Genomic DNA, 72,089 nt, shown 5'->3' on the forward strand with positions numbered 1-72,089 from the left:
TGCCTACTGTACGGTAAATGGTCGCCCTTTTATCAGGCAGAGCTCTGGTCTGGGCTACGGCAGTTTGGCAGGGCCTCCTTGCTGACTACCCTACAGTTGGCTCATTTAACGATGCTCTGAGAAGCACTTTTGACCCCCCATATTGGGATAGGGGCTTTGACCTCCTGCCTGCATTGCATTTGCCAGGGTGCACACACGTTTGCCAGCTACACCATTGACTTCCAAACTATGGTGGTTGTTTTAGGCTGGAATGACCAGGCCCTCTAGGAGGCCTTTGTGCAGGGCCTATCTGAGGAGTTGAAGGATGAGCTAAAAGCTCACAATCCCCCTCAAGACCCAGAGACCTTGTTACAGCTCACCATATGCATTGATACTCAACTTTGGGCAAGTCGAACCGAGCGACAGGCAAGTAGGAGGCCCCAGTGTGCGCATGCACTAACACGCATTCCGATTACTCTGAGCCCCAAGAGGCTCCCTCAGAACCCATGCACCCAGAGTTGCCTCGGAGGGGCACTTCCCTCTGCGCCCCCCAAACCCCCCCTCCTGTGGTTCCTGGGGAAACGGCTCATAATGTAATTTTCATTATTTCTAATAAACTTCAAAACACTTACTAAAAGATCATTAATAATTACTTTTGCTATACACTTTCTAAAATTAATTATAAAATAATAATATCATCATACTTATATTCAAGATCAATAAACATTTAAAATGACTAAAAAAAAATGTCATAAGATGGCAAGCTAGCTGTAGGTTATTTATGTAATATTAAGGGGTATGCCGGAAACTAGAGACTCTGTTCTTCATGATGCAGGTGTTTCCTCATGAAGCCTGTGAGCATCAACTGGAGCAGCAAGGACCAAATATCATAGACATTGAGCAGGCAGAATTATTAGCACTCTTACGTTATTGTCATGATGCGATTCATATACTTCAATGCTGGAATTATGAAAAAAAAAGCATAGACATGAACCTGGACTAATATTATCAGCACCCCAGAAAATATTGCCAACTTTACTTTGTGGACATCAAGAAATGTGGAACTGTACATTAAGAGGAAACACAGAATTAAATAATAGCTATAGGGCCATGGTTAGACAGGAACTGGGTCAGAAACAGGCTCAGATTCAGGGGAACTTACTCTATTTATATCATATCTTACACTAAGCAAATATTTGTGTGGTTAAATTCTGTGTATGTTATAATTACACTAGCTAAGCAACCAGCCTTAAAGGTTCTTTGTCAGCTAAACAGATGAATCATTAAATACTGCAGAATCATCTAGACAGAAACAGAACACTTTTTGTTGTCAACTTATATTTAAAGAAGGTAGTTAGGCACAGGCCTGGGAAATAACAGAGGCTCACATGTATGCAAAGTAGCTACATATACACAACCTTGGGCTAACATAAACTAGAAGATTAAAAGGGTCATCTAGAATATATCCTTTTGGTTCTATTCTTCCTTTCTGTCCAGAAACATACTGACTACTCAACATTGCCCCAGTTATGAAAGTGTGTGACTGTGTGTGAATGGTGCCCAGTGTAGGTACTATGCATTAATAGATGACAGCCACAATTTTGTTAAAGTATTTTTACTGTTATGTTTTGGCATTCACAAGCAAATTTGTCTGCATGCTGATTGGTCTCAATTAAATTATTGTGTATATACAGCATAACTCTTTTAAAAGTAAGGGATGCCCCTTGTGGCCAGCCATGGTGATTCAATTCAATTCAAATTCAAGTTCAATCAGTAAGCTCTGGAAGAGCTGGTAGCTGAGAGGAATAAGTGCTGAGTAGGAATTTCAAGTTGCTAAGGCATTTTCTTTGGCTTTTAATGGTTGAAGGAAAGAAATAGCAAACTTTAACACATCATGTCTAGCAAAATCTCCATGCATGAGTATAACTTCCAAATCCTTAACTAAAAAAACCCCACATTCATTCCATTCCTAGGGTTAGGGTTTTTACCATAATTATCTTCCTGTTGTTGCACCGAACCACACGGCCATGTATCTTAGGTGTATATTCATGTTCATAAGCTCAGCCTTCAAAAAACAAATCACTGATCGTTATTAGTCTCAGTTAATACTGTGATTTCATGAATAATTTCTAATTAAAGTTTTAAACTAAAAATAGGATAAGTTATAATAACTTCTTACTATAACTTACTATTGATGTTGGTGCAAACCTTTGAATTATACATATAAAACCAATCAATTATTAATACATAATTACTAATAAATAATTTAAAGCTATTTTATAATCCATTGATAATTAAATAATAAATTGAGAAAAATGAAGTACAGTGAAAATGAAGACATATTTGGTATACTACAGGTACAGATGTTAGTTTTTGCACTATTGTTCTGAAGTATTAAGCACAGTGATGGCTACTTCGACTACTGGGGAAAAGGAACTCGAGTGACTGTGACCTCAGGTAAGTGCTCTGGTTTTGTTGATTCATTGTGAATGGGAACTTTTTTTAATTAAAAAACAGATACCGAACTTCAAAAATATTAGGAACACATCTAGTAGTCCAATACTAAAAGTAGTCCAAAAAAGTTAGAGTAGAAATAGTGAACAGCCCATTGAGGAGATTTTGTACAGAGAATTGGCCAATTTATTCACTGTGACAACTACTTTGACTACTGGGGAAAAGGAACTTCGGTGACCGTGACTTCAGGTAGGATTACATTTATTACCCATATTTAATATGACCTTAAAATTACAAAGATTTAGAGAATTATATTATGGTGCTCGAACCGTTCTGGTACATATATGTATGAGTAGTGCGTTAAGCCGTAACACCGTGACGAAGCTTTTGATTACTGGGGAAAAGGAACAATGGTCACCGTGACATCAGGTAAGAAATCAAAACCAAGCCTCTGTAAAATTTCCAGCTTTTATTCTAACAATTTAATAGCGGTTTATTTATAGTAATGCAACGTTAAGAAAATGTTTACCGAAGACGGGGTTCAAAATTGCGCACTTCATTTAAAATAGAAAAAAATAAATATTTTAATAGTTTTAATCGTTTCATTTTAAAACTACTTGTTCAAGTATAAACTAAAAAAAAGTTTTAAAGACTTAGTAAAACCAGGATAGAATGGACGGACAGGTCTTTTTGAATGGGGACAGAATAAATTTGAGTCACTGTGACTACGCTTTTGACTACTGGGGAAAAGGAACGATGGTCACCGTTACATCTGGTAAGAAACACATCTTATTCGTGTCGTTAAACGAACCTGGATTTTTTTTTTAATATTTTGAAAATCGAAAAAAAATGTTGACTTTACACTCAGAATTTAAACATTTGTCGTGATCACAATTCTTTTAGAAACGCTTAGAGGAATAGAACGCTTTGTGTTCCCTTGTAAATTTGGGGAAAAATTTAAGGTAAAAAATTTCAGTTTTTAAAGTCGATATTTCTACAAATAATAATTCTGTAAAATTCCATCGCGTTGTTTTTTCCCCTATAAAATAATCACATCATTTTTTAAAATAAAGTTGTCGGTGTATTTTAGAAGTTTAGAATTTTAAGAAGTTCTCTAATTACATGCATTTTTCATATGAATGATGTGCGATTAAACCGTCAATAAGTTCTATAATATTATTAATGTAGTTATATGTAGTATAGTTTAGTGTATAGAGTCGTGCTAGAAACTGGATCACTGTGTAACTGGGCTTTTGATTACTGGGGGAAAGGGACACTTGTCACCGTAACAAGCGGTAAGTAATTCAAACGCTTTTACTGTCAACTTTATTTCTATTCCCATAAAGTTATATTTAATATTTTAAAACGTGCATCTAAAAATACAGACGTTAAAAAGTATTTACGTAATAATATTGGATTTAGAGACCGTTTTATTAAGTAAGTAAAGTATAAATAAGTAAGGTATTATCCTTAAAAAAATCCTGAAAAGTAATTTGACATGTTTCAATAATTTACAAATTATTATAATTAATTTAAAATAGTCGGTTCTGGTACCTTAAAACAGATTTTAAAATGCACAGTAAGATTTAATATATAATGAGTGATAAGTTGGTATGTTACAAACGTTTGTCCTTTGTCATTATTATTATTATTATTATTATTATTATTATTATTATTATTATTATTATTATTATTATTAGTATTAGTATTACAGATTTAGTTTACACAATAAATTGTATTTATTATAATATCGGGGTTTTACAACTGTTTTTTGTTTGTTTGTTAGTTTGTTTGTTTGTTTGTTTTATTCGTTTACATTTTTCAGTTAGTTTAAACTACATTCGTTTAAAATGTATCTTAAGAGACGAATTAAATCGTAAGAAATTGTCTGGTTTGGTGATCGTTCCCATTTCAAGAATGAATTTTGTTTAAGTAAAATAGCAATTGTTTTGCGGATATATTCATCTATCTCGATTATTTTGTGAACCAAAAACACCATTAAATTCAAATGAGTTTAAATGAGTTCGTATTCTACTTATAATATTAATAGTAGGCTATAATAATAATAATAATAATAATAATAATAATAATAATAATAATAATAATAATAATAATAATAATAATAATAATAATAATTATTATTATTATTATTATTATTATTATTATTATTATTATTTACTTTGCGACAATAAATTGCATTTATTGGACTATCTGAGTTTTTGTAGATTAATTCGTGTCATTCGTAGATAAAGAGAACGAATTAAATGGTTAAAATGGGCGGGTTCAGTGATAATAATAATAATAATAATAATAATAATAATAATAATAATAATAATAATAATAATAATAATAATAATAAATGAGTTAATTGACCAATTTCAATGTAAAACAAATCATTTTATGTTTAAAAAATATTCGATCTACCCCTCAGTAATGTGTGTTCTTACATGTTAAAAAATGAAAAAGTTTTATCAGTTTAGTTGATTCCGTTAGTTTTAATTGTCTTATGTTTTCAAATTTAGAACAATTCGTATCTTAACGAGAACGAAATAAATCGTAAGAAAGGGGCGGGTTTAGTGATCGTACACATTTTAATTCTCAAAACGTCAATCGTCTGAAATGCAACAGTTGAAAGACTCAGTACGATGTTTGAGCGAGAGGTGAGACCGAGTTTATGATGACTGTTTTTTGCATCATATGTATGTATGTATGTATGTATGTATGTATGTATGTATGTATGTATGTATGTATGTATGTATGTATGTATGTATGTATGTATGTATGTATGTATGTATGTATGTATGTATGCATGTATGTACGTATGTAGGTATGTATGTATGTATGTATGTATGTATGTGTGTATGTATGTATGCACATATTTGTTTGGATGATTATTACTTATTAATGAACATAATTATCAAGAATTGGTATTAATGAAGTCTTAACGATTATGTAATTGATAGGCCAATCAAACGGTGAGTAAATTAGAGTACAGTAATATATATATATATATATATGTGTGTGTGTGTGTGTGTGTGTGTGTGTGTGTGTGTGTGTGTGTGTGTGTGTGTGTGTGTGTGTGTGTGTGTGTGTGTGTCTTAAGAGTTTATAAAGGAAAATAAATTCCACTTGCCACAATTCTGATTATGAAATATAAAAAATAATTATGTCTACATGTCTATCAAAAATCTACAGACGCAGAGATCCAGACTTTGTTTGTTCTCTGGTTATCGATTTATCTTATCTTATCTTATCTTATCTTATCTTATCTATCTATCTATCTATCTATCTATCTATCTATCTATCTATCTATCTATCTATCTATCTATCTATCTATCTATCTATCTATCTATCTATCTATCTATCTACAGCAGTGCAAGGTCCCCCGAAGTCCCTGTTTCCACTGTGGCAGTGCGGCTCCGAGCGCGGTTACGTCACTCTCGGCTGTGTTACACGTGATTTGGCCTCTGCCGACGGACTGACCTTTACATGGAAGGATAACACTGGAAAGTCGTTGACTGACTTCGTGCAATACCCTGCGGTACAGGCAAATGGTGGTTTCACCTCAGTAAGCCACTTGCGCGTCCAGGTTTCCGAATGGGACCAGAGAAAGAAGTACGAGTGCGAAGTCAAAAACAGTGCAGGATCCAAAAAGGCAGACTTGTTGAAGCCAGGTAGGAGAAAAACATCCAAAATAACGACATATTATTCACACCCATTTATGTCATTTCCAAGTCAACAATAAACAAAGCTACTTTAATTTGTAACTTACACCTGTCCCATACATACTGTACACTGTAAAAAACAACAGGACCTCAATGTCCAATAATATATATGTAAACTTGTTCTCTAAAAGGCGAAATGTACATAATAAAATATATAAAAGTATTTACATTAGTGACACACATTATATATTATTCCCAGCAAGCAAGCAAACAGTAATAACCATATATAACATTGTATTTCTGACCATTTTATTCTCTGTACTATATCTAAAAGTGTTTGTTCAACAGGGATTTATCAAACACTAAACTAGCAAAGAAGTTGCTGTGAAACTACATCATTTAAATAGAAGAGCTGAAACCATTAGCAATTATATAACCATGATAGAGTTAAGTTTCTTTTTTCAGTTGGCACCTCAGAGATTATGGATAATCGCTTGAGGAAAACAAAAATTCAGATCCAACATTTTTTTTTCCCTCCCAATAGCCTCAAAGGTCACGTAGATGGTTGCTCAGATGGTAGATCATATCTCCCGTAGCATCTTGTATAATCTAAATACCGTCTCAGTGTGAGCATTATTCTTTAAGAAAATGATGCAAAGGACATGGAATTAGACTCAACAACAAAAGAAATATCAACAATAGTAATTTCAATTCCTCCAAAGCAATGTTAAAGAGGATATTGTATGTCTAATCACACTGAGACAGTCTGCTTTCGCTATTTAAAGTGTCTGACTAAAAGTTTATTACTCCTATCCATTATTTTGCTGAATTACAATCAGCACTGGAATATTTCATTCCCAGCGTCAAACACTTTAAATGCCAAAGCTGTTTGCGCTTTCTCTGCCAATGCTCAACAAAGTCTGTTCCCTATTGTTCACTTGTGGCTTATGACTTCTTGCATGCTTGTTGCCACAGTATATCATCAAAAATATACGCCAAAGTTTGCTGTGGCATCAACAGGTTTACATAAAGTATTTTTTACAGACTATTTACTTTACAGACTGTAACTAGAATTTAAGGTTGTTGGTCATTTCTGGCCTTCATACTGTGGCAACACAATCTATTCCACAACTGCAATACCAGCTGTGCCCATTGCCGCTGCATACGTATCTGTGTATGTTTGTTTTGCAGAAGTGGTCGAGCTCCCAGCAAATCTGCTTCTAACAGCTCCAACCCAAACAGAAATAGACAATGGAACAGCTACCTTCATCTGCATAGCTACAGAGTTTTCACCTAAAACACACCAATTTATTTGGACTCGTGATGCCAAGGACCTCAAAGACAAGGTCAAATCCACCATATTAAGCAAGGAGAAAAATTCTTACACAGCTGTAAGTGTTTTGGAAATGAACAGCAATGACTGGACCGGCTCATCTTCTCCAGTTAAGTGTGAATTTAAGCAGAACAAATGGACTCAGTCTAAAGAGGCGGCCAGTTGTGGTACGTATTATATTTACTGTCTTTTTTTTACCTAAATGAATTGTTGAATTTCTAACTACCTCACAGAAGCAGTCAATTTCATTTCATGTCATTAAAACCCCCTCTATCTGCTCAATCTTTTTGTTGAACTGTTGTTGTTTTTTTCTGTATGGTTATTTGGATGTAGTTTGCATTAAAACTATAGACAAGGTATAGAAAATATAGTTGTTTTTTGTTACTATATGTTTTTATTATTCAATCATTTGAATTCAATCACATAAATTTATTTCTGCACCTTCTTTACAGTGGCTGTTGATGTAGAAGAGCCAGAAGTGAGCATTATTCCACCTTCCAACTGGGACATGCTGGTCCTCAGAAGTGGTGAACTCGTGTGCACAGGGCATGGAAGTCCTGGCTTCACGGACATTAAATGGTTAAAGGATGATACTGAGATCGCTGCAGCAAAGGACCAAGGACCAAGTCAATCCACAGTCAAAGCCACCGCCAAAATCAATTACACTGAGTGGACCACTGGCTCCACATACACCTGCCAAGTGTACCATAAAAATCTCCCCCTATTGTTCAAAGAAGTTCAGTACAAAAGAGAAAATGGTAGGAAATGATTTTACTACTTACACCTGTTCTTGTGCTTTATTTGTGATAAAGCTATGAAATGATACCTAACTATAATGAAATAATGTGCATCTTATTTTGTATGAAAATATTTTTTTAGTTTATGTGTGAACAGTGTTTGCCTACATATGGAAACAACATAAGTATAGGAAACTGAGCATGTTTTGAACTTAACTGTGATTTCACATTTATAGGCAAGAAGGAAACCCCCAAAGTTTACTTGCTCCCTCCACCAGAGGGTTCAAAGGACCTGGTGACCCTGACTTGCTATGTAAAAGACTTCTACCCTAAGGAGGTGGCTGTGTCTTGGCTTGTTAACGATGAACTAAAGAAATCAGATCCAAGCTTCGTGCAGAACACCACTAATGTTATTGAGAATGACAACCTCTTTTCGGTTTACAGCCAGCTTATTTTCGATGCTACACACTGGGATAGTGGCTCTGTTTTCACCTGTGGGGTTTACCATGAGTCCATTGAGGATCCTGTGCGCCTCATATCCAGATCCATCACTAACAATGCAAACCCACCCAACATAGTGCATCTTAATATGAATGTTCCCTCAAACTGCTGCAAAAAGTAACAGATATTGTCTTGTCTGCTATTAATGCTTGTTTTATTTTAACATTTTGCCCCGTCTTCTATGTCTTTTTCTTTTTTTTTAATTAATGCAATGTCATTGTCTTGAAGTCTGTCTGATGCTTGTGTGTCCTTGTTTTTTGGAATTTGTCTCATGCAATATTACACTGAAACAATGACAATAAAAAAAAATCCTTCAGCATGTACCCTGTGCAGTACAGAAATATTATATTATTTTACACTAAGTTTATACTTCACTATACTATATTGCGATATCCTTAGCTGTACCTTTTAGTTACAGCCACTTTAATGTTCCTTAAGGAACATATTTCATTATATTATCCCTAAAACTGCAATACTCAAGTATACAGATTAAAAAATTTGCAAAAAAACCTTCTCTAAAAAGTAGCTTTTCCTTAAATTTAAGAAAGACAAATCGCTTAAATGTAATAGATAATGGGCCAAAGCTTTCCCCCACAATATGTGTTTGTGTGTTTGCATTCTTGTACTATTTTTGTCAAGCTTTTTTGTTGCTCTGTGTTAGTGACCGTTAAAATAATACATACATCCTCAATTAGGCCGTAAATAAAATTCTAGCAGCAAGCCTTGAAATCTGCAGCAAGCCAAGATATTCAGCCCCTCTTTTAACGTGAAGAACTTTTTAAACACTTTTACTTATCATGTTGGGGATCACCGGTTTCATGTTTAACTTGCATACTACATGCAGAACATTTTATAATACAAATGCCATATGACATATTGGCATATTATAATGATACCTTTTGATAAGGAACCTCTTAGTGTTTTTATCCAAACAGGAGACGTTACTAAGACTATACAGTATGTCCAATTATTGGCATATTATAATGATACCTTTTGATAAGGAACCTCTTAGTGTTTTTATCCAAACAGGAGACAAGACTATACAGTATGTCCAATTATTGGCATATTATAATGATACCTTTTGATAAGGAACCTCTTAGTTTTTTTATCCAAACAGGAGACACGTTACTAAGACTATACAGTATGTCCAATTATTGGCATATTATAATGATACCTTTTGATAAGGAACCTCTTAGTGTTTTTATCCAAACAGGAGACACGTTACTAAGACTATACAGTATGTCCAATGTTTTTCAAAAAAAAAAAAAAAAAAAAAAAACATAAGCTATTATACACTTCAGAATTTTATGATCAGATATAGATAGAATAAAGATATAATCAATGTCATGATGATGTGATGCAGCCAGAAGTGAAGCAGAGTTTTAAAAAATAACAAGTAATTGTGATTAGCAAGAAACTGCAAAGAAAAAAAAAATCTCAAATTACTCCTTTACCTCTGACTGAAAGAAAGCTAACACTAGTGCTAAAGACTCCATTAAATAATTGTCTCTTTACAGAAAACATTAACCTATCAACATGTATAAACATTTTTGTTAGTTCTTTTACTGCGAAAAACCACAGTTTAAATTAATTCCTATCCGAATGAGCTTCTTATAGCCAGAATTACTGTCAAATCGCCTTGTAGAGTAGAGTATTGTTTGAAATCACTAATAAATAAAAAATACTCATTGTTAAAATATCCATTTAATGAAAGCCAAAGCTTATGTAATGTGAAATATGATGCAGGAAACTGGCAATGGAAATGCATATGGTTCATATTTAGCATGTAGGGTGAATATTTAATTCTTTATATTATATCTATATATAGTGGGGAAAGTTGTAGTATACATGGTTTATTTTTATTGTGTAAGCAACTTGTTTTTGCTTTACTTTTTTTTTTTCAAATACAAACGTGCTTATATAGATGTGTGTGTGTTATGATAGATTGCCTGATGGTGATCGATTACGTCCACCATGGGAAGGAAGGGGACGAAGGTAACATGGCAAACACTGCCATAACGTTTGTATTTCTCTTCCTCTTCACCCTCTTCTACAGCATCGGAGTGACTGTTATCAAGGTGAGATCTGATCAATAAACATAAACAGGGTGAATTCAAATACACTGGGATCAAATAAATAAGTAGTATGCGGATATTTTTATTAGTTTACTTTGATTATCTGATTGTAGATATTGATGTCTTGGTTTGTGTTTTAAAACCCTGTGTACAATGTTAAATTACATAAAATGCTCTTTGTGAAATATTTCTGAAATCCGGTTGGTTAAAAGGTTTCGATTCGTTTTCTATTTTCTAACAGCAGATCTGACCTTCGTTCTAGCTGTACTTTAATATGAGATATTTTAACTCTTATTTTAACTAAATATTTCCAACTCGATGCTTTAATGTACCTTTAACCCTTGTATGATGTTCGTATTTTTGTTACTCAGCCGGTGTTGGTGGGTCTGTTTGACCCGCTGCATTGTTGAGTTTTTAATTCAACACAATCAGAAATTTTATGTTAAAATACTATACAGATGTTTACTTCATCAAAATTACAAGCAATATAAACAGCATATATGCATGGGCGTAAATTTCATTTAACAGTGGGGGGGGGGATAAATATAAAATTTCTCACGAGCAATTTTTGAAGGGGGACACAATTAATACAGTCAAATTGTACTTATAAAGACATGTCCCCACAGTGAAAAACTTTGCTTTTATCATTATTATTGTAGCATGGAGATGCGTCATTATGGTTATTTTCAAAGTTTTTTCCGGTTCAAATTTTCCTTTTCTCCGTCATTTTATCTAGTCTATGACACTGCAAGGCAAGTTTATTTATACTGTAGCACATTTCATACACAATGGTAATTCAAAGTGCTTTACATAAAGAAAGAAAACTATCATAAAAAATAATCACAACAATAAAAACAAGGAATTAAAAAAGGTTTAAAATTTTATTTAAAATTAATTAAGACACTTAAGAACAGAATAGAAATTGATTATACAAAAAAAAAACACAGTGAGGTCAGTTCGGACGTAGCACAGTGCTCATTTAATAAATGCACAGCTAAACAATATGCAAATTGTGGCCGTTAATGTTAAGTTAACATTATGCCAAGTCGTCCCAAATAAAACAATGCATGGGAAACGGCTTTGGCGTGTTAGTTACAGTGCACTATGGAACAAGCTCTTGTAAACAAGCTAACGTTAACTAGAGAAGTAATATTTTATTCGCTAATATAGCAGATTCATGGAAAATTACATCAACATTTTTGCCGCAACTAAATTATGAATGAATCTGCATCAACTACATTAAAGAGAATCGCTTTATTTAAAGTGAATAAAATCCCCTACTTAATGGAGTTGAACATTAACTGAGCCTGACTCGTGTGTGCAGAGTAGGTGAGATGAGCTGGGAAAGTAGGTAAAAGCGTTTTTTCTTTTCTTCTTACACAATTATTTAGGTATACATACATATATTTTTCACAATAGAGAGTGCGATATTTTTTAAAAAAAAAATTTGGGTATATATGGTTAATATTTGCCCTAAACCTTTATTACATCACATTTTTTCGTTTTTTGTTGTTTTTTAATAAAATGTAATAAAAAAAAGAAAGAAAATCAAATTTAATCAAGTTATGAATGGAAAAAAAATCAACAAATGTACTAGGAAGCAAAGTTTTTCAAACTATTGATGTTTATGAATATGGGTACCACAGAACCGAACATTATACAAGGGTTAAACGATTAAATAGGAGGACAAGCTGATAAAGAAATTAAAATATTGAATCGTTTACAAATTGCTGTGCTATAAGATGAATAAACGTCTTCAGGAAGTAGTTTTAAACTTTTAGTTATGATTTTCAAATGTGATTTGACTTCATCTCTTCATATACATTTTTTATAGAAAAGAGTGGTTAGGAAATTGGAAAAATAATGAAACTTTTTTAAAGGCTTTATACTTTATAGTCAAAAAAAGCTTCCTAGTCAAATTTAATTGACAAATTTAATTTATTGATGACTCGAATAAATTGTTGTTTTGATATTTAATTTTAAATGTCTGATATTTCAAATGTCTGAAGCTTCTTTAAAATATGATCGACAAGTTTCCTGCTCCTTGAAAATGTGGGTTTTATTTAATTAATGGCAGGAAAACTTGATTTGGAAATTCAATAAACGGCCCCCAATATATTTGTATTCACCCAAAAAAAGAATATATTGTTATATTACATGATGAATGCCTAGGTTTTGTGATCTAATCGGTTTAAAATTTTTATTTCAGGTGAAATGAGTACAGAAACTACAAATGGAAATGAGTTTGGTCATCTATTTTTTTCTTTATTATACCATTTCTTTATTATACTTTCTGCTTTTTTAAGCAACTTTCCACATATTTTATATCTGTAAATACTTTCAGACATTTAGATGTTGGTCTTTTTTCATGCGTTTACTCAAAACTCAAATAAATGTCTTACAAAAATATGCAATTAATAGTCTCTACATCTTTATTTGGATGGATTACTGATGGATTTGAAATATAGTGTTGATTTTAATGGGTTTAAATTTTTTCAATATTTTCAATGATAATGGTGTTTCTCTAATTTTGTGGTGTTGAAATGTACTGAATCTATTTTATCCTTTTTTTATTATCTATTATTTTTGTTTTTATTGTATTATTACAAAGGCTTTCTCATTTTACTCTGCAAACAAAGAATATTAAAAAAAAGAAGAAAAAAAACGTTTTACATAACAAGCAAAAACTCTACATGTTAATGTTCTAATAATGGTTGCAAATGAAGTGCTTCTTCCTCTGCAGGTGTGTTTCACTCCATCTCAGAGACACAGATGATTTTCACTTCTCCTTTCAGAAGGTTTAACCGTTTAAACTTTGGTCTGCTTCTTGCCGCTGATTGCTGTTGCTCGCTGAAGCTTGTCCTGCACTCTTTCCTCTAGCCATGACACGAAATGCTACCACAAACTGTTAAAAAAATACAATACACCACCCTGACACACACACACACACACACACACACACACACACACACACACACACACACACACACACACACACACACACACACACACACACACACACACACACACACACAAACCCACACAAACAAACATAAGATTGGGTTGTGCTTTGTTTCAGCTCTAAAATTCTTTTTAAAAATTATTCATGCAAAAAATTAACAATATCAAACAAATGGGATAAACACCATCCATCATATTAGTTGTTACATGTTCCTTACCAAAGTGTTGTGCTAATATCTCAATACACACAAAGAGGATCAGAAAGAAGCTGAAACTTTAAGGATGTTCTACTGAGCAGTAAATATGTACATGCAATTCAGTTGTTGTTATCTCACTGTTTATAGAGGAAATTCAGATTGAGCCCATCATCACCATCAGCAGCAGGACAACAGATGACAGTGTTGAACTGTTTTGTTGGTTGGAAGGTTTTTCACCTAAACCTATCAAAGTTGAGTGGAAAGAAGGTAATACACTGTTACAAGATAAATCAACCCTGAAGATATTCGAGAGTTCCAGAGAAGGGAAAAAAGTCTTTTATGCACTGAGCATGATCAGCATTAATGCAAATAAATCGAACGAAGGCACAGAATTCACATGTACGGCTATGCAGAAAACCAAGAAATACAGTGAATCCTGGAACAAGTGCAAAGGTAAGTTCATCAGCTAAACAGTGAAAAATAAAAAATTATCCATGACATGTAGCTGTACTGTAAGAAAACAATGTCTTATTTATTGTAGCTAAGTCAACATCGACACCACAGATCCGTCTGGAGAAACCTCACCTCGTATCAATATTGACAGGACAACCTGTTACAGCCTCCTGTTCTGTTGAAACTGAGTTGATCCCCAAAGTGTTATGGTTTGTAAATGATAAGGAAATAACAGAGACAATCAGTACTGATAAACAGCGAGAAAGGACAATTAGCAACCTGACTATCAGTACAGAAGAGTGGAAAACCGCAAAGACAATAACGTGCAGAGCGTCACATTCATGTTTTATTCATACAGAAAAACAGATCAGTTTTTCAGGTAAGTTGTATATCAACAATCGTAATGAAATCTATGACGATACCACGGGGCTCCCAATTGACCCAGTTATTATGGATTTTAAATTTGGCTGTAGTGGAATATGACACATATGATTATTCATAGTATGGGCTTCATACATACAAACAGATAAAAGCACAATAAATCAACCATCCAATGACAGGAAAGAAAGGACTAGAATCAGAACAAAGTCACATGACAGGAATTAATAAATAAAAAATAAATGTCACAAAAAGGATTGTGTATGAGATTGAATGCTGAGATTGAATTTGCAACATTTCCAATTCTACTTGAAAGTTAATTCTGAACCATTTGCTCACAACTAGAATTTTTCTGAAAAGATCAACACTACAAAATTGTAACTTTTGAGACCTTATGTTTCTTAGACCCTAAGAAAACTCCTACAGTGGTCATCAGGAGGAATCTTGAAGACATACAGAAGGGACACACTGAAGTGTTGGAGTGTACCGCAACAGATCTGCCGTCTGGTGAGCTCCTGGTCACCTTCCAGGCCAACGGCACCAAGTTCTCTGAAGATCAATATGTGAATCTGCCTGAAGGCCTGGACTCTCTGACTAGACGTGTCACTGTTCCCATAACAAACCAAAAAAAAGAAAACAGATTCACATGTCAGATTCAAAGCCAATCCAGTTTGTGGAAATCCAATTCTATAGGAAACATTTTTGGTGAGGAATATTTCAATCCCAATCAATTATTTGGCAATATTTACAGGTCACAGGGACACCGGTAAAAAAAAAAAAACTCCCAGCACAGTCAATATGGTGTTTTAATTCTGGCTCTCAAGTTTCGTCAACCTTAGATTATTACTCTCCTAATTGGCTTCAATTTCACACATAGATGGATTTTTTTTATTATTATTATTTATTTGTTAATTTATTTTTAACTCTATTTGGGCAGTTATTATTTTTGCTTGTATCTTTCAAGATGCATTTTAAAGCAACATTCCATTGGTTATATTTTGTAAGTAAAACCAGTTGTATAATTCTTTAAAATGCATTTTGCTCAGATTAATAAATGCATCCTTTTTTGTCTCACAGGCTTCATATTGTTTCATAAGTAACATGAAAGTAAAAAACTTCTGTATTCCTTTTTACTAGATAGTAATCATGATTGCACCATTTTGCCACTGTGACATAAACTGCAATGTAAAATCATACATTTTTAGAAGTATGAAACATGAGAACATTTTAAAACACTATTTCAAGATGAAAATGTCAAGATAAGCAGATCAACACAAAATCAGGTGATTTTAATCCGTGTTGCCTGAAACACAATCTTTACATTTTAGTCCTAAATCTTTGAGCTTCTCTCCAGGTGACCCTTCAGTGGACCTTTCAGTGGTTACCAGTGTGGATACAAAAGGATCCCAGACACAAAATCTTCTTTGCTCTGGAACCGGATTTAACCCAACTATCACTTGGAATAAAACTCTGAATATTGCTCATAGTAAGACAACAATGGAAGCAGATGGACGTGTTAAAGTGATCAGCGAAGTAATGGTTCCACAGCAAGACTGGTATAAAGGGGAAACTTTTACATGCCAATTCAGTGATCAGCATAAGGTCAAAGGGAAGAGCATCAGTATTTGTTCAGGTATTCTAATTACAGCCTACATTTCATAAAGGTTTATGATCTTTATACAAAATTTTGTACATAACTACACTAATGACTTTTATCTCCAGTGAATCCAGAATTCGTTCAGATGCCACAGGTTTACCTTCTGGCTCCCTCCATCAAAGATATGAGAGAGAGTAAGGTTTCTGTCACCTGTCTGCTATTGGGCCACAAGCTTGATACCTTCACCATAAGTTGGAAATTAGGAGATATCAGTACCTCTAAGGATGTGACAAAAACACCCATTACAGTCTACGGAAATGGAACTGAGAGTCTCTCCAGTGTTCTAAAGGTTGCGATTACACAATGGAACAGCTACGCAAAGGTTGTCTGTGAGGTCAAACACCTCTGCCCCAAAGAGCCAAGGAAACAAAGTATCTCCAAAACCAGAGGCAAGTCCTGACCAAAACCACAACCTTTAAGAATAGTTATTTATTTATTTGTTTGTTTGTTGCAAAAGAAGAGAAAAGCTCTTTATGTGATAAGCTCAGTTATTGATCAATAAAAAATAAATGTCACATAAAGGACTGTGTATCACATGCTGAGATTGAATTTACAACATTTCCAATACCACTTGAAAGCTAATTCTGAACCATGTCCTCACAACTAGAATTTTTCTGAAAAGATCAACACTACAAAATTGTAACTTTTGAGACCTTATGCTTCTTAGACCCTAAGAAAACTCCTACAGTGGTAATCAGGAGGAATCTTGAAGACATACAGAAGGGACACACTGAAGTGTTGGAGTGTACCGCAACAGATCTGCCGTCTGGTGAGCTCCTGGTCACCTTCCAGGCCAACGGCACCAAGTTCTCTGAAGATCAATATGTGAATCTGCCTGAAGACCTGGACTCTCTGACTAGACATGTCACTGTTCCCATAACAAACCAAAAAAAAGAAAACAGATTCACATGTCAGATTCAAAGCCAATCCAGTTTGTGGAAATCCAATTCTATAGGAAACATTTTTGGTGAGGAATATTTCAATCCCAATCAATTATTTGGCAATATTTACAGGTCACAGGGACACCGGTAAAAAAAAAAAAAAAACTCCCAGCACAATCAATATGGTGTTTTAATTCTGGCTCTCAAGTTTCGTCAACCTTAGATTATTACTCTCCTAATTGGCCTCAATTTCACACATAGATGGATTTTTTTTTTTTATTATTATTTATTTGTTAATTTATTTTTAACTCTATTTGGGCAGTTATTATTTTTGCTTGTATCTTTCAAGATGCATTTTAAAGCAACATTCCATTGGTTATATTTTGTAAGTAAAACCAGTTGTATAATTCTTTAAAATGCATTTTGCTCAGATTAATAAATGCATCCTTTTTTGTCTCACAGGCTTCATATTGTTTCATAAGTAACATGAAAGTAAAAAACTTCTGTATTCCTTTTTACTAGATAGTAATCATGATTGCACCATTTTGCCACTGTGACGTAAACTGCAATGTAAAATCATAAATTTTTAGAAGTATGAAACATGAGAACATTTTAAAACACTATTTCAAGATGAAAATGTCAAGATAAGCAGTTCAACACAAAGTCAGGTGATTTTAATCCGTGTTGCCTCAAACACAATCTTTACATTTTAGTCCTAAACCTTTGAGCTTCTCTCCAGGTGACCCTTCAGTGGACCTTTCAGTGGTTACCAGTGTGGATACAAAAAAATCCCAGACACAAAATCTTCTTTGCTCTGGAACCGGATTTAACCCAACTATCACTTGGAATAAAACTCTGAATATTGCTCATAGTAAGACAACAATGGAAGCAGATGGACGTGTTAAAGTGATCAGCGAAGTAATGGTTCCACAGCAAGACTGGTATAAAGGGGAAACTTTTACATGCCAATTCAGTGATCAGCATGAGCTCAAAGAGAAGAGCATCAGTATTTGTTCAGGTATTCTAATTACAGCCTACAATTCATAAAGGTTTATGATCTTTATACAAAATTCTGTACATAACTACACTAATGACTTTTATCTCCAGTGAATCCAGAATTCGTTCAGATGCCACAGGTTTACCTTCTGGCTCCCTCCATCAAAGATATGAGAGAGAGTAAGGTTTCTGTCACCTGTCTGCTATTGGGCCACAAGCTTGATACCTTCACCATAAGTTGGAAATTAGGAGATATCAGTAACTCTAAGGATGTGACAAAAACACCCATTACAGTCTACGGAAATGGAACTGAGAGTCTCTCCAGTGTTCTAAAGGTTGCGATTACACAATGGAACAGCTACGCAAAGGTTGTCTGTGAGGTCAAACACCTCTGCTCCAAAGAGCCAAGGAAACACAGTATCTCCAAAAGAGGCAAGTCCTGACCAAAACCACAACCTTTAAGAATAGTTATTTATTTATTTGTTTGTTTGTTGCAAAAGAAGAGAAAAGCTCTTTATGTGATAAGCTCAGTTATTGATCGATAAAAAATAAATGTCACATAAAGGACTGTGTATCACATGCTGAGATTGAATTTACAACATTTCCAATACCACTTGAAAGTTAATTCTGAACCATGTCCTCACAACTAGAATTTTTCTGAAAAGATCAACACTACAAAATTGTAACTTTTGAGACCTTATGCTTCTTAGACCCTAAGAAAACTCCTACAGTGGTCATCAGGAGGAATCTTGAAGACATACAGAAGGGACACACTGAAGTGTTGGAGTGTACCGCAACAGATCTGCCGTCTGGTGAGCTCCTGGTCACCTTCCAGGCCAACGGCACCAAGTTCTCTGAAGATCAATATGTGAATCTGCCTGAAGGCCTGGACTCTCTGACTAGACGTGTCACTGTTCCCATAACAAACCAAAAAAAAGAAAACAGATTCACATGTCAGATTCAAAGCCAATCCAGTTTGTGGAAATCCAATTCTATAGGAAACATTTTTGGTGAGGAATATTTCAATCCCAATCAATTATTTGGCAATATTTACAGGTCACAGGGACACCGGTAAAAAAAAAAAAAAACTCCCAGCACAATCAATATGGTGTTTTAATTCTGGCTCTCAAGTTTCGTCAACCTTAGATTATTACTCTCCTAATTGGCCTCAATTTCACACATAGATGGATTTTTTTTTTATTATTATTATTTATTTGTTAATTTATTTTTAACTCTATTTGGGCAGTTATTATTTTTGCTTGTATCTTTCAAGATGCATTTTAAAGCAACATTCCATTGGTTATATTTTGTAAGTAAAACCAGTTGTATAATTCTTTAAAATGCATTTTGCTCAGATTAATAAATGCATCCTTTTTGTCTCACAGGCTTCATATTGTTTCATAAGTAACATGAAAGTAAAAAACTTCTGTATTCCTTTTTACTAGATAGTAATCATGATTGCACCATTTTGCCACTGTGACATAAACTGCAATGTAAAATCATAAATTTTTAGAAGTATGAAACATGAGAACATTTTAAAACACTATTTCAAGATGAAAATGTCAAGATAAGCAGATCAACACAAAATCAGGTGATTTTAATCCGTGTTGCCTGAAACACAATCTTTACATTTTAGTCCTAAATCTTTGAGCTTCTCTCCAGGTGACCCTTCAGTGGACCTTTCAGTGGTTACCAGTGTGGATACAAAAGGATCCCAGACACAAAATCTTCTTTGCTCTGGAACCGGATTTAACCCAACTATCACTTGGAATAAAACTCTGAATATTGCTCATAGTAAGACAACAATGGAAGCAGATGGACGTGTTAAAGTGATCAGCGAAGTAATGGTTCCACAGCAAGACTGGTATAAAGGGGAAACTTTTACATGCCAATTCAGTGATCAGCATAAGGTCAAAGGGAAGAGCATCAGTATTTGTTCAGGTATTCTAATTACAGCCTACAATTCATAAAGGTTTATGATCTTTATACAAAATTCTGTACATAACTACACTAATGACTTTTATCTCCAGTGAATCCAGAATTCGTTCAGATGCCACAGGTTTACCTTCTGGCTCCCTCCATCAAAGATATGAGAGAGAGTAAGGTTTCTGTCACCTGTCTGCTATTGGGCCACAAGCTTGATACCTTCACCATAAGTTGGAAATTAGGAGATATCAGTACCTCTAAGGATGTGACAAAAACACCCACCTCAGTCTACGGAAATGGAACTGAGAGTCTCTCCAGTGTTCTAAAGGTTGCGATTACACAATGGAACAGCTACGCAAAGGTTGTCTGTGAGGTCAAACACCTCTGCTCCAAAGAGCCAAGGAAACACAGTATCTCCAAAAGAGGCAAGTCCTGACCAAAACCACAACCTTTAAGAATAGTTATTTATTTATTTGTTTGTTTGTTGCAAAAGAAGAGAAAAGCTCTTTATGTGATAAGCTCAGTTATTGATCGATAAAAAATAAATGTCACATAAAGGACTGTGTATCACATGCTGAGATTGAATTTACAACATTTCCAATACCACTTGAAAGCTAATTCTGAAGCATGTCCTCACAACTAGAATTTTTCTGAAAAGATCAACACTACAAAATTGTAACTTTTGAGACCTTATGTTTCTTAGACCCTAAGAAAACTCCTACAGTGGTCATCAGGAGGAATCTTGAAGACATACAGAAGGGACACACTGAAGTGTTGGAGTGTACCGCAACAGATCTGCCGTCTGGTGAGCTCCTGGTCACCTTCCAGGCCAACGGCACCAAGTTCTCTGAAGATCAATATGTGAATCTGCCTGAAGGCCTGGACTCTCTGACTAGACGTGTCACTGTTCCCATAACAAACCAAAAAAAAGAAAACAGATTCACATGTCAGATTCAAAGCCAATCCAGTTTGTGGAAATCCAATTCTATAGGAAACATTTTTGGTGAGGAATATTTCAATCCCAATCAATTATTTGGCAATATTTACAGGTCACAGGGACACCGGTAAAAAAAAAAAAAACTCCCAGCACAATCAATATGGTGTTTTAATTCTGGCTCTCAAGTTTCGTCAACCTTAGATTATTACTCTCCTAATTGGCCTCAATTTCACACATAGATGGATTTTTTTTTATTATTATTATTTATTTGTTAATTTATTTTTAACTCTATTTGGGCAGTTATTATTTTTGCTTGTATCTTTCAAGATGCATTTTAAAGCAACATTCCATTGGTTATATTTTGTAAGTAAAACCAGTTGTATAATTCTTTAAAATGCATTTTGCTCAGATTAATAAATGCATCCTTTTTTGTCTCACAGGCTTCATATTGTTTCATAAGTAACATGAAAGTAAAAAACTTCTGTATTCCTTTTTACTAGATAGTAATCATGATTGCACCATTTTGCCACTGTGACATAAACTGCAATGTAAAATCATACATTTTTAGAAGTATGAAACATGAGAACATTTTAAAACACTATTTCAAGATGAAAATGTCAAGATAAGCAGTTCAACACAAAGTCAGGTGATTTTAATCCGTGTTGCCTGAAACACAATCTTTACATTTTAGTCCTAAATCTTTGAGCTTCTCTCCAGGTGACCCTTCAGTGGACCTTTCAGTGGTTACCAGTGTGGATACAAAAGGATCCCAGACACAAAATCTTCTTTGCTCTGGAACCGGATTTAACCCAACTATCACTTGGAATAAAACTCTGAATATTGCTCATAGTAAGACAACAATGGAAGCAGATGGACGTGTTAAAGTGATCAGCGAAGTAATGGTTCCACAGCAAGACTGGTATAAAGGGGAAACCTTTACATGCCAATTCAGTGATCAGCATGAGCTCAAAGAGAAGAGCATCAGTATTTGTTCAGGTATTCTAATTACAGCCTACATTTCATAAAGGTTTATGATCTTTATACAAAATTCTGTACATAACTACACTAATGACTTTTATCTCCAGTGAATCCAGAATTCGTTCAGATGCCACAGGTTTACCTTCTGGCTCCCTCCATCAAAGATATGAGAAAGAGTAAGGTTTCTGTCACCTGTCTGCTATTGGGCCACAAGCTTGATACCTTCACCATAAGTTGGAAATTAGGAGATATCAGTACCTCTAAGGATGTGACAAAAACACCCACCTCAGTCTACGGAAATGGAACTGAGAGTCTCTCCAGTGTTCTAAAGGTTGCGATTACACAATGGAACAGCTACGCAAAGGTTGTCTGTGAGGTCAAACACCTCTGCTCCAAAGAGCCAAGGAAACACAGTATCTCCAAAACCAGAGGCAAGTCCTGACCAAAACCACAACCTTTAAGAATAGTTATTTATTTATTTGTTGCAAAAAGAGAGAAAAGCCCATTATGTTTTTTTTTAATTTAATGTTATTTTTTAACACATTTACAGCTACTCACGTTATTTAATATATTTATTCCATGTCACACAACTGCATTGGCCTACCAAAGCATTTTTACTGGTCTTTTTCCATAAACACAATCAAAGAAATTAAAAGACATGGAAATATGCCCTTTCACAAAAACAATAAACAAACTGATGCAATACTCCTAAATTTGATTACTGTCCTATACTACAATCATTTATCAACAATTAACTATTAAAGATTGACCGTAATATCCATTTTATTTAAAACAACAGCTTTACAAGCAATACCTAAATTCCAGGGCTGGAGACTCCTTTCATAAATGTAAAATATGTTTCCCTACAAAAGACTTGACCACATTAAGCAATTTTATAAATATTTTATTAATACCAATTTATTTAATATTGGATTTTGGGACGTATCCACCACACAAGTCCCTATGGATCAGCTGTAACTAGTGCATTACTGTAAACCAGCAACCTGAATTTTTGGGCAATAAAAATTGAGAATTCATTGTTGTAACTATGATAAAGCTACTACTTAAGTCCAACCTTATATTTGTTTTTTAGACCCCAAATCACCCACCATCCGAATTCTCAGTCCTAGTGACGACGAACTGTCTGGAGTTCACAATACAAGTCTTATCTGCTTTGTCGAGGGATTTCACCCAGCTGATATCTCTGTGCACTGGGAGCTGAATGGCATCCGGCTTGATGCATCCCGCTTCAGCAACAGTCCAGTCAGCATGCAATCTGAAAGGGCTGCTTATTCCATGCACAGCAGACTGACATTACTAGCGTCAAAAATGGAAAATGGCGATTTTTCTTGTGTGGTTAACCACGAGTCATCTGAAACGCCGATCAAAGGCACAATAAACAACATATACGGTCAGTAACATGTCAATCCTGTAAACTTTAAACTTGTTTAGTTTATATATAATTTATATCCCTGTTTATCTGAACTACAAATGATGGTGAATTTACTGATGAGCAAATTAATTAATCCCTTAATTAACACTACACATATAAATTCTTGGTATATTACATATCACAAAACACATCAGAATTCTACAGTACTTTAATAAATCAGAGAATATTTATATATACTTTGAATCCAAAAACTGATCTGAATTACCCTGTATATCCGATTATCATAATGTACCATTAAATACTTAAATCTTTTATACTATATGCAATAGCTGACTGTTTTTTCACTGAAATCTATCCTTGTTTTTCTCACCTCCCTCTGGCTCCATCATCCAGCATCTGTAATGCAACATGCTCCCTCTGTGAAGCTGCTACAGGGTCAAGATGAGCTGGTGTGTCTGGTGAATGGTTACAGCCCATCTGCCATTAACATCACATGGTTCCGAAATAATGTTACTGTAAAACAAGAGAACGATACCAGCAGCTCTGACAAAGGGCCTGATGGGAAATTTAACATTCGAAGCCACCTCTATATCCAGGCCTTCGAATGGGTACCTGGAGACAAATACACTTGCCAGGTTGAGCACATCACTGGCATTATCTCTCGCTTCCTTTCCAAAACAGGTGAATTTTTTTCTAAAAATCTAAAATACAGTCCTGTTAAAGAATGCTAGCATCTTCGGGGTTTAATTCCACACGTACCTATATGACAAACTTTACTTCTTTAGAATCTCTTCAGGTTACAGTACAATGACAAAATGACTAAAAAAAAATCATTTCTTCTTACAGAATTTATAGAAAAGACGATATACTATGATGAGAACAAGGCTGAACCTGCAATAATGGATCAGTCTGAGGAAACCTGGAACATGGCCTGTGCCTTCATCATACTCTTCATTATCTCTTTCATCTATGGATGTTCAATGACTCTGGTCAAAGTGAAGACTGCTGAATACAAAATGAAAAAATGATCAGCTGATTAAATTAATGCCGTTTTGCCTTGTTGCATTTGCTTAAATGAAAAATAAAAATAGTTTTTTAGTTGATGTATATTTTTTTTACCCCCAAATGAAGTATATATATATATACTTTTTTTATTCTTCTATTGTTAGCAGCAGTGACAGTATTGTTCTGAATTTTTATATATTTCACCTCATCATAGAGACATGACTTCTCATCAAAATATAATAAAATATCCATAACATACCTATGTACTGTACGCCATACAACATAACACAAGACGTTAATTAGGATTCCTTCAGCTACAAGATGGTGTATAATTTACCAGATAGATATTTAAGTTTTAGTTTGTTAAGGCTTCTGAAATAAAAAAAATAAAAAAAATAATTAAAATGACTACAATGTGTTAATCATTTCTTTTTAGAATAATTATAATCATGATCATTTAAATAACTGTTTATACTCACTAGTCTGACAAAATATAAATGTCCTTCAGGCCAGAGTTAACAGCACACACACTTATATATAAAAATTATAATTGTGTGTGTGCGCGCGCTGTCAACTCTAGACTGAAACAAGGGCACAATATAAAAGTGTGTGTGTGTGTGTGTGTGTGTGTGTGTGTGTGTGTGTGTGTGTGTGTGTGTGTGTGTGTGTGTGTGTGTGTGTGTGTGTGTGTGTGTGTGTGTGTGTGACATCACCGGTCTCACATATTAGTGTAATATTTTATGGTGTGATAGAATCGCATATTGTTTGCATTTGATAAGCCAGTTCCAGAGTAAAAAATCCACAGATGCCCTTAAATTGCAAATATGCGATTTATTTGAGCAATTTTTTTTTCATTCTCAAACTTTCCACTTATCCACATGTGGATTTAAAATTCTTTGCTTAATAGCACTTTCTTCTTCTTCTTTTTTTTTTAAGCATTATTATTCTTTAGTATTTTGATAAGATTTTTAGGTTGACACTTTCTTTTAAATTTATTTTCAAGTGAGGAATCAATTGGAAGTCTTGAAGGGGGGGCACAAATAAAATAAAATAAAATAAAATAAATACTTACAAGGGGTATTCGGAAAGGCACAAATAGCGTGTTTTTTACTAATACTTATTTCGAACAAATACTTTAAAAAATATTTGTATTCGGGAACAAGAAAAACTTTATATCAAAAAGCTGCGTTTTAGCCCGCGTGAGTGAGTGACGTTCAGGAGTCGGGGGGTGGGGGGGGTAAAAGAGGTGATTGACACAGGCTGCTCACACAGCAACAGAGATGTCTCAGCTGAGCGAAAAAGTACTTCACTGCATAACTATTTTTGTTGAATAGATTTTTGTACCTTAACTGGGTTCCGGAGGCAGTTCATAATTTTCGGGAAGCGGAATTTGATCGGGAGATTATTTCATTACGCTGCATTATTGACGTCTGCTCTTATGTTCGCTCTGTTAGCGCGGTAATTTAGACAACAGGCTGTTGACAGCTTAACGTTAACGTTCGGTTAAAAAGGATAAACAATGCTTGTGTGGTTGTGTCGAATAGTATGCACCTGTGGGAGTTATATGGTACGTTTAAGTTACTCGGGCTTTTGCAGGCAGCAAGATGTAGGCTATAGGCTACATCTTGAAATGAGTGTATCTGCTGCTGAGCCATCTCTTGGTCCTCCACCAGCCAAAAAAAACTTGCTCAAATTCTGTGAGGAAGCATTTATCTTCTTCCAAGTGAAATATGGTCAAGTTATGGTTAACATAAAACATTTAAAAAAATTACAAACATAAAAAATAAATAAAAAAAAAGAATTAAAAACATAAAACATAAAAAAAACCTTTGTGTCTTTATTTTTGGCAGACAGTTGACAATAGCATTGCTGTATTTTTTTTAGCATTAAATAGAATACAACTTTTGTTCTGCCAGATCTCCCAGTCAGGAGTTGATAAAGTTTAGTTCTTGGAATTCTGTGCATTAGAAAGAAGTTCTTTTAGAAGAAGAAGAGTTCTTTGAAGTATTATTTGTTTTTATCTTGTCTGTTCAGCATCCTCCAACAAGGACGGGTGGTTGATGGGGTTCATAATGTCCACAATGGTATTTTATTAGTTGTTGGTTTAACCATGGATGAGGTAATGGCTGTTGTGTTATTTTATTTTCAATGACGTTCCTTGTTACATGTTCAAGAACATCAACCAATATTGCATATCCATAATTATTATAATGGATATAATTAAATAATACTTACACTATAACGCAAATTAGAAGTGTAACGCAAAAAAATGGATTTTTATGCCTATTTTGAATTTTACTCGAATACAAATACAAATACTTTTACCCCTCAACAAATACAAATACAGATACAAATACCGGCTGCTTTGCACACCCCTACCTTATGAGATCCTAAACAACAATTGAGGCAATAATAGAAAAGTATTATATAAAAAGATTCACACACACACGGGCGTACATCCCGGGGGGGACATGCCCCCTCCCCGCCCCCATCCGAGACCCACCCCCCCACACACACACACAAAAAAAATATATTTAAAAAATATCGCACTCTCTATTGTGAAAAATATATGCATGTATACCTAAATAATTGTGTAAGTAGAAAAAAAAAACGCAGAAAATGCATTTAGAAACAGTTGAGTCCCCCCCCCCCTCCCCTCCCCTCCCTCACAGTGGTTTGACCCACTGCCTGCTTTCCCAGTTCATCTCACCTACTCTGCACACACGAGTCAGGTGTGTGGCTGCGGTCAATTAATGTTCAACTCCATTAAGTAGGGGGTTTTATTCACTTTAAATAAAGCGATTCTCTTTAATGCAGTTGTTGCAGATTCATTCATAAATTAGTTGCGGCAAAAATGCTGATTACCGATGTAATTTCATGAATCTGCAATATTATTATAGATTAGAATATTACTTATCTAGTTAACGTTAGCTTGTTTACAAGAGCTTGTTCCATAGTGCACTGTAACTAACACGCCAAAGCCGTTTCCCATGCATTGTTTTATTTGGGACGACTTGGCATAATGTTAACTTAACATTAGAGGACACAAGTAGCATATTATTTAGCTGTGCATTTACTAAATGAGCACTGTGCTACGTCCGATCTGACCTCACTGTATTATTTTTTCTGTATAATCAATTTCTATTCTGTTCTTAAGTGTCTTAATTCATTTTATATAAAATCTTAAACCTTTTTTAATTCCTTGTTTTTATTGTTGTGATTATTTTTTATGATAGTTTTACTTTCTTTATGTAAAGCACTTTGAATTACCATTGTGTATGAAATGTGCTACAGTATAAATAAACTTGCCTTGCAGTGTCATAGACTAGATAAAATGACGATAAAAAGAACCTGAGAAAATCTTCAGTCTCCATGCTACAGCAAAAATGATAAAAGCAAAGTTTTTCACTGTGGGGACATGTCTTTATAAGTACAATTAGACTGTATTATTTGTGTCCCCCTTCAAAAATTGCGCATGAGAAATTTTATATTTATTGCCCCCCAACTGTTAAATGAAAATTTACGCCCATGCACACACACACCCTTCGCGGTTGTGCATATCAGTGTGTAATATTGTATCATAAAATCATTGTAGCTTGAACCTAAACACCATAAACTGATTTGATAAACAAAGCAGAAAGCTTGATCGCTTGAGAGCTCATATCTTTACATGTGTGTTTCGGTGTCTTTCTCGGTGTTGCTTCAGGCTCTGATGGTCACAGCTGGGGTGAGAAATTGATTTGAAACTGTGAACAAGGAACTTTTTAAACGTAGAAATTTGCATTTCCAAGAACCTAAATGAAAATGTACTTTATCTACCATCTCTCCGTTATTACTTTATTAATACACTGAACATGGTATAAGCTAAATTCTGGCTACATTTTAGTCGTCATATGAAAATGCTGAAAGAGTTGAATATGCAGAAAATCCATTGTGCTTTGCAGTTTGAGCAGAATATGAACATTTTGTACAAATACGTAAACAATACGAATGTAGAATTTTTTTTTATTTATTTTCGAACATAAGCATATTATCTAGAGAAAGTCTGCTCAAAACCCAAACTAAAAATGCAGTCTAGAAAAAAACCCTTTTGAATGAATATGATCATTTACACATAATATTGAAAAAATAGTAAATACTATGTGAATAAAATCTAAAGTATTTATATTTAATTTGAAATGAACAGTGGGATATGTAACTAAGCAGATTACTTTGCACAGTTATTATAAGAAACGAAACGCATGGTTACTGAATAATGACTCTCACAGGAACAGGATGCATCTGTTCTCTAAACTCCAGCAGCTTGTGCTTTCTTTATTCAAAAACGCAAATGCAAATGAAAAAGAAAAAAAAAAAGATTTTTTAATTAACTTTAATGTCACAAAGCGTTTCAAATTCTGTTTCTTGTTGCTTCTATTAAGTTCCAGATTATTTTTTGTCTTTTAACAGATTAGAAACCATACAACAACGGTGTCCAATCTTATCTACAAAGGACCGATGTGGGTGCAGGTTTTTATTCCAACCAAGCAGAAGCCACACCAGAGTCTACTAAAAGAAAAAGAACAACTGATTAAACCGGTGGAATCAGGTGAGGCATCTGCTTGGATGGTATAAAAAACCTGCACCCACACCGGATCCACCCTTTGTGGATAAGATTGGACGCCGCTGCCATACAAGAACCAAGTGCATAAATTGTGTGATCCTATTTTTCCCTTTTTCCCCATTATCCGCGGTATGTCGAAGACAATGAACACCAGTGCCTGGCAAATTTCCAGCTCTTTCTGACATGTGAAATTTTTGTGCTTAAATGTATTTTTAACACATAATTTGCACATACAATGAAAACCAGATAGTTGGGATGACCATGTTAAAACATTCAATTCCCTTACCGCAAGCTTATGAAGCTGGTGGATGACTTTACGCTGTGCTTCAAGGGTCAAACTGTCGTTCACCATCATGTCTAGTACACACCTTGTGATGTTATGCAGGCTGAACTGTAACTAACTGGTCATGAAACTAGTTATTCTTCAGGTACAGAATGTTAGGCTACAGGATTACTGATCACCGTTGCCTAGAATACTGTACTGGTCTATATAAATAAAAAAAATTAACATTAATTTACACATTTACTATGTTTAGTATAATCACCTTTCTGTAAGTTCTTGTGTACTAGCTGAAATTGTCTCCAATCTAAACTCTTTGTCTTTGTCTCGTGCACAAGAATTATTCAACTTAGTAATTTTAAATATCTAGAACAATGATTGAAAACAGAACAAACTGCAACTCCTGTCTTTGAAAATGTATGTGTGCGAGTGTCAAAATTGTCTCCCATCATTTCTAACATGAGCGATTTCCTATTAGCATAAGTATGGCACACAAAACAAACAACAAAAATTTGAAATGTTAAATCTGACTCCAAGCGGAAGCAAAATAAGTGCCAAAAAACTGATACATTCCTATGCATCATAAACTGTGTAGGGTTGGGGCTCATTTGCTAAGTGGTTTTCTATCACAAAACATTAAGAAACAAGACAATGAATTGCAAAAGAAATGTAAAAATAAAAAAAAAGGCAGAGCCAAGAAAAAAAAAGTTAAATTCTATCTCCCTGAAAGAACGCATCCAAAGATGCCCTTTATCCCAGAGCACAAAATCTCAGTCTGTCTTTAATAAGCCATTTCTTTTTCTATATCCAAGAACAACATTCTGTTAGAACAATAGTTTACAGTTGCTTTGTCAGTTGAGATTCTGGCAATTTACCTAGAATGGTCTTTCAGAGACTGTGAATAGAAATGTTCATTCTAGCACACCAAAATTTATTGAAAGGCTGTTTCGGCTTTTTTGAGTGTGTGCGAGTTTTCCCACAATCCCCGAGCCCAGCTTCGGTTGTGTGAGAACCATTTAGCTGCAGAGCCACGATCCAGATTAAAAAGCTGCTCCTGCTCCTGACTGGCAGCTGTGTAACGAATGTTCAGCTTGGGGTTCGGTATCAATGCTGCTGAAAGCAGACGGCAACCAGCTGCCAAATACACGCTCTCCATTGCCACCTCATGGCCAGAGCGCCTAAAACACACAAACACTGCGTAAGAAAACTGGCAGTGAATCACTGCTGGTACACAATACCCATGAATACATTTTCAGACACAACCAAGTTGCTTTAGAAGGTCACAGAGAAAGGAGCTGAATGTGTGTGTTTTGCGTTATTTTAATTGTATTAGCCAAATACTGCACATACTGTACAATATTTCAGTTGTTCGCTGTTTTTGCACAATCCTATACATTATCTCAGGGGCCCTACTGCTAAGAAACTGTGTTCATTCTAGTATTACTGCACACAATACTGTCTGAACATACAGTATTTACACTGGTCGGTCGGCGCTGTTTCTGTTTATTGTCTTTTGTGTATTGTCTTTTTTTGTTTTGTCTGTCTTGTCCTGCACTGTTTACACCAGGTTGCACAGATGCACTTTATGTATCTAGGACTAACTTACTAAGTCCTAGCCCTGTCTTTGTTCTATGTAGCATCCTGATCCTGGAGAAACGTTGTCTCATTTCACTGTGTACAGCAACAGCTAAAAACACACAGCAACAGCACTGTGTACAGCTATATGGTTTAAATGACAATAAAAGCTTCTCGTCTTGACTTGACGTGTTTTATGTCAGTGAGACAGCTCACTCATGGAAAACTACACACTGAAATATCAACATATAACATCAGTACAGACATCTGACTGACCTTGCTGTGACTGACTCGTAAAAATAACAAGGCCTTGAGTACACGTCTGTGTGATAAATAGGATGAAAGCTATTTAAAATCTTAAAAACAGGCACAAGTTGACAGCAAGACCATAACAATATCAACGGCTCCATCTACTGGTTACATTGATAATTGCATCCAACAACCAAACTCTCACCCTTTACAGAATGCCTTCACTTATTAAGGGGCACCTATTATATTTATGCTTGTATACTACGTGGGCCGAAGTTTTAAAAGATTCATTTTGCCAATCTGAAAACAGATGAAACATCAGTCCTCTTTTGTTTTATTTTTTCATTCAGATCATGATTATGAAAATAGTCTCAAGTTTGTGTTTGCTTGTCCCTCAATTATCATAGGAGCATGTGATTAAATTCAAATTTCAATAAATTGTAAATTAGGGACGGCATAAACTAAAATAGCAAGAGTTCATGATAGAGAACCTACCTTTTGAGTGTGATGATCAGTGGTCGAGAAGAGTCAATGGGATTTTTAAAGCTTGTACAAATACAGGCAACAAACATCTCAAAAGCCAGAGTCATCTCGATCTCTGTGAGACAACAGGGCAGAGCCAAGCTGTCCTCCTCCCACACAACCCCAGAGTAATAACCAGCAGAATAAGCACCTGGCAGTTAAAAGGAAGAGGTCATGTAAATTTTCCAAAGTGGTGACGCTTTATATGCTAAGGTGTTACAGAGCATCCCTACTGTGATCTTGTCTGATATGTTTTTAATATATTTGACCCTTAAACAAATAGGGTAGCAGTGTACTTTTACAATGGCACTTAAAACGGACTCTTTTCTTTGTTGCGTTCAGGGAAACGCTTCCGCTCTTTGAAAGCTAACACAGAGAGAATGAGGAGAAGCTTCTTCCTGCAGGCCATTCAGAGTTTAAAACAGGAAACACCCAGGATCTAGTACTGGACCTCTCACTCCATCTTCAGTTTTTCTGCACACCTTTTTTGCACTGACACTTTAACTCTAGACTGCCACTTTATACACCTTACACACACACACACACACACACCATACCTCACATGGACGCTTCGAGGACAATTATTAAAACCATATGCATTTATGTATAAACATTTTTCACTTATATTTTAATAATTTTACACACACACACAATATATATATATATATATATATAAATAATTTATTTATTTAAATATCGTTTATACTTTTTATTTATCTACCTCCTTTTGGTTTTATTTTTTATCCCTAATTGCATTCCTTATGTTCCTTATGTTAGAATACCGGTCAGATGCAAAAAGCATTTCACTGCATGTCTGTACTCTGTATGTATGTGACAAAATTTTATTTGATTTGAAAACAACAAAAAATATATCATAGAAGAGGATGAGACTCACGTTTGAACAGAGTCCTGGCTCGGCTCCAGCTGTTCTGTTTGCCTAGTTTGTGAATGAGTTGTTGAAGTTCTGTTGTGTCCAGTTGGATTCCCTGAGTCAGCATGAATTCAAGTGTGTCTGCACCGACCGGCAACACGTGACTCATCACACACCTTCGAAGGTGTGCGTTAAACATGGTATTGTACTCACTTGCCTGAACACCATCTAATTGGCAAGCACACAGCACATTTTAAATTGAAACCAATTCCCTGGATTTAAATAATATTTTGGTCATTTTTACATGGCATTTAGGTAGGATTAAAATTCTAGCATACATAATTTGACAAAAGTATGTAGACACCTGGCCATCACACACAGAGGTGTTCCTTCCCCAAACTACTTGCACAAAATGGTCTAGAACCTAACCTGACCTCCACCCCACTGAACGGTGCTGGTACGGACTAGACAACCAACTGTGTGCCCGGCCTTTTTGCAGAACATCTGTAGCAGACATGACTAAAGCTCGTACGGCTGAATGAATTCCCTGCAGCCACATTAAAAAAATCTAGTATTGTCATCAGCACTGATGAACCCTGGAACTCGTTATTGTGCATTGACAAGTGTTGCTAATTTCATTAACACATAAATGATCTTGCGCATAATTAATTTCAAATTAACGAAAGAAAAAGTAAACGTGCGAAGCAATGTTCCAAATGTAGCAATAAAAAAGCCTGCACTCCAAGCAATCTTTCATTGCAGCTACACCTGTGAGCAAAATCTGACAAAAACACATGCATTAAGTTAATAATAAGTTTCAAATGCACATTTTTCGCATACAGCCACAATTTTAATCTAATGAAGAATGAATTTAGTGACTCATGACTCACCTATTGGCTGTTTAAGCCCAGGTAAATTAGTGAGGACCTCCAGTGTGTCTCTGTATGATGTCTTGTCAGCGAGGAGAGTCAGTACTCTCTTGCGGTTCTGTAGGTCAGCCTGGTCACATGGCCACACACTTGAGCTCACAAACCATTCATTAGCTACAAATCACACACAAACACAAAAAAGAGCATTTGTCTCATTTTTAAACTTGTCTACTTATGTTACATAACCTATGATTCTTATTTCTTTACATTTATTCCCCCCCCCACTGATTTAAGCCTATAGAAAAAATGTCAATTGGACAAATGGTCTGGAAACGAGGGCCATTCAAAGAAAATGAGCTAAAATCATGCAAGGAGCTACAGAAAAAGCCTTTGCCATATACTCTTTACACCCTCTTAATGCTGTGCAGATTTTTAGTTCACAGTTAAGGCAGTTTTACTAGTTATAGCAACTAAACGGGAAACATTGCAGTGAACACAGTGAACACTAGGTGGCAGCAGAACACAACAGATGGTCCAGACACACAGTTACCAGCAAACTGTGGATTATTCAGGTCATGTGTACAGATGCATTATTAAAAAGTGGGAAAATGTCTAGTATGTGCTCTAATTCACAACAATAAGTAAAAAATAACTATACATTTATTTACACCATAAAAGGAAACCGAAAAAAAAATAAAATAAAAAAGGCTGTTTTTTATAAATATGGTACATATACTTTCTTCCACCATGCAAAAACAATGTTTATAGAAAAATGTATTATTTTTTAAGTCTCTCGTTCAATTTTGAACCAAACATTTTTTTGCAATGAAATAAAAAATTAAAGGATCTGGTGATCTAGTGGTCAGGGGATCTTGGGAAGTTTATAATGACCCAGGAATATTTCAAACAGAAGAGAAATGTATGATTTGTTGGATTGTGAGATCTACAGTGTTCCGGTGTGTGTATGTGAGGAGTAGGGTACTATGGATTAATGCACCAGTAATTGATCAATCAAGGGATCTAAGGATCTAGTGATTGAGCCTGGGAACAACTATTCAATCAAAGAATTGGCTAAGAGTTTATTTGAACAAATGATCTGAATGCAAGCGGTTACCTTTGAGCAAGTTCAGTGCTCCCTCTATGCTGCCATTGTTAATAAAGAGCTCTGTTGCGATGGTTATAAGCTGACAGCGAGATGCTCCGTTTTCACTACTAAAGAGCCCTTTGAGCACAGTGAATTCCATCTGCAGCCTATCCATCACATACAATAGCTTCAAACCCTACAGACAAACCAAAACAAGCCATCATTAAAAACATTTTTTTTTATTTTGAACTGTGTATTTTTCAACTATATAAATCAGGAGAATCTTTTTAAAAGTACATATACTATTACATATTACATACAATGTATTACATAGAGATTAGCTTGAGAACTAAACAGCAAGCACAAACGCACCTTGGTCCAGTCTTGGGCTCTGTAATAGTTAAACATCAGCGAGACTCCTACACGTCCCAGAAAGCTTTTAATCATCTCATCTGTTGGCACTTCCTGCCAAACTAAACAAGACCGCAAACACAGACACTGATAAAGTGTAGTTGGTGTTGCAAAATATAATTGAAAGCTGCGTAGGGAAAACAAATGCCTGTGCATGCAGCTAACATTTACATTCATCAGCCATATGATTAAAACCACTGTGACACACTGAATACGTCGAGTTCTGCCGAACTGCCATGCAGCAAGCTAGACTTCAGCAGCTGAACATGTGACCAGCAATTGCATGTACAGTACCTGACTCAGCAAATGGTTCATAAGGCAGAGTCAGTTTGTCTTTAGTGTCTTTCAGCAGTGCCATGGTGACACAGCAGCAGAACCTCGACAGCTCTCCTGCGCTGTAACGACCACCGCACACAGTGCAGAACACATGTGCCAGAGTGTGCCAGTCTTCTTGCTGCTTGCAAAGCTACACACACACAAACAAATGTTGAACCTTAAAGGTGGGGTGCACGATTTTTGAAAGCCAATGTTGACATTTGAAATCACTAAAACAAACACGCCCCTAACCCAAATGGGTGTCACCACTGTTTTGATAGCTCCGCCCCACACACATACATACATAACCCAGCCAACTATTATGGCGGAACCTGCTGTGGCAGCTGGCCGAGGGTATATTTTTATCAATAAATGAACTCGATGAGTAATACTATGGTAATTCAAATGTGTTTTTGTAGTACCGTGTGTTGTACCGTGAAAGGTTTAGTTCCGTTTCACCCGGAAGACGTTCAGTTCTCTCCAGCGCTGGAAAGCTGATCCTATATTAACACGGGTCCTGCTTCTTGCCTTATCGTAAGCCTTTTTTCACTTTTTGTTTTTATCCTCCGTGTCAATGTTTCAATCGCTTTCGTCTAACGTCACACATGCGCACTGAACACTCTCTCCACCGCATATTGACAAGACAAGACATATTGACCTCACTGCTCATTGGCTACACGTTTGTTTTGTTTGTCGGCCCGACTCGGTTTTCTGAAGTATCTCTCAAACAACGTTCACCCCACCTTTAATGGCACAAACGTTACGTAATATTTATGCAACACTCACACTGCTAGAGCAATAAACAAAATGAAGCATTTGCTGCATTTCATTTCAGGATACGAAAAATTAAAAAAAATTACTTTTTTCTTCAAGAGTTAATCTACAAAACAGAATTTCCCGGGTTATGTAATGGTATGGTTTGTTCTTATTGATAAACATTCCATATATTATATTCTTACGCCCTTTTTATTAGCAAGCCAAATCACCTTTTTACATGTTCAAATGCTTATTGTATTCAATCTTAAAGCTAGATCAGATAGAAACAGTAATGCTAATACTTTATCAAGTAACCAAAGATATAATCAGCAACACGGTAAAACAAGGAAAGGAAAAAAAAGAAGAAAAAAAAAAGACAGACAGACGACCGGAGAGATATATAATCAACCAGCAACACAAAAGGTTTCCCTTTATTGGTTATTTATGTAGGAACAAAATTCATACTATTCTGGGAACATTTTATTTTGGTTAATAAAGTCAGCACTGTTTCCAACTGAGATGGTACTATATTTTTAACTAATTAACAAACAAAACAGGAAAAACTAAGCAATAAAGATAAAGGCAGCATGAACCCAAGAGTACATACGTATAGTGCGTGACTCACCTCCACTTGGACTACAGCCTGGGCCAATTCTGACAGCTCAGCAGTGTGTGGGTTAGTGGCCAGTGCCCTACAAACACACAGAGCAGGTGTGTGTATAGGGTGGTGTATAAACATGGAAGCATAAAATGTACCTACAGGTTTAGTGTTTAAGTTTTTAACATAATATGAACAAAATTCTTTTTAGTGTGGAATGCTAGTAGGATGAAACACTAATTTAAAATAGTTAAAGGAACTGTAGGGTTATGGTATGTTATATTTTCATCTGTTGTTCATTTAGAAAAATGAATATAACTGAAGAATGCTGTTAATGTTAAAGACCCACCTGCATTTTACTGCACAGAAAACGTCCATTTGATGTCTGGCTACATGCAAAAACTCGAGATGAAGCTGCATCATCTCACACTGTTCAACACTGAACACACACCCCGCCTCTGTAATCTATACATAGACACATGAACAGCTTCGAGGCCCAAACAGGAGTACCAGCGGTACACAAGGTACATCTACTGATTATCACAGTTTCTCAGGCTTTTTACAATAGGGCTGCTGGAATTTGATTTCTGGCAGTCATCTTAATTTGTTTCCCCTCTCTGCAATGCTTTGTTGTTATTAGTTAGACAACTCTTGCATAATCAACCACACACTTACTGTAAGTCTGTTTGACTGCTGTACAAATGTACTTAGCTATGGACACACTCATAGAGACTTCTCAAACGGCATAGAACATGTTGAATATATGTAAATATACATATATAACATATACACATGACTAAGAAGTGATAAACATATAAATAATTATATTTATAGCTTCACCATTATGCCTGAAGTTTTCAATTATGTGTAAAAGAACCATTAAAATGGTTCCTCGTGGTGGGCAACATTTTCCACTGTTGATATGCTGCTCAATTGCCATTAAAACTGTTTTCAAAAGTACATGACACTTCATTGTATGCCTATTTCTTTATTTCTGTTCAAATGTTCTATAACGTTACTGAAAACGCATGTGTGTAAATCACCTTTGACGTGAGATGTATGAGCTCAGGGACAAAGTTTATTGTTCCTCTTTCCCGAACATGTTCATAAAGTGCCATCACAAGCTCAGGAGGGGGCTGAACACACAAACAAACATGAACAGTAACTATTTTCAAATATTTTATATTGTTCGAATGCACACATGGTACGTTATTTCCAAGACTATTAGACAAGAACGGACACTGCACATAATACTTCCATTTAAAAAAAAAAAAAAAAAAAAAAAAAAAAAAAAAAAAAAAACTGGAGCTTGTACATATATGGAAACAGAATTCCTTCAAACTTGCCAAATTATTTCCCCAGTCAGTTAAATAACATTCCGAGTTGTTAATTTGGTAATACGTTTAATCACCACAACATACGTCACTCATACTCACCAATCTCTTGTGTGTGAGGAGTGTGTTGATGACCGCCACCAGGTCCTTAAGAAGTGCCAAGCTCAGCAGAGATGAGAGCAACTGTTTCACAACATTCTCACTAAAACTCACAGCAGGAGAACTGGCCCGGTAATAAGAAACAAAAATCTCCGCTGGTGTCAAAGAGAGAGTGAGAAAGATTGATTACCTCCTAATCATCAGAGAGCGATCGAGTCTCTTATGCTAAACCAGGATTTAATCATGAATGGGAATGTGAAGCTCTATACCAAGGGTCGGCAACCTTAAACACTCAAAGAGCCGTTTGGACCCGTTTCCCATAGAAGAAAAAAAAAAACAGGGAGCCACAAAACCCTTTTGGGGTCTAAAATGAAGATAACGCTGCATATATCGTTTTTTACCTTTATGGAAAGCATAGAAAAAACTGTAGTGTTGCATTTATGAATTCAATGATCTGCTAGCGAGTAAACAAAATTTTATTGCTGCAAGCAAACAAAAATATTTTGAACAGCTTGAACTAACCTTAACAGCAGCACAGGGATGAAAGAGCCACTTGCGGGTCCGGAGCCGCGGGTTGCCGACCCCTGCTCTATACATCCGCACATACCTTTAACAGTGTTCATCTCTTACCTGCTCGCTGGACCAAAGGAGGATTTCCAACACAACAGAACTTCTGCACAATATCCATGCAAAACTGGACCAGAAACAAGCAGATTATCTTAAAAGTGATACTCAGAAATTTGTTCTCTGAATTTAACCCATCCAAAGTGCACACACAGCAGTGAACACACCCCCGAAGCAGTGGGCAGCCATTTATTCTGCCAGGGGAGCAGTTGGGGGGGTTCGGTGCCTTGCTCAGACGTGCCGGGCCCGAGACTCGAACCCACAACCACAGGGTTAGGAGTCTGACTCTCTAACCATTAGGCCACGACTTCCCACGACAATCATACTGTTATTAACCATTTCATTCAAAGACGCACCTTTTCATCATCTTTCCTGGGTGCATGAAGGAACCAGCAAATACTCCTTAAGCATGTGTGATGTTCACTGAAGTAGTACCTGCAATACTGTTAAAACAGAGTTCACACCAGATTCGGAGATTCCTACACAAATAGGAAGCATTTTTTTGTGGACTGGTTACTCACAGAAGGTAGCGATGGTCTCACAATGTTGATATCTTTCCCTGAGGTAGTATGAACTGCACAAATAGTGACATAAGGTATTGTATTTAGTGTCATGGAAAACTCTTCATGACACATCGACATATATTTGTTTTGAATCCAAACCAAAGATTTCTGGTTATTTATCATGAGTAAGGTATCAGATATCTGCAACAGTGGCATCCCAGTATGACTTTATATACCGATATGACCTACTATTGCATCACTTTATGACGTTACAATCTAAATGTGTATACAAACAGCATAAGATTCTGAAAACAAAAGCCAAGCATAGGCTTGCACGTTTCTAAATCCAAGTTGTATATAGGAGTATGTGTCTGCAGAATGTGATTATTCACAGCATTCAGCAGACCCACCATTGTTGTGTGCATCGCCCTCCGGCCACGTCCATCCAGGATTCACTGTATTGACATACAGATCAGCAGTTTGTATATTATTTAGGTTATTATTAAAATCTGGAACCATCTGAAAGGACAAACATAAGTACAAAATGTGTAAATTTGAAAATTAAATTAGTCAATCTGGATGCTGTAAACGTAAATACAACACCACTGAATGAACAATGTTAGTGGTGCATAATAACACCTTTAACTGACCTGTTCTTTCTGGACTACTGGGGTAAGTGGTGCACAATCTGTACCATACGTAAGCTGACTTTTGGAGCTCATAGCCAGTTTGTCCACCTCTCCTGCTTAATTATGGAAAAAAGACACAAAATCCATTTCTCAGTCAAATTGCTAAACCTCCAGCACAAGTATTATCTATAGCTGTTTAACTCATTAATATCAGGCTCTTTTGTAAAAAGCTCCTATCCTAGGCATGCACAACTCCAGTCCTGGAGAAAAATCACTAAGGTGTGCTGGATTCCATCAGTTCAAGACTGGAGTAGTGCACCACAGTTTACTCAAACTAATGAGAAACACGTAAGGATCACAGACCTCGGCAAAAATCATCATTATTCTCCACATGGACATCACCACCAGTCTGGACAGTTTTCCTGGGAATTATAAAATATTCACAATTCAAGAGACTTTTTAATCAAGTTAATTGCATAATCAATCATCATCATAGGATAATTTAGTGTACTGTCTTATTTTGAAACGCGTATGATGTAAAATCTCTAAACTTATGCTGTGGAATTTGTTACTAATACATCAGTATTGGACAATGGAACAAAGGAAGAAAGTGTTCTGGTCTGCTGACAAGGGCAGTGTGATGCTCTGCCCAGGCAATGGTTGGCTAGGAAACCATGTGGTCTGACATTAATGTGTACCACCTATCTAAATATTGTTGCAGACCGAGTACAAGTTTTAATACGTCTCCCTGAAAGTGTTGCCCTTGTTGAGCTGTAATTGTAGATCACACCACCTTTTTTACTAACTGAAATGTCAAAAAAATTATCTTATTACCTTTTTGTCTCCAAGCCCCAGACGATCCTTCCTGGTCTTCTGACCAAGCTTGTCTTGTCAGTCTGCATGCACGTGTTCTTTCCTCTCTGAAGCGCAGCTGGATTGGCTTTTGAGGCCGTTCCTACCGAACTCATAGCGATGTCCCCAAAGAGATCTGGGTCATCTTGAATTACATCGAGCACAATGGCATCGTCCTCATAAGCTCGCATAACATCCAGGTCATTACCGGTAACCACTGAGCCTTCTGGAATAGGGGGAGGTGAAGGACTTCTGTTAGCCTTGTCAATCTTGCGCATCTCATCTTGTAGCAGTGAACATTCTGTGGCACCTTCCTCAGATCTTTCAGCAGGGCACATGCTACGGAAATCTTTGTCACTAGAGGAAAGGAAATCTCTGTTTGTCGGGGATTTGAAGGGTGTGTCCTGGGTACTGCTTCCAGTGCATGTTCTGGAAGAAGTGCTTTCCTCAGTAGTGTTGGTGTACAAAATATTCAGGCTGCAGGGACTTCTATTCTCAATGTCAGGATCACAAATCTGCTCCTCGTTGGATTGAGACATTATTGTGGAAGGGGGTTTTGGTTCCACACTGTAGTGTACCATCACAGTGGGGGTCTGTGGTTCTTCTCTGGAATGCTGAATATGTGAAGTTTGAAAAGCACTTTGTTGGAGGTCTGGAAGGGGATTCTCTGTTCCATTCTCATTATCCTCAAGACACCCACTTGACATGGAGCTCTGTGCCCTATTTATGGAGGAATCGGCAAGATCAACAGATTTGATATCCATAGTACTGATCGACGCAACAGGACTCACCATTAACGTGTTCGTGTTCATGACTTCCACAGGCTGAGAATCACTGACATGTACAGAACCAAGACTAGATGGGTCCTGCTGAAATACAGTGCAGTTGTGTTTGGTGCATTCTCCATCAGTACTAACTGATGTTAAATCTTTTACTGGATTTTTATGGCCTTCTGATTGATCTTTTGAAGTCTCCTTAGGAGTTGCAGAGTCAAACACCTGGTCAAACTGCGTTGTGGGTTGTACTAGCACTTGACTATTTTGAACCAGAACACTCCCATCATGTGGTTCAAAACCTATAACACTTTCTTTCATGTTCTTCTCAACACTGTATTCAGAAGTTGTTATGAAACCTACTTGCATGTTATCGATCACATAATTTGTGCCTTCTGAAGCGTCTGTGTTCACAATCCATCGAGGGCCAGTACGGACCAATGGCATCATTTTGCAAGAATGTCCATTTCTGGGAAATGGCCAAGACCTGTAAGTGCGTGCACAGGAAAACTGGGGCTTTGCTACATAAGCAGTAGTTCTCTGGCAGGAGAAACAATCAGGACAGTCATCATCACCCTCTGGCCTTGCATTCAATCCATTTTCCACTAGACATCTGTCACTTGTGTCTGTCTCACTAACTATATACTTGTCAGATAAATCCACATGTTGAAGGTTTTGAGAAGAACTAATACCATTGCAGGCATGAACACGCCGTAGAAACAAAGGGGGTACACGGTGTACTGGTGCAGTTTTGTCCTCTTGAACTTCAGAGGCCATCCTTGAACCTTCTGCCCCATAATCAGCAGTCTCAATGCAATGCTGAGCTGCCCCAGGTTTTAAGAGTACGCATGCAGTCCCCACAGCAGGGGACAGTCTAATTCTCTCACAGTCTGGCATCCTCAGAGCGTTCTTATTCGAAGACTCAGACAACCCCTCAATATCTTCTGCTACGTCCAATTTCCAATCACCAACAGAAAATCCCAAAACTTGATTACCTGATGAGAGAGAAGCACAACTATTGGTTGTAGTACACACCTCCCAGGATTGGTTGCCAATCCACTTCCCACAGTTCCCACTGCCTTGAGAATCAAGGCGCATCAGCGATCTGAATTCTTTGCTGAAGCATTTTACTTTTTTGTGCTTCATCTTTTGAAGCAGCACCGCTGGCAAAATGCACGAGAAGTCACGCGAGGTCACGTCAAACACATGGGCTATATCACAGAGTTTCACATTGAGGTGCCTCCTGAACCAGATAATCAGCCTGGTTGTCATCTTAGCCTGTGCCACAGGGTAAACAACGGACTGTTCCAGCCTTCTTGGCTGGCTCGGGTGCCTTGATCCAGCTTTACAAGCGTGAGCTAGTTTTTTAGGAGCGGGAGGGGTATACTTTACATCACCGCACAAGGCACAGCATGCGTTTTTAACAGATCGTTTGACTTGTCTCCCTGAACCAAGTCTTGAGATTGAACCAAAGTGTTTCCTCAGCCCAGCTTTCCTATTAAAATCTGAAATAAGAGACAGACAGTTCATCGAGCAATGGATAAAAATTTCATGCACAAACAGCCATCGTTAACAACGTATGTAGATAATCTATCACCCACTAAACTCAAAGTAATGGATGTACTATTAGGGAAAACACAACAAATTTAACAGCAATTTAGGATTATGTTAAAATACATTATGGGATAAAACAGTCTCAAAGTGGCTATTATAAGTTGGCATAGCAATGTGTATGCTAATGTGCAATTGATGGCAGGTTAACATGGGCCGGGAAAAAAAAGTGGGTTTCCTCGTTTCTTGGTTTATTCAAAAATTTCTGACCATGATATATTCTGAGACTGTCATGCCCACTTTAAAATAGAACCTCAGTGCTCTAAATGTTCACATTTCTGTCCCTGTAAATTGTGCAAATCTTATACCAGACAATATACTTTAAAAAGGTGAAAAAACAGTGTTTTATTGTCTGTGGTTTTTGCAAGTCATTCTGAACTCTTTGCTAAATGTCCAACAAAAATGTAAACTTTTTTATTTAGCCATTTCATCACATCACGTATAATGAAAGCCGAAAAAAGGGGTGTTGGGGTGGAGGAAAAGCTGAGAAAGCGGTACATAGCAAACAGCATTACAGTCGAGCTGAAACAGGTAATGAGACACAGGTGGTGATGACTTCACAACATTATACAGTATAAATAAAACAGATCCTGCTTTATCTAACCTATTGTGCATGATGCTTGTGGGAAACTAACAGGTGAACCTACGCAGAACACAAGAGCAACTTGTTCTGCCTGGCTCAGACACAAATTGCTTGTGTCCCTTGCAGTTTAAAATAAAATGTTTAAATGCACAGTAGTAAATTTATTAAACGATGCTGGATTGAGACCATCAACAAGCATACAGTTTTTAATGGAAACCTTCAAGAACTATTTAGGCTGTGTCACATAACTGGTCCAGGGGAAATTACCTCTACTAATGCCACCTTTCCACCAGAAGGAACCAGGTGCTGGTTCAGAGCTAGTGCTGGCTCAAAGTTGGTTCCACTGACAAGCCTTCCAAGAACCGGTTTGCCTTTCTATGGGCTAGAGAGCCATCACAGAGCCAAGTTTTACGTCACCTTATATGACGTTATACAACAACTTTAGCGCAGCTGCAGCAAACACAAAATCAACAATGGCGGATGTTGCTTTATGGTTAATGCTCATGGCTTTGCGAACCGACATTGGCATCCAAAAAGGGCAAATCCTGATTTAAAATTATTTAAAAATGGCACTAATGACATTCTCTTTTGTATTGTTGGTCACAGTAAGCCCGCCCCAGCCCGCTTGATGCATACGGTTCTCAAGTCTAGACCAGCAATCTTTGGTGCTACTTAAAAACCACTTTTCCCGGATTCAGAGCCGGTGCATTGGGTGTCGAAAAAGAAAGAACTGATTTTAAGTTAGGCTCTGAACAGGCACTCAAACTGCCTTGGTGGAAAAGGGGCATAAGAATGCGTTCACATTTACACAGTTTAGCCTGTTTGGTCTATTTTGTGTTCCCTCTACACTACACTTTTTTGTTGTTCAATTTACTAACTGTGTGCATCGTAAAAGCATAAAGCAAATAACAAATGAAGCAACAAGACAATTACACTAAGATTTAGAATGACAAATAAGTGTGATAGCACACTAAAAACTAAACCACGTGCATTTTCCCAGTTAAAGATCAACTCTAAGTGCATCTCCCATTACAGAAGTGAAGGCACCAAACTGGACTTTACATTCTCACTGAGGTCATATTGTTAGTGTGCAACATATTTGGAAATTCCAAATTTGTGTACCATTAACATTCCTTGGATCTGTTCTCTAAGATCTAAACACACAGCAATGCAATTTCCACCCCTCTTATTGGTAACACCCCAGTAACAAAGTTTACTTAATGGTGGGCTCTTGGAAGTCTAAAAAATAAAATCACCCAACCCCAAGCCAAAAAAAAAAAAAGAAGTTCAATCTATTCTTACTTGATCTAAGACAAGCAGCTTGTCCATCTTTCTTCACAGGAGCCCCTAGTCGTGTTTCTTCCGTATTAACCCCAGACCTACTCACACCCTGATTAGCTACCGACTTTCCCTCGGATCCTGCATTCGGCTCGATCACGTCCTCGCTCGAGCTGGACGTGTTGACTCGGTTCACGTAACGCGACACGGTGTACGACACCCTCTGTTGGCCCTCTGAGATCTTCGCGGATTTCTCACTGCCGCAAAAACGTAACGCTAAATGCACGTGACAGCGGATTTGTTTGCGCCGCAACGTATTATTGTTATTATTTCTATTGCAGTCCGCGAGCGTGCATGTAGCCCGACGCGGCTCCGACGTATAGGACATCGGAAGCCCTTGTTTATAACATGTAACGCGTGACGGTTCTTGTTGATGCGCGTCCTGCGGTCCTGGTGAGGCGGGTTCATGTGGCACAGATCCAGAACTTGCTGCCGATTCCTTTGAATCGGTAGCGTGCACACTAGCAACCGAATCGTTGCAGCCCGACACCGACAACCTTGTAAGGCGTCGTTTTTTCGGCACCAAGCCTTGCTCAAGCTTGAACGCATTTCGGTTCAGCTTTATACGTGGACCTCCGTTTGATTGCTGCATGTCTTGATTGAAGCTCGTGCCACAGCTCGCGCACGAACCTTCAAATAACCTGCTAACTTAACAGCACAAAAGCACTTTTACGACCCTTTTTTTTTTAAACAAAGAAAACATAAAACCAAAACAGCTTAGTAACTATTTCCTCTGTTCAGTTAGCGTGTACAGCCAGTTATAAGCTCAATTTTGGCATTAATGTAAACAGCTAGCGTCGTGTTGATGCTAATTTAGCTAGCTACAGTCTTGTTTCTATACACTGGGGCCGTGTTGTCTATAAACCTGCTCAGATACAAATATATTCTGTTTGTAAAGAAAATGAAAGATTCCTGTACCACCCTTATGATGAATAACTGATTTGCTGAACATTTTCCTTCGCCGAATTAAATTCACCGCCTGAGGTAAATTAGTAGTACTTGGAAGTTGTGCGCATGCGCAATGACGCGCAACGCTATTGGTTAAAGAGTGGAACGGTTACAATACAAAGGTAAATAATATATAGCTAATATAAGGGATTAATAAAATATGATTGTGTATATATGTATATTTATACACATAATATGTTCTAATGTCTAATGTTCTAATGTCATATATGTATATTTATACACATATTATGTTCTAATTCATATATATGTATATGTGTGTGTGTGTATGTATGTATGTATGTATATGTGTGTGTGTATGTATGTATATATATAGTATATATAGTATTATGTTATAGTATATAGTAGTATGTATATATATATATATATATGTATATATATATATATATATATATATATATATATATATATACTCCATTTAAGTATGTGTATATATATATATATATATATATATATATATATATATATATATATATATATATATATACTCCATTTAAGTATGTATATATATATATATATATATATATATATATATATATATATATATATATATATAGACACTCCATATAAGTATGTAAGTATGTATATATACACAGATTATGTTCTCATTCTTGTTATGTTCTAATTCATACCTAGTTAGATTAGTTAGTAGGTGAATTAAATTGAAACTTTTTTTGTTTGTTTGTTTTCAAGTCGTCTGATATTGACCATGATCATACTGCTTTTCCTTTACTGGAACACATGATGTCACTGTTTCTACATGTCAGAAATGTGAATTTACTTCTCCCAAGATGCTGTGTATTATATGATTCTCAAGACTCCATCAGTACAGATTCATTTTATAAACAAAATCCAAAACAATTCAATACTATTTAACAATGAAGCTCATAATTTAAATGTGTACAGTTCTATTTTCATTGCTGAACCTTCCAATCACTTTTTGTCATTATTTATTATTATATAGATAACTTAAACATCAAAAGTAAATACTATGTCTACCACTGTAAAAAAAAAAAAAAAAAAAAAATCGCAGACCCCATAAAATTCCCTGGACCCCATGTTATTATTAGTACTAAATATAACTGATAGAAAGAAATATGACTCATAGGTCGAACTTAAATACAAAAAAAAAAATAATAAGAATAATAATAAGAATAATTTGCTGAAAGAATCAGGCAAGACTCGTAAAAAAAAAAATCTTCAAATAAAAATGAGGCTGTAATTCCTCTGTCCATAACCGTGGACACAGTGGAAAATAAATATATATTTAAAAAAATAATGTTCTAAAACTCAATTGGAAAAGGATTCACTCTAAACTCACAATGCCTTCATCTGTGACATGTTCCTGTATGTATCAGACAGTTTAAAAGCTCTGTACTGATCCTGTGCCAGCTGTTTTTGGAAGATTATCAATGAGAAGGTGGTATTATGTAGACTTATATGAAGTGTTTTTACAGAAAATGCTACTATATTAATGATTGCACATGTTCGATTAAATCCATTTATGTGTAGCATCAAACAAGTCCCTTTGAATGAAGGTGTTACTATAGAAACAAAGTCAAAACCACTCCCATCAGGATAGAAAAGTTGCAACATAGGATGAAGGTGCTTGTTCATTCAAGCTAACTTTGTAATTGCTGTTTCCTCTCCTGTAAAGCAGATAAATGGACTTCAGCCATGGCAGCAAAAATAAATGCCCCCCACCCAAAGGATAATAATATTATCACGAAATTAGAATCTATTAAGGTAGCATGCATTTAGACACCCCTGATGTAGAAGCAGGACTCACTGACATTTGTCATTCAAGCCGTACACGCAGTGAGGATTAATCTGCAAAATATTGGATGAGAAATTGGGTCTCTTTTGTGCTGTGTTATAGCGGGTCAGCTCGCGCTCGACTCGAGCAGGTCAGCGCTCACAGTCAGACGTGACTCGAACAGCACACGGGAATGAAGTTTGTATGATCAACCCGAGAACAGATGTTTGAATATACAGATACATAAGAGTCTCTATTTATATATAAGACACCATCAAAAACTATATAGACATATAACAGCTGAAACTGGAATATTTTTATACCAGGGTTTCTTTTGATTTGAGAATTATTTTCATATGGAATTGTTAACCTTATTCTTACGGAGAACTCCAAGAATATGTATCATCAACAGGGTTTCATCCAACATATGCATTTATAAAAGGTATCATTTCATTAAAAACAGAATTCACAAGATTTGTCTCTTTATGTCTTTATGTCCAAATGGCTAATTCTGGTGTATAAAGTTTGTTCCTTTAGGTTTTTAGAGCATCTACAAGGCAAATGTACTGTAGCTAACAAATAATGGAAGCTTATACTGCATTATTGAAATTGCATATTAAACCCATTATTTGTTTTAAAATTGTGATTTGTATGTAAATTGTTTATTACAATAGTGCAAAGTTGAATATATAATTCCCTTTTCAATTTCCCCAACTACTAATATGTTCTCATGTAGTTTTTCCTTGTTATTATCTGCCTCCGGCTTGCTCATTAGGGCTTAATTTCAATTTCGTATTTTTAATTTATATTCAGAATTTATTTTTAATAACATTGAACCGAATTATCGCTGACATAGACTGTAAACTCGAAGGACACGCGACTGAGGAACTGTTACGATTTTGAAATGACAGCTACTATTTTCATAGCTAACCACATAAACACCTATATTTCTTTTACAATACAGAACAACTCATTATATTTTATAAGAAGTGTGTGATGATTTAGACATGCAGTCAGTTTACAGTGTTTACTTGTTGTTATCTACTAATTATTTAATGGAGGACTGTTCAAATTTCACAATCTTTCATCTACATGCATTCATTCATTCATTCATTCATTCATTCATTCATTCATTTTCTACCACTTATCCGAACTTCTCGGGTCACGGGGAGCCTGTGTCTATCTCAGGCGTCATCGGGCATCGAGGCAGGATACACCCTGGACGGAGTGCCAACCCATCGCAGGGCACTCACACACTCTCATTCACTCACACACTCACATACTACGGACAATTTTCATCTACATGGTCATCAATTTTCAATTAGTGGCATCAGTAGAATGCAGAACGCAGCAGGGCTAAATTTCTCCAGTGTCCAGCTCTATCACCTCATCACCTGTACACTCGTTCAAACAGATCAGCTTCCAAAGCTTCAATTTTCACGTTAATACTGATGTGAATACTCTGTCCTTGCACTTATAATCTTGTAGATCATTAACCAGCTGAGCCAAGTCTAACTCTGAATATAACTGCGCTAATGAGTCCAATGGATAATGGAACGTGAGAACTGAAGCCCTAACTGTTTTGTTTTTAGGGTCTAACAGCACCAACCAATAGCAACACGAAGGTAAAATTAAATATTTATCGGTTGTAGATATTCAAGATGAATATCCAAGCCGTATGAAAAAGTCCCTTTGCTACCTTTCTGCCGCTGAGTCTAACCATGCAGGAAACTCATCCTTGCAGTGACAGCACGACTGTTTACTGTGATCTCACCCCATGGCTCAATTCCAAGGAAAAACATCCTTGGGGAAGAAATAATTGCAGGCGTGAGTGTGGTTTTCAAACCGTTGGCATGAAGGGGTTATGCATGGTGACTGGGGGGGTGGTAAAGGGGTGGACTTTCATCAGTCAAAGCTTGCAGCGTTGCAAGCGCTCATGCGCTCATGCTCGTCTCATCGACTGCTCTCATGGATCAACTCTTTCTCTCACCAATGGGAAGTTGTGTCCCAGAAGAAAGTGGCAATTGATTCATTTTCTTTCATTTTTGCCCGTGTGCCACTGGCTGTGCTCCCACTTCATCCTTTAGGTATCTGTGTTTGATTTCACAAAGAAAACAGCTGTCCCAGTACAGCCCTTATGCCGTGAAACACATCTCTTCATCAGGCTATGATGAGAAAGAAGGTTCACACTTCACACATTTCATAAAATACTACGAGCCTTTGCACATTAGAGAGCGATAAAAATGAAGACATTTTGGTTGTATTAAACTATATATTAAATTTACCCACCTGCTTAAATGTTGAAATAAGGCCAGTGCAATAATACTGGCTGGTTCCAAAATACTGGCTGCTTTATTTAGAGAGCTGTTAAGTATGGTCTGATTTTTTTCTGAACAAACATAAACACTTTTAAAATTAAAATTAATTCTATGTATCATCATCCAAGTATTTTAGAAAGGGTCTATAGGTAACAAAAGTAGAAGATAAAACCCCATGCGCTACATACACAGTGTATTTAGTTCCTAGCTTGACCTAGCTTAACCAAAGGAACGCTGTTATGTTGTGAAAGACAGCTGGAACAAATTATTTTTTAAATTCCCAATAATTAGAAAGACCACAGTAAAGCAATGCTGTATCCAAAGAGACTATAAAAAGAGTTTCATGGCTACCTTATAACCATATAAGACACTCGTGCATGTATTCTTTTATTTTGTGTTTTTTTGTATTCGCAGTTTTACGTGTGTGTAAGCGTGTGCGTTTTTTGGGGGTTTTTTCACTTTAAATACCGTCCTTACACAGAAACATGGTTGCGGTAGCATCATCTTTGTATCATTGTACAATATATATAGTACATCAAGACACACACACATTGTAAATATGTTTATATGTTTATCTTGCTTGATAATTTAAGCGTAGAGAAATCTAAGCTCAGTGTGTTTGCGTTCTAAACATCTGGTCCTCTGGGCTTAACTACAAGCGGCAATTTCTCAGATAAACCTAGAGGCGGCTGCATCAAATATTTACAAAGCATTACATTAAAAATGTAAAGGTTTACACAACATTGGGTGCATTTTGTCTTCTTATGTGTAAGATCCTCATCAAAGTGATTCCTCAAGAATCTCAAACCATTTTTGTTTTTTTCTCTCCTTTCATTACGTTTTATATTGGGAAATAACCACATTTCTGAAGCTTTTCATGTTAATGATCATATTCACCATCATTAACAATAACGCTGATATAAGGAAGTTTTCCTTATAACGCTATTTGAAAGCAGAGGAAAAGATGGGAAATAATGGTATCCTTATTTGAAATGGAAATCATCCTTCCCTTGAGGTACTGCTGAAGTTCTGAATGAGGAACCTAATTAAAACCTAGGAGACACAAGCCATCGCTAGGTGTCAGATACAGGGAATTCTAAATAAATAAATAAATAGCAACTACAAAAGCATGAGGTCTAATTTATGAAAAAGGCTGAATAATTCATTGCTTTCCTAAAGAAAGGGTGACAACGAAGGTGCCATCTTTGGATGCACGATAGCTCAAATGTAAGACATTCAGACATGGGATATTCCTCGAGTCTTACTGAACCTCAACACAAATCAAAACCTCTAACGTCATCTGGTCCATAAAACGCCATTGAAGATTTCTAGCTTTTGTGTAATGAGGCCTTTTGTGTCTTCTGATGGTTATTTATTCATAATGTCATGTATATGATGTATATTTCAACACTTTTGAATATTTCCAAAAAAAAATAAATAAATAATTCATTGGTCAATATAAGACTTATGCAACACATCGATTTATGAATTATCCATAAAAACCCTACATGAAAGGAAATCATTAATCAATTAGTAACTAAGCTCCCATATTTTCTAGTGCTAAAACCTGCAACTGAAATGGACTTTTCTCTGGATTCTCACATTGGATTCTCAAAGATGTTGGCAAAAATTTTAGCCCCTTATCCACCTGAGAACACCATAGCCAATCCAACAATAATCTATAATGATAAAATTTAATGTGTTAGAATGGTCCAGACATCAATCCAGTTAAAAATCAGAAAGTCTCCTGTTCACCAAATCTTACAGAGCTTCAACAATAAAATAAATAATCAATAAAACTTTGAATCACAATAAAAATAGACATAAATCTCAACTCAGTCAATTTCAGTTCAGAGTAAAAAAAAGTGGGCAAAAGTACATTAAGGGGATGCAAGACACTTAATGAAATCACACTTATGCAAGACACTTTTGAAATTGTAAACGGGGTGTTTTTTGTTTTTTTCCGCCTGGCCATTTTTGATGTGTTTTCTCTGTTGTTGTGTGTGTTTGTCAGTTGGGGTCTGTTTGAAGTTGCTGTCTTTTAACTTTAGGTTTTATAACGAGTTTCGATTACGCATTTTTGTTAAAACTGATGTGGTTTGAGGTGTGGATGTGAAATAAAAAAATAAAAAAAGGAAAAAGCACTTCAAGAACTCCAAACATATGGCCAGCTTCTGCTTTGCACTAGAAAGCAAGCCCACCCTCGGAGACTGTAGAAGATGAAGGAGATATAGAAATGATGGTCCCGAAGGAAGAATGTAGATGGTAAAGCTGGATTATTTTGAGCGTAGTCTTCAGGAGACTCTTCATCATCATCATCATCATCATCATCATCATCATCATCTCTTGGTCTGCCGCTTCTGACTCTCACTGGTTGTAAAGAAAGAATCATTTGTTATGATTTTCTTCGTCTGGTTGCAAATTGAATCAGTTCATTGATTGAATCCAATCCAGATTTCCAATTTCTCAGCCACACTGAAGATGAGCATATACTCAGATGACGTGAGAGGATTTTGTGTGTGTGTGTGTGTGTGTGTGTGTGTGTGTGTGTGTGTGTGTGTGTGTGTGTGTGTGTGTGTGTGTGTGTGTGTGTGTGTACACATGAGTGGAAGCAGGTGAATATTACCAAAAGTCTTGTTATTGAGAACATGCAGTGTGTTTGTGTTCTTGCAAGTGGAGCTGTGTTTGTACACCACGGTGCATGTTGGGGACTGGAGTTTGTTTTCTGGGTAAAAATATTCACTTTTCATGTTTTTCAAATCAAACAGAAGACAGACATATGGGTGATTTCATGCTTTCTCTTGAAAGAACGATAGCATATGGAAACCTCAGACACTTTCTACAAAAAAAAGTTGCAGCAGCCTCATGCAGAACCAGATGCTGTATTTTAATAAAAATATATCAAAATTTGACTCATTTTTAGGTGGGTTTAAAAGTATAGAAACCGACATTTATACTGTATATCAACAAATAATTTCCACTGCAGATTAAACCCCCAATGACACAGAGCTTGTCATGTTCATCCATTCTTTCATTTTCTACCGCTTATCCGAACTACCTCGGGTCACGGGGAGCCTGTGCCTATCTCAGGCGTCATCGGGCATCGAGGCAGGATACACCCTGGACGGAGTGCCAACCCATCACAGGGCACAAACTCACTCTCATTCACTCACTCAGTGAATGAGAGAGTGTGTGAGTGTCTGAGATAGACACAGGCTCCCCGTGACCCGAGAAGTTCGGATAAGCGGTAGAAAATGAAATGAAATGCAATGAAATTTCTAAGCACACCCTCTACTGTCACTCAAATGAGGATGAGGGTGTTAATTGCCACAGTTGCCTCAGTCACCTTAGACTTGTTCATTAGGGATAAATAAGTCTAAAATATAAGTCTAATATTCATTTATGTATAATGTTTCTTATGTTTTGTTAAGCTGCTTTGAGACAATGTCCATTATCAAAATGCTATACAAATAATTTCGAATATCGTGTCTTGTGATTTGGATGATTCAGTCATTGTTAGTCATCAGCTGACATCTTTTACTACAGTTGTAGACAGTTTAATGTTAACAATTGTTACTTAGCAGATTGATGCTAAATTTAAAAAAAAAATCATTATAATCTTATACACTCAGTGGGTTAATTTTGTTAGGCTTAATTGGCTTAATTCATTAATAATCATGTAAATGTATAGATAGAAATAAATAAATAATTTACATAGATAATTCAAAACTGTTTCTTTAATATCTCTGCAACCCATACATCTTTGATCAATTCTTAATGTTTTTTTTCTTTCTTTTTTTTTTTGTTTATTATTAATTCTGACACATTTAATAACTGACCATAACCAGTATCACACATAATTCAATATAAAAAATTGTTTTACTGCTTCCTTTTATATCATCCTCTGTATTCTTAGACAGATTTACAGCTGTGCTTGTGAAAGGTTGATGTACAAAATTATTTATTTATTTATTTATTTATTTATTTATTTATTTACTTGAAACGAATAAAATTATTTCCCTGTGGAAACAAAGCGAAGAAAAAGGCATTCAGTTGCTATTAAACATGAAAGCTCCCAGGTTGAGGGCAAATCAGATTGAATAGAAAATGTCATTTTAATTGATACCTCCGGTGATAAGGGTGAGTATACAGCAGGTTATACATGCTGAAAGAACATGAAAAAAAAAATAGATATATATGACGAGTGAGGAATAAAACACAATGAGTCAGTCGTGTGATGTGTCCTGATGTCAAGACATAAATAAATAAATAAAAACACTAAGTGTTATTTCTTTGTCCTGAAAACCTTCCTGTAGCACAAAATGTGCTATTACAAAGACATGACACTGGAGACTCCTTCTATTAATGTCTCATTTGCTAGAAAATCTCGTTATATCAATGATTATATGATTTTCTGTAAAATAGAAAAGTTTTTTTTTATTTGTCATGTACTGTATATTAGACTTACATTGTATGGAGCATTGAATGAGTTATCACTATAGAAACCACTTCTGACCAATCAGAATCCAGGATTGAACAGCACTGTGGTTTAAGCGTATAAACATATAAAATTGGTGATAAGCTCTTCCTGCGGATTGCTCTGGAAAGTCCACAGGAAATATTTTTAATTCCTTGAGCTCACACTGGAACTGTAGTAAACAGGATGAAACATCCAGTATACCTGTTATTGCGCTTTATGTGTGTGTTTAGCAATGATTGTGCAAATGTAATATTCACTCGACGTGATGTGCAATTACTAGCTGCCCCCCAGCCTGCATGTTGACTTTAGCTGATACGAACGAGCTTATATGGCGAGAAGCGCTATCACAAAAACCAAGATCAATCTTCATCAGCGACAGATGTAAACGAGACGGAAAGCTTCCTCTCCCGCGTCAGACTCAAACTCTGATAACCTTTTAGCAAGGTCCGGCAGCGTGGCGTTATCGATTAGTCAATTATGGTATTTGCTTTTCTTATTGTGGAATTACTGCGCTGGTTCACGAGGACGAAAAATCCATGGCGAAATAAAGGACACAATGACGATTGAAAGAAATGACGATTAAAGCAGAACGTTCCAACTAGAGATGGCTGAGTCTGGGGGAAAAAAGTTTCAGGCACTCCAGATGCGGATTAATTAAACGTACAAGTGCACGTTACCGAGGCAAGAGACGGGCCATCTGCTGCTCCTGCAAAGACTTGCCAGGATGAAATATTCATACACACACACACACACACACACACACACACACACACACACACACATACACACATACACCAAGAATTTCTTTTAAATATGTGTTTCTAAATCTACTATTATTATACTGTTATCACACGGTCTTTTGCTCTGTACTTTGTAAAACCTTCATGCCAATTAGCGTGCAGCAGAACTAGGATGTGACCTCTTGCCACACAGCTTAGCATATTAGCCCTCAGCATCTGGAGCCCTTTTTTCTTTCTTTCTTTTCTCTACAAATTACAATCCTGAGCATCTCAAGACTCTTATTAGAGCTTCAACCTTTTCTCAGTGTCAAACCAGAGCAGAGGAACTTAATCAGACCGGTGTTAAGTGCGGCGTTAATGAAACCTTATACAATTCAAGGATACATCTGTGTTGATGCTTCATAAACTTTCACATGCAAGCTTCGCTTTTCCACCGGAGTTCCACCGGACTTTCCTTGCAAGGCAATGGAAAGAACGGCAGCTTTAGGATGCGTTTATTACTCATTATGTGTTGTGTCTGTGGCCGGAGACGTTTGGTTTCCTGTTGTGTATGCATTGCCGGATGCTAGCTGTTAAGATTTGTGTTAACAAAACAACATGCATAGAGGACAAAGTGCCTCATCACTGCCTAATCAGCGGTTTGTATCGGATGGACCCATGTGGATGGCATAAAAATCCCCCAAAATCACCCATTCTTCAGGGGACAATTACACTTTGAGGCTTGTCCTTAAAAACTGCTGCTGTAATCATAAACAGTCTTAGTCACAATCTGCTCATACTGAGCATCCACTTAACACTGCCTTTATTCCATACAGTTATAGAAGAGAAATGATTCATAACTCTAATAGATAAATAGTTTACTAATCTTATTATTATTCATTCATTCATTATTTCATTCATCTTCTGCTATATCTTGGTCAGTATGGTAATAAACGTGGAGCCAAATTTGGATCAACTGGACATGAGGCAGGAAAACACCCTGTATGGGATGCCAGATCATTTTATTTTACTTTGAATAAATTATTAGGCTGCACGTAAGTGGTTCAGTGACATCCCTAAGATTCAAACTCACAATTTTCTTGTAATGGATCTTAGATCTTTGGCACGAGGCGCTAAGTACAAATAAATATACCGTAGAACATGATATGATGGCAATAATCCAATCTTTAGACCTTCTGGTTTAGTATGAACAGTTATATTTATAAAGAATCAGATTAGACATTAAAATACCAAATAACAGTCACTGGGGTTGATGTACTGTACACTTTGGATCCTGAGTCATTCTGGCATTCATTTTAATTGCCTTTGCATATTTATTTGCTCTAGATGAGCTGACTAACGTGTTTTCAGCACAAGTGCCCAGAGGATGGGACACAAAAAAACAGGTCTTAAAAATGCTAAAGAGTCCGAACGGCTCATTACACTGTCTGTTGTTTGTAATTATTGAGTTTGTTGACAGATTAATGTTCTGTTGAGTTACCACCATGACTGGCAGCTTCTCAAAATGCTGACTAATGGAGTCAAACTGTTTTCTTGCCGAAGCCTGAAATATTTGAGGCTTTTCAGTTTCACCAGCACCAAGTCATATTCGTGTAATTGACAAACTTAGTAGTTATGGCAGAATGTGAACATTTTAATAGCTGTTCATTTGAATGATTAAGAAAAATGACATATCGATATCGACATCAAATTAGAACGCAAAATGGACTGCAAACACCTTTTTCTTAAGATGAAAACAATTTCGAAAATCTTCTTCTTCTTTCGGCTTTTCCCTTCAGGGGTTGTCACAGCAAATCATTTCTCTCCACCTATCCCTATCTTCTGCATCCTCTACACTTACTAACTAGCACCCACTAGCTTCATATCCTCATTAATTACATCCAAATACCTCCTCTTCGGCCTTCCTCTTTGCCTCCTGCCTGGCAGCTCCATGTCCAACATTCTCCTACCAATATACTTACTCTCCCTCCTGTGAACATGTCCAAACCATCTTAATCATGCCTCCCTAACTTTGTCTCCCAAACATCCAACATGAGCTGTCCCTCTGATGTACTCATTCCTAAACAATTGTCCCACTGGTCACACCGAATTTAATACGAACTGTGAGGTCAAAAACCAGTTCATATGTGTTAAACCCTGCAGAACTAAATCTTGCATATTGTTGCCAGAGCAAACCAGTCTTATGAGAGCTCAGTACAGTAACAGCACATCATTGATTTAAGAGTCTGGCCAACCAACCAAGATGTACCAACTAGATTCATTGGTAAAGCCCACAGTGCACAAGAAAAGCACTTAAAAAGACTTTTGGTAAAAGCTTACCCTGGCGTGCTATATACAAACACAAGTGCTTTGGGTATTAAGTAAATATTGGCTACTTGGAAAGGCCAAAATGAATAATTTAACATAACTGCCTGAAGCAACAACCTAGAGATTATGAACTATCACATTTCCCTTTGCTACTCTCTTTCACTCCTAAGGAAAGTTCACATGAACTCTCAGTGTTAAAACAATAATACAGCTCTACTTTTCCCCCCACAGAGACAGAAAATCATTACATAAGTAATTAAGGTTAGCCATTCAAAAAAATTCTATCAAGAACTGATTACATTTTCGGCTACAATGTTCAATCTAGAGGAAATCTCTTCTCTCATTCTCTCTCTGTTTCTATTACTATACACGATGCTCTTCATTTCAAAATCATACAACTCAATCAGAATCTGTATTTCAAGATAATCGCTATTGTAGCTGTATTACCACAGAGAAGAAGCCGAGAGAATCATCGTTGTTGTCAATTCTAAATTTTCCAGGCATGTTTCTAAAGACAGTATTGATAACTGCTTGAGGGAAGAACAAGGTGGCATTGACAAGTCTGTGTCGGATAACCGGGATTTGACAGTGTCTTGAGGTTGAACAGAACTGGTGCTATGGGAACTGAGCTCTCGTTTATTTGAGGACCTTCTACAGATAAATGTCCAATACACTAAAAGCGTCTAGTGGCAATTCATCTAGTGTCTCTGCAGGCCAGCTATTTGTCCATGTCTCTTATTCATCCTTGTTGAAAAGAAGTAACTAGAGCAGGCTGGTTCCATCAAACCACTCCAGGCCACCAAAATGCAATTACTGAAAAAGAATGAGGAAAAAATTATGAATGAAAGTTAGCAGAAGGTCTCGCTTTACCTGAGTGGATTAAACGAAATCTATTAACGAACAAAATCAGTGGTAGTCATTTAATTTGTAGACGGCTATTATGTTTGCGAATAAAAAAGCAGCATTTCCTGCCTTGTAATTTTCGGGTTCGATTCCCGCCTCCGCCTTGTGTGTGTGGAGTTTGCATGTTCTCCCCGTGCCTCGGGGGTTTCCTCCGGGTACTCCGGTTTCCTCCCCCGGTCCAAAGACATGCATGGTAGGTTGATTGACATCTCTGGTGCCCAATGACACCTGAGGCACAGGCTCCCTGTGAGCCGAGAAGTTCGGATAAGCGGTAGAAAATGAAAGCGTCATCGGGCATCAAGGCAGCATAGACCCTGGATGGAGTGCCAACCCATCGCAGGGCACACACACTCTCATTCACTCACACACTTACACACTACGGACAATTTTCCAGAGATGCCAATCAACCTACCATGCATGTCTTTGGACCGGGGCAGGAAACCGGAGTACCCGGAGGAAACCCCCGAGGCACGGGGAGAACATGCAAACTCCACACACACAAGGCGGAAGTGGGACTCGAACCCCAACCCTGGAGGTGTGAGGCAAACGTGCTAACCACTAAGCCACCATGCCCCCCCCTCCATAAACCAAATTAAAAAAAAAAAAATTTCTCAACACAAAGCCAAGCTATTATTAGACCGGCAAGAGGTAATTGTCTTTGCTAACACGATTCTTTTGCTCATCAGTCTTTAGATCTCTACTTTGAATTTTCATCAGGTTGTTGCCATGGATTTAATCCTGATGACGTTCCTGACTTTCTTTCACAATTCGAAATTGTGCCGTTGTTTCTGCATCAAAAAACGATTTATATTCAAACCTCCATCACTGAGGCAATTAAACATTTACTTGTACATTCTCATTTACTTTGTAGCAAAAATGCAACGATGTATGACTTGTCATGTTGAAAAAAAATGGCTTAATTTATCAGGGTGATGGAATAATTGTGTTTTTGGACAACATCCATTTAACCGATGTCGAGAAAGCCATGCCAGGAAAGGTGAGGAAGGCACTTCACACAATCAAAGTTTCACTGACTGCTTTTCCAGCAATTACAATAACACAGCTGTGCTTTCATACACACACACACACACACACACACACACACACACACACACACACACACACACACACACACACACACACACACACACTGCTGCTGCTGCTGCTGCTGGCACCATGCAAAGCACCTCGATTCATGGTCTTTTGTTTCCCTGTAGCTCCGATCAATATTATGGATTGCTGTACCTCCGAGGACCTCAGCCTTAACAGAGATCCCAAGATAACCATTTTAATTAGGATAGAAGAAACAGCTTGTGATCTCTGGGGGGAACGAAAAAGCAAATGCAAATAATCTATGCACTCCAAGAAAAGTTGAATTTAATCAGTGTCAGAAATCTGTCAAACTACAACTTTTCCTGTTAACATAACCAGAATATTATTTGTATATTTCTGTTTTTATATACACCAAATAATGGAATATTACTGTTTTTTATATGCACCAAATGTAGACGCATATATATACATACATTCTTCATATATCTTCAGCAAAGCAGATGGTAAAGAAATGCAAATTAAGTACTTTAATAGCTTATAAAATTCAGACCAGATGAAGGCAATTGAAACAGAACTTACAGACATGAGCTCATAAACACTATGAGCTAGCATTCCTTGGACAACAGGAATCAAGGGACAAGCAGTCAGGAGTCAAAGGAGTCAAGAAAACACTCATCATCAGGATTTGAACTTGACAAAAATGCTTAAATATTGCTTCTTGAAGTCACTATTTAAGGATAAACCACACCTGAATGTTTTCTTAATGATGTGACTCTTTGACTCCTTGACTCCTGACTCCTTGTCACTTGACTCATGGAGTCCAAAGAACGCTAGCTCATAGTGTTTATGAGCTTATGTATGTGGAAGAGGGAAGATAGAGCAGTTTCCTCTGTGACTTTTACCCTGTGGTGCAACACCTAGCAGTATCTACTTTACATCTGCTTTGTACTTTACCACATACCGAATGACTTTATACCTTTACCGCCTGAACATATTTATTCATTCATATGTATAGAGGAGAGAGACGCAGAGGAAGAAACTTCAAACAAACAGGCACCATCTGCTATAAAACTCTACACTGGTACATTATATATGCACCAAAATCTGTTGAACCGATCCCTCGGCTCACCCAAGGATCAGCCAGTTACTTTCTATTTTTTATTTTAACGGCCTGGGTTTTTTTTTTTTCTTTTTCAAAAACATTGTCTGTGTTCAGCTTCCCCAGGTAACAGCTAGGATATAATTCCCTCTATTTTCTTTAATGAAAATGAGGAAGAGGTAGAGGAGGGGGTACGGGGATGACAGGTGCCTCTTTCAGATTTACCCAGGTGCCTCTTCAGGCCTGATTCATTTTGCGTGAAGTGCTGTTGTCTCCAGCATCTCATAAATGCAGGACAATGAGCCACCGCCTCCCATACGCCGGCGTGTACAGAGATAATTACGGCACCTTTTTTTTCCTGCCATGTTTTGGCGTCCTCTTCGGATTGGAGACGAGGAGACAAGAGCGCTGCATCAAGTTTGAGGCATGCAGTGAGCAATAGTCTTGAAAATATAGAACTCATACTGACGTCTCAAGGGACAAAAAAGTGAAGTCGTGATCGGTTGTTAACTTCCATCCCATCAGGGTCTCTCGTGCAGACGTGCTGATGATGCACGAGGGGGGGAGTTAGCATGATTATATACTGTATTATTTTCATTGAAGGGATTTAAGAGTGATGCTGTGAGGTATCCAATGAGATGAAAGAGGATAATTAATAGTGTTCAAAGGAAAATAATTGGCTTATTATCATTAATATCTTTACATAACTAATAAAATACATTAAACTTTACACTGTTTACATTTACTTTTAATCTTGTGGAATTTCACAACACAAGTTACTTCTTAGTCCTGTTTGTATGAACTTCGTATGCCTTAGCAGATATAAAGAGTTTTTCTTTCACCTGCATTTTCAAGATGAAAAAAAAAAACGTGTGATTAAGAAAATACTAGCCTGAGTTGGAAAATAAGAGCTTTTGAGCTTTTTTCACAGAACTGTGATATAAAACTCTTTTAAACATTCGGAAATTAAAGGAAAGAGTTTTGAAACAATTGAAATAAGACCATAAAATAAGCAAAGATGATTTTTTATTAAAAGAAAATTAAAATAAATTGTCATGGTACATTGAACCTGACTACACCCTGATCAATTGACCCTGATGCTCGGCAGGTCACATGACTGTTTATGTTGCTTCTGGTCCAGTGAAACAACATCCCAAAATGGAGTAAAATCTAAATACGGGACATAAAGTTTTACAATCTTGTGAAGAAGTTTGGTCAACAAGATGATTGATACCAAACTGGATCTAGAGGCTTCAGGGCAATAATTAAAACCTGCCTATAAATCACATCCTTGTAATCAAGACCTGGCAGGAACGTTGCCTTAACAATCGTATTGCTATTGTGCACAATGGAAACCTTTTTTTTTCCCCTTCAGCTCAATCGGTTAGAGAAAATTCCTGCTTTGACTTGCGGGTCAACATTTTTTAAATGTAATACCAGACAAAAATAACAGGAAGTTCGCAATAATGTTGTTATATGACTCGAGCATTCAGGACATCCTGTTTAGAGCACCATGAATTGATTGTTCTACTTCCATCTTAGCAAAGTTAAACCTCAGTGATCCTGACCAGACAGATACTAAGGATGAACGGATGAACTTGAAAGTATAAGCATAATTGTGTTTGGTTGAGTCATGCAGGTATTGAGAAATCCTGCTTTGAGAGCGATGCGATTCATTTCCTTTGTATAGCAGCGTCACACACACTCACACACATTAATACCGGTCTGAATTATTTACGTTGTTTACCGAAGTCAGGGTGTATGGCCTGTCAGTGTGACACCCGAGGCAATACGTGTGGCGTTATCCCTCGTCACTTTCGCTCAGTGCTTTACTTCTTTCATTTTCTTTTTCTGCTCTTTAGATCGAACAATTTATCACTTTCCGAACAGCCTCTCAGATAGAGATCCTTTTTTTCTGTGAGTGAGATTCGTTTTCAGTGGATCGTGGATGATGTTTGACTTCCGTGGGCTGATATGTGGTAATTAACCATCATATCCACCAAGTTCACATACCTCTAATTACACAGACACGGATTCGTGTTAGCTGTTCATTAAATGTTAGCGAGAGGCAAAATTTAGCGAATCTTCCTTTTCTTCTTTACAGATGATCTCGCCAGAGATCGTTTGCAATTACTTTTAATACGATTTCAGTTAATGATACGTTTAATCCTTTTCCTAAGAAGGTACAGGCTGTTACCTTTGACCTGTGACACTCCTTCGAAACTTGTCTCAGTCGTTGTATCTAGCCAAAAAAAATTTTTTTTTCAAACGAGAGACAGTAAGCAGCACGTAATGCATTGGCAGAAGAATTACACCTCACCTATATAGACAATTGCTGCGCATAATGATTCCAATAAAGTAATTGTCCGTAACGTGAACCCACTCAACCTGTCTGACCGTTTTGATTTGAAGAAAGACAGACAGATAGTGACTGAGAGCGACGGGCTTAGTTAAAAGCATCTAGATGTTACTGCAGAGTAGTAGTGTGAGATTTAAGACTAGGTTGTCATGTGTGATTAATGCGTATGGGTCGAAGGCATAACAGGACATGTGCGGGTGTTTTTTTCACAATATACTGTATAACAGTCTCAACCAGATGCTTTGTGGAACTTTCTGGCACGTTTTCTATCTAATTCTATCTAAAAACGCCTGCGTTCTGCCTCCGACATTTCCTCGACCTTAGCTATATCACCCATAATTGGGCTGAACTTATTTTTCCTGAAATATAAACAAGTGTTAAGCAAGTCATAAACCTTAACCAGGCAGATACTAAGAATACAGTACATGAATGAATGCTGTACTGTACATACATTTGTTTAAACCATGATGATAAATAAAAAATGAAAAACAACCCAGGGCTGATGCACACCTCTAGTCTTAACTTAATGCTCAGTAACTCTTTCTGGCAAGCTCGTACACACCAGTGGGCTTCATATCTGACTGCTCGCCCATATGAATGTAGAAACCTCCCACTCATGGAACTTTTTGTGTGTGTGGGTCTCATGGGAACCCAGATCTGCTGAACTGTATGTGAAATTTTCTGGCATGCACCCATCCTCCTTTTCTATCTGTTTGGAACACAATATCTGGTGGAATAATTTATTCGTATTGGGTTACGTTCATATTACATAACGAAGTCAAAAAGAGGAAAGACGCTCCCACACACTGTATCCCAAAGCCCAGGGACATTCACCTGCAAGGGTTTATATATATGAAGTACTGATTTTACTTCCAAAAAAAAGAAAACTTTTCTTCCAAGCTCTGGAGCTACTGTCCTAGAAGCAACATGGTGAATCCATCGTCAGCATCTGTAGCAGGTGTCAAAACGGCGACAGACAGTTTGAAAATAAACAGGCATGACTTGACAAGAAATTAAAGTCTCAGACAAAGCAAGACTTCCATAAATGTTAAACAAACATCCCCTTAGACAAAACTTTCTTTTTAAGTAAAATGAATCTTTTATGAGTCATTTTAGTTAATACTAAGCGTCTGCTCTCTATGTAAATTAATCACTATAGAGACAGTAATATGCATGAATTGGTATAAACCTGTAGAAAATGTATTAATAACTTGTGACCTGTCGGAACTGAAATGTCAACAGTACAACAGGAATGTAAACTCTATTTAAACTCAAATTCTGAGCTTTTAAACATAACAATCTCTGCCTCTGTGCCTGTGTATGTGTTCTTCAGTTACTCCTAACTCTCGGTAGATCTCATGTTTGCTATACAGCAACACCTGTGGCTTTTATCTACCACCGAGATGAAACATTTCTCCAGCTGAAGCTTGTAACCTCAAGAAACTAGAAATTAGCACCCGAATAGCAAATTGTAGTGCATGCTATCATTCCTATCTTATCACGATTCACTAAGCTGACACTAAGCTGAACGAGCCATATCTCATTATTCACCGCTTTTCATGTCTTCTCAGGTGTAAAACATCGGCGAGATTGCTCTCAAACCAACGCCGGCACCCGATGGAACCAAATCAGCTTAATGGAACCCCAGTCTTTAGAAAAACCGTGTCTAGCTGCCACAGCTGTGTAAACCGGCTTAGCTCCATACGATCAAGGACGTCAATCACACGGTTGTGACATTCCAGCATCAGTGCTGTGACCCGTTAGCCAACTCAAAAGCAAGGTTTCAGAACATGGCCTGGTAAGGCAGACCGAAAACATGCAACAGGAGGTTCTAACATGTACCTGGAGAAAAAAAAAAGGAGTGCAATCACACCAACACCTCCCACGCGCCAGCCAATCAATTCTCACGCCCCACTGCACCACCCACGCAAGTGTTCTCACACTGGCCTAGCAAATGCTACCCCCTGATAACCAAGAGAGACTGGAAAAGAGAGGATTTTCTATTTCTTTCTTTTCAAATGACTTCTGCAACTTTCCTAACATCTGATTTCACTATCAATATATACATATATCATAATAATTATTATAATATATTATATTATATTAAAAATGTCTTGTTTATGAGAAGCTAATGCGACATTTTTAATAAATTGTAAATAATAATACTTCACATTACGTGAACTAACATTATTTAAGTAGTTACGTATAATTAATACACTATAATTAAATGTCATTTGTCTAAATAACCAAACCCATGCAGACTAATGATTATGTAAGGAATAAAACACAATGAGTGCTGCTTTTATAAGGATATAATGTATGAGACACGGCGCCACGTGAAGCCGTGTTACCGTTAACAGCTGAAATTTGATTACTTTTCTATAACAACACATCCTGAAGTGTTTATGCCTCTTCTACCACAGATATTTTACCAATAATTGCATGTTTAATTGAATAAAACACTGTAGGTCATTTGATTTTTATCCATTTGTTGTTAGCATGAAACAAGTTCCTGTTTTGGCTTTTCCTATAGCAGTTCAGAGAAACTTTTACGTCTACAATTTTTAGACAATTTTTAGGTCCGAAACCTTTAAAAGAACATCTTTATCTCTGATTGCTGCAAAGCTTGGAACTGGACACTCCTTCCATATATTTCTGAGCTAGAGAAGTATGTGAACTACAACACCAGTTAAATTCGGACAATTTTATTAACATTAACGTGACCGGAATTTTTAAATGCTAACTCGTAAAGAAGACGCCTCATAGAGTCAGCTTATGGACAAAAAAATAATAAAAGCAATGGTTTATTTAATAAGAATGGATCATTATAATCTTTTCAATGGAGTATTGTATATCATGTAATAGAAATGGCTCTCTACATCCTACATCCTACATACTCTAACTACCTTTGCATGACATCACAGGCTAATTCTGGCAAGTAAACAGTATTATAATTCATCCTTGTAATCTGTCTGCTGCTCCTAACTCCACACATGAGGCAACGTGAATCCTGCCCCGATTAACCTCCTGTTAGCACTTGTTGCAGTTCCCACATTTGTCCACTATACACTATGGCACTCTAACAAACTCTACGGACCTAAACATTCACTATGAGCTGTTCCCATGATTGTGCCGAAATTCCGAAAATAACAATCTGTCCATTTTTAAACTAGCACTTACTCAAATCAGATCATTAGCATTTTACCAGAATCGAACGATGACTTTGTAAAGACTCTGTGAATATTTGCTGATAGAAAGTCTACAGCGTTCTGACACTGGAGACTCCTTCCAGAGCTTTTCTCCATATCGATAATTACACGTAGGCTGTTAACACATCTACAAGTCCATCTGAAACATGTTACCATGGAAACCACGGTGTATTACAACAACATGTAAATATTTAGGCAGAATCTTGTCAGAGCTGCTGTTAAGTTGCTGTTTTCACTGCAACTTACTTATAACTAACTTACTTCCACTTTACAATACCTTCTCATCTGTGAACGTAATGAAATTTCTGAAACTCTGGAAAGAGCTAGTCCTTAAGGGAGAGATAAAAGTGCTTTGATTTACTCCATGACTGAACGCACGCGCTGGCCGGCTCACTCCGTTATACTGCACTTGTAAAGCATATCAGTGATTACACAGTTTGGCATTTTCCTGGGGCAAACATTTTTTTCTCAGATATTTACATGTGCTGACGTACAGACGGAGAGAAGAAACACAGATTGTGTGTGTGTGTGTGTGTGTGTGTGTGTGTGTGTGTGTGTGTGTGTGTGTGTGTGTGTGTGTGTGTGTGTGTGTGTGCACGTGGTTACGTCACAGCTGGGTAGGCTTTATAAATGCGTCCCTAGCTTTTCTTCATAAGAACAAGAGCTTTCATTCTCAAACGAGCAGCACGCGCTCCTCAACAAGACAAGGTAAAGCCCTTTAACTGTCTGCCTGTTTATCTATCTTTTTCTTTATCTATCTCTCTATCTATCTAGATTATGCATGATCCTACAAATACTATGTGGTTGGTACGAAATATTTGACATGCATACTGTTGCTTAATGCATTTGGCTACAATTCTTGTTTAAATCTCTAAAAACAAAGATCCTGCAGCCATATAACGACAATGAGCAAGCATTAAATAGAGGATTGTTTTTTTATGATTTATTATTATTAATATTTTATTTTTATTGTTTATTAACTTTCTTATTTGAATTTTTCTGACTTTCTTTTATATTACTTTAATTTTAATTTTAATTTTATATTGTAAACTACACTTTTTAGATTTTTCATAATAGGATATTTTTAGTATTCTTATTATATTGCTTTTATCATATTTTATTTAATTTAATATCATAAATTTTAGTTTTATTTGAATATTTTAAAAAATTTTATTTTCTAATTGCAGCACCATTCAAGCTTAGCTAGCTGGAGCTAGTTGGTTAATCTATCTATCTATCTATCTATCTATCTATCTATCTATCTATCTATCTATCTATCTATCTATCTATCTATCTATCTATCTATCTACCTGTCTATCTATCTATCTATCTATCTAATTGCTAAATAAATACAACAATACTCCACTAGGAGAAAACATGCAGAGCTTGTACTAACAAGAGTTCTCTTTTTTTTGTCTCTCTAATTCCACATGCCTCAAACACATTCACATGAACACACACAGGATGAACTGTGGTGTGTGTGTGTGTGTACTTCTGGCCGCCCTCTCGGTCACCTATGCGGCTCGCACTCGCTCCTCTCCTGTGCAAGATGAGAACGATGCTCTGCCCTCGCAGATGGACTCCAGCATGAGCGCTGGACACGATGCCAACACCCGCGCCAACGTCAATGAGCTGCTGGCCAGACTTATCTCCAGGAAAGGTGAGAAAAACATACACACACACACACACACACACACACACACACACACACACACACACACACACAGACACACACACAAATTAACAAGTAGGTACTACTGCCTGTAAATAGATTTGTTTCAAAAGAGAGAGAGAAACAGTGATCAGAGAGAAAAAAAAAGTGTGGTAGAGAGAGAGAGAGAGAGAGAGAGAGAGAGAGAGAGAGAGAGAGAGAGAGAGAGAGAGAGAGAGAGAGAGAGAGAGAGAGGATGGAGAAAGCGACAAAGAATCCAAGAGAAATACATAAACAGACAGAGAGAGGTAGAGGAGAGCAAAAGAGAGAGAGAGAGAGAGAGTGAGAGAGAGAGAGAAGCATATTTTGTTTATTCTTTTTTTTTTCAAATATGTTAAAAACAATTAATCAATTTACCAAACCTATGAAGATGAATTTAGATTTTATAGTAATTTTACAGAGGTTTGTTCCTTTTTTTTTTTATAAAACATTCTATAAAATTCTCTAAATTTTAATTACATGTTTTCAAAGGTTCTAGTTTCTCCGTGTTTTTTTCCATTTGTTTTTCTTTTAAACAGTATATTCATTTTGCTCCTTGTTTTATTCTCCTCATATTTCCGACTTTCATTTATTTGGTTGTTGAGAGAGAGAGAGAGAGAGAGAGAGAGAGAGAGAGAGAGAGAGAGAGAGAGAGAGAGAGAGAGAGAGAGAGAGAGGAAATGCACAACATAGTTTCATAGCCCTTAATAAAGAAGCTTTAAGATTATTGCAGTGCTTTTCATTATCTTTACTGTGTGTGTGATAAAGTTCCTCAGGTCGTTTCTTTTATTTGTAAAGTGCACTGCAGGCGTATCCCAGGGCAACGTCACAATTCAGCTTAACACAAGACGGTAAAAATGTCCAGTTCCAAAAGACTGCTAAACACACTGGATAATGGGGCTGCATTTATTGTTTTAAGTGATGTTGTGAGAACTGGCTATAGCATACATCACGAACTGCAGCACTCACACACTGCGCTGAATACCGAGAAAGAGATGATGCGTTTAGTGCTTTCTCAGATAGTTATGTAGCATCAGATCAATCACATAATAGTGTTCTGTGAATGCACACACACACACACACACACACACACACACACACACACACACACACACACACACACACACACACACACACACATTTGAAGGTTTGCAAATTAAAAAAATATGTGTAAAAAAGACAGGAGCAAAAAAGGTAAATCATTATATACCAACAGTTTGTAGAAAACTCATTAAAAATATACACTTATGAGTTTTTTTCCAGTTACCAAAACGCAGCATACCTTAGTGACACTCTGTCTATCTCTTTACCTATCTCAGTGATCTGTCTGTGTCCTGGCAAATTACTAGATGTTTAATCACATGCTGCATCAGTTTTATTAAATCATTTTATTTGTTTTTGTCAGCAGAGGATTCAGAAGCCTTTCATTACCTTGACTAATAGTTTGCTGAACTCTAGAGTAATTGAAAGCTGTTACAACATTTTAGCGTCACGTGTTAAGCCTTCCGGCTGTTTCCCGAAAACACCGTAACATCAACAGGCCTAAACAGGAACCTGAAACAGCTGGGTGCACGCCTGAGAGCGGGATATTAGCTCACGGCTTCGGTGCCGTCTAATTGCGAATCCTCCCAGGGCGTTCTTGCCTTTGTTCCTTCTCTTTTGAGCGTGCTAGCATAATCGTGGCTGAGCACGAACTCCAGGGTGCTTCAGAGAAACGCCATCGCAACGGTCAACAACAGTAAACATTGAGTTGCATCACATGCCCCAGCATGGCCCGGGGCTTCTAAGTAAACTGCTTAGTGCTGAGGTTATAACGACTCACACTACAATGAGCAGCGCACGGAGTGGTTATATGCATGTGGGTGCAATGCACTCAGACGTGAAGCTGGGGCCGAAAAGAAACCGGTTAGCATTAATCACCTAATAGGACACACACACACGTCTGTGAGTATGTCTGTGTGAATTACTGTGCAAGTGTGGGAAGTGTGACTTTCACACACATCTATAATTTGCACTGAAGTGGACTAGAAATGTGTGTCGCACGTGGCAAAATGTCCCCCATCTGTTGCATTAGTATCACACCCAAAAGCATTTTCAGCAACTTTCGCCAACATACACACACACACACACACACACACACACACACACCATGCCACAACACAGAACTAAGTTTTCGTCTCTTTCTACTAAACGAGCAGTCCACATCATCATCCTGGACATTTTGCAAGAAAAAAAATCTAGGGGGAAAAAAACATTTGGTTTTGTTTGACAGCATAGAAAAAGAATTATATCACTAGAAAATTAGACAATATTTAGTTTTATTGAAGAAGTAAATGGTTAGATAGATAGATAGATAGATAGATAGATAGATAGATAGATAGATAGATAGATAGATAGATAGATAGATAGATAGATAGATAGATAGATAGATAGATTCACATTTCGTGTTTATTATAAGGACGACGCTTCTGGCAGATACCTTAAGTTCTCTGAACCTACAGTACGAGTCAGAATCAATTAAAGAGCTGAGAGTTGAAAGCTTTGCAGGTGCTGTCAGACAACCAGCAGCGATATTAAGCATAAGGTGACATTAGCTGTTTAATTAGGCTATAATTAAGGCAGATCAGTCAGACGTTTTCTTGTTTTTACCTTCAAAAACCTCTACGTATGACTTCGAAAACCTTTAGAATCGTTTCGTAGACATGATTCCTTAACAGATTGCACTGATATTCCTCCGCCACTAATTTACTGACATAATTGTCATTCAAATGATAAAAAACTATGAGAACACACCTAGCATAAGCTAGCTAATGACTGAGGGCATTTATGTAGGTAGCATAAAGCTTTGTTTATGCAGAATGGAAAGGCACAGTGACACTGGAAAGGTGTCTATAGTGTCTGGAATGCCAACATTTCTCTCAGATATGTTGTTACTTTACTAAGAAAAAGCCCGGTTCAACTAAAATGATGGTGTATTTGCAGTAGCTGGATTCCACCATTTTGAGTAAAGTGGGTATTTTTTCTGCTTTGTTTTAGAATATATTTGATAGTAGGAGACCGAGACATTCGTAAATATTTCTATTTAGAAAGCGTTTCTATGGTTTATTTATTATTTATATTATTTTATACTCTTATGAATGCTTAGCTGTAGCTGACTTAGTTAATCCTATACAAAGAAATATCAGAAGACTGTATATTCAGTATGTAAGATAAAATAAGGAAATATACGCACATGTTTCTTCCAAATGGGTGGATTTGCGGTGCCTCGAGACGTGTCTAAAGGCGCATTTGAGCATGGAACAAAGCCAGAGATGCAAAAGCTCTTAGACGTGGGTGAAATGAATCAGAGACAGAACATCTGGAGCAGATGTGCATCTGTCATCCCACTTCCAACAAAAACGGAAGGCTACGCTAAGCGCTTCCGTGTCTGTCTCTCCGTCTGTCAAAGTCTCATTTAGTGACAGAGAGAAACTTTTCCGACTTTTTCTCTAGTGTAGCATAAGTCTTGTTAATACAGTAAATTTAATTAAAGATAAAGATTTACAACCAAAATCTTAAAAACAATATCGGTGTTGATCCAGACTGCGATCCCAAATGCTTTATCTTTTTGTTTAGGGTTTTAAATTTGTTTATATTTTGGGAACGAGATCCAATGACGATTATTTGGATTTGTTCAAAAAAGCTGCCAGCAAATGATTTGAGAATTTTTAAATCAAGTTCACAAACAGGTAAAAAAAAAAAAAAAACATACATATTATTTTACAAACAAATGGTTTCAAAATCTGAGACATTTTAAAATTTGTCTCAAGATTTTCGGTTTGGGTTTCAATCTAGCATAGAATTGTACTTCGAGTGTATCATTATATGGAATGAACAGATAATATGGAGATTAAGATTTTTTAAAATTTAAGATTTTGAGATTCTATAATATATTTATTACATACATCACTGACAGGTGTAAAGAAAAATAATAATTGCGTAAATAGAATTATAGGAATAGGACAATAAGCCTGAGCACAATTCAATATATTACTATTTAGTCCACAGCCACATTGAGTTTAAATCCAAATTCTGATACTGGTAGAAATTATTAGTATTGTGTAGAAAAGCATTAGAAAAAAAACATCCTGTGTATATTTCTATATCAACAAAAGATTAAAAAATCTTCTGCATTAGGCCACACCCACTTTGAGTTTATATCCAAAGTCTTATACAGATCTTTGC

General features: G+C 36.6%; 3 protein-coding genes across 10 annotated transcripts in view; 2 read left to right on the top strand and 1 right to left on the bottom strand.

Annotated features, from left to right (window-relative positions):
- Positions 1–2,704: 2,704 nt before the first annotated feature.
- On the top strand, positions 2,705–24,914 carry ighd (immunoglobulin heavy constant delta). Of its 2 annotated transcripts, none has more exons than XM_047800722.1 (19): positions 2,705–2,862; positions 5,805–6,107; positions 14,050–14,355; positions 14,444–14,734; positions 15,139–15,438; positions 16,088–16,366; positions 16,456–16,779; positions 17,058–17,357; positions 18,011–18,289; positions 18,379–18,699; positions 18,978–19,277; positions 19,930–20,208; positions 20,298–20,618; positions 20,897–21,196; positions 21,848–22,126; positions 22,216–22,539; positions 23,202–23,519; positions 23,895–24,182; positions 24,348–24,914. In XM_047800722.1, exons 1-19 carry the CDS (start codon positions 2,844–2,846, stop codon positions 24,527–24,529), a joined length of 5,313 nt encoding a protein of 1,770 aa, XP_047656678.1. In that variant the 5' UTR covers positions 2,705–2,843; the 3' UTR covers positions 24,530–24,914. The 2 variants fall into 2 exon arrangements, with proteins under 2 accessions (XP_047656678.1, XP_026994013.2); XM_027138212.2 differs by lacking the exon at positions 2,705–2,862 and adding an exon at positions 2,925–3,208.
- Positions 24,915–28,782: 3,868 nt separating this feature from the next.
- On the bottom strand, positions 28,783–46,029 carry topaz1 (testis and ovary specific TOPAZ 1). 7 transcript variants are annotated; one of them, XM_027138182.2, is made up of 19 exons: positions 45,904–46,029; positions 40,663–42,448; positions 40,192–40,250; positions 39,850–39,944; positions 39,610–39,718; positions 39,218–39,270; positions 39,053–39,139; positions 38,703–38,766; positions 38,076–38,227; positions 37,683–37,775; positions 36,989–37,104; positions 36,667–36,733; positions 35,265–35,436; positions 34,932–35,032; positions 34,590–34,755; positions 33,497–33,649; positions 32,631–32,834; positions 31,709–31,886; positions 28,783–30,567 (listed from the first exon to the last, which is right to left on the bottom strand). In XM_027138182.2, exons 1-19 carry the CDS (start codon positions 45,935–45,937, stop codon positions 30,321–30,323), a joined length of 3,936 nt encoding a protein of 1,311 aa, XP_026993983.1. In that variant the 5' UTR covers positions 45,938–46,029; the 3' UTR covers positions 28,783–30,320. The 7 variants fall into 7 exon arrangements, with proteins under 7 accessions (XP_026993983.1, XP_026993980.2, XP_026993978.2 ...); XM_027138179.2 differs by having other exon boundaries at positions 44,950–45,997; XM_027138177.2 differs by having other exon boundaries at positions 39,850–39,941; positions 40,663–42,958; positions 44,950–45,997.
- A 20,736-nt stretch (positions 46,030–66,765) lies between these two features.
- cckb (cholecystokinin b) overlaps positions 66,766–72,089 on the top strand; it is a 5,712-nt gene continuing 388 nt past the window's right edge. Inside the window, exons 1-2 of the mRNA XM_027138090.2 lie at positions 66,766–66,883; positions 67,639–67,835. Of these exons, the coding sequence (XP_026993891.1) occupies positions 67,640–67,835 (196 nt within the window). The 5' untranslated portion in view covers positions 66,766–66,883; position 67,639. The remainder of the gene's footprint in view (positions 66,884–67,638; positions 67,836–72,089) is intronic.

Source organism: Tachysurus fulvidraco, chromosome 15 (genome assembly GCF_022655615.1).
Source record: "Tachysurus fulvidraco isolate hzauxx_2018 chromosome 15, HZAU_PFXX_2.0, whole genome shotgun sequence".
NCBI lineage: Eukaryota > Metazoa > Chordata > Actinopteri > Siluriformes > Bagridae > Tachysurus > Tachysurus fulvidraco.

Coding starts and splice junctions, on each gene's coding strand:
- ighd (XM_027138212.2), top strand. CDS start 3,106: ATGGACGGACAGGTCTTTTTGAATGGGGACAGAATAAATTTGAGTCAC. Junction 14,735..15,138: donor AAAACAGATCAGTTTTTCAG/GTAAGTTGTATA, acceptor TATGTTTCTTAG/ACCCTAAGAAAACTCCTACA. Junction 24,183..24,347: donor TCGCTTCCTTTCCAAAACAG/GTGAATTTTTTT, acceptor TTCTTCTTACAG/AATTTATAGAAAAGACGATA.
- topaz1 (XM_027138176.2), bottom strand. CDS start 45,577: ATGCAGCAATCAAACGGAGGTCCACGTATAAAGCTGAACCGAAATGCG. Junction 37,105..37,682: donor TCATACATCTCACGTCAAAG/GTGATTTACACA, acceptor GTCTATGTATAG/ATTACAGAGGCGGGGTGTGT. Junction 35,033..35,264: donor TGAACCATTTGCTGAGTCAG/GTACTGTACATG, acceptor GGTCTTGTTTAG/TTTGGCAGGAAGTGCCAACA.